The sequence below is a fragment of the Glycine soja genome, chromosome 3 (genome assembly GCF_004193775.1).
Source record: "Glycine soja cultivar W05 chromosome 3, ASM419377v2, whole genome shotgun sequence".
NCBI classification, from domain to species: Eukaryota; Viridiplantae; Streptophyta; class Magnoliopsida; order Fabales; family Fabaceae; genus Glycine; species Glycine soja.
In genome coordinates, this window is record NC_041004.1 from 31,760,811 (window position 1) to 31,832,899 (window position 72,089).

Below are 72,089 nucleotides of genomic sequence, written 5' to 3' on the forward strand. Positions count from 1 at the left end.
CTCTTAAAATGAATAAAACTTGGTTTCTTACTGATCTTCCCCCTGATTATAAAAGTATAGATTATGAGTGGGTTTTCCAAAAGAAATTAAGAACTGATGGATCTATAGAAAAATTCAAGGCAAGACTTGTTGTGATTGGTTGTAAACAAATAAAAGGTGTAGATTTCTTTGATACATATTCTCCTGATTCTAAAGTTACTACTATCAGAGTTTTAATTGCACTTGCTTGTGTTTTTAATTTAGAAATTCATCAAATGGTTGTAAAAGTTGTTTTTTTAAATGGTGAATTAGAAGAAAAAATTTATATGAGCCAACCTGAAGGATTTTTAGAACTGGGTAAGGAAAAGAAAGTTTGCAAACTTGTTAAATCTTTATATGGTTTGAAACAAGCTCCAAAGCAATGACACGAAAAAGTTTGATCAAGTTGTTCTTTCGTATGGTTTTCAAATCAATAATAGTGACAAATGTGTGTATGTGAAGCAATTTGATGATAGTGAAGGTGTCATTTTATGTTTGTATGTGGATTAAATATTGGTATTTGGTAGTAATATGCATTTCATAAATGATGTGAAGTCTTTCTTGTCTAGTAATTTTGATATGAAGGACCTTGGTCTTGTAGATGTGATTTTGGGTATTAAGCTTATAAAGAAAAATGATGACATGGTTTTAACCTAACCACATTATGTTGAAAAGCTATTGAAGAAGTTTAATTATTTTGATGTGAAATATGTTTCTACTCCTTATGACTCATCTATTAAGTTAAAGAAAAATTTGAGTGAAGGAATTTCTTCATATAAATATTCTCAAATTATTGGTTCTTTGTTACATTTGACAAACTTCTCTAGGCTTGGCATTGCATATGCAGTTGGTAGATTAGGAAGGTATACTAATAATCCTAATAATTCTCATTGGATTGCATTAGAAAGAGTTTTTAGATACTTAAAAGGAACCATTAATTATGACATTCATTATACACGTTTTCCTGCATTAATTGAGGGGTTTAGTGATGCAAATTGGATTTCTGATTTTGATGAAGCAGAATCGACAAGTGGTTATGTCTTTACACTACTACAAATTATAGATTTAACATCGTTAGGTTAACATCGGTTTTGTACAAAACCGATGTTAACAAAAACACGAGGCATTCTTGTAAATAAGATGAGTTTATTAACATCGGTTTTGTCAAAACCGATGTTAACTAATAATGTTGTGACTTTTTGAAAAACCGATGTTAACATTATTAGTTAACATCAGTCTTTTAAAAAATCGATGTTGTGTTTTTACTTAAATTAAAAACCCAAGACCATTTTTTGCTCGCACTCAGTCTTGCAAACCCACCCTCATCACGACTCAGACCCTGTGTCCGCTGCAAGTGCCGTCACTGGCATCATATATGACCCCGTGTTCTTCGTCGCGCTCTGGTTGTGTTCGCCGTCACGCTCACCGTCGTGTTTGGTAAGTTGTGTTGAACGAAGACCCTTTTTCGATCCTTCTAGTTCTTCTTCTTCTTCTTTTGTCTCCAATGCCACAACCAACCACCTTTTCATTCTCTCCTTGAATGCTGCTTTCCCTTTTCTGTGTCATGCCCCTCCTCTTCCTCTTCCTCCTACCTCTTTGTAAGTCCTTTTTTTCTCACTTTTCAACATTTTTATTTTATCTCTCATATTATAACTCATATGGGTGTGCTGAATTCCATTGTTGGGTATTTTGTTTTGAGGAAGCAATGTTTGAGTTGAATAAATTTTCAGCATTGCTCTGGTGTTTAAAGCTCATTGTTGTTGATGATTTTTTTTAGTTTAATTAACTCTGTTTACTTGCATTATTCTCTAGTTTTATGATTGCTATTGCTACTTTCCAATTTCTAATGTTTAATATGATGAGAACTGAGAAGGGGTAGTGGCATCTATAGCTAGAGTTAGGGTTTTGGAATTGTTTCAGTTTTACATTCAGAACTAATTTTCCATGCAATGTAAAAAAAAGAAAGAAACTCTGGTTATGAATTTTGGTTTCGTACAAATAATGTTGTTGTTTTTGACATTTTATTGGTCTTTAATCATATTAACAAGGGAGCTTGTGTGATTTAGCCCTTATAATATAGAGTCCATCTTCCAAAATCAGGCTACATCATGTTAATTATTGATCGATATAGTTGGATCCTAGATTTTGGAGACTTAGTGTTGCAATGCTAGACAACCACCCTTTTGCTTGGGAATATGCATTTGTGAGATAGTTGGATAGCATTGACCATGCTTGCTTTCCACTAATAAATTTGTGAACTATTTATCTCTGTACTCAATGCAATTCTAGTTCCAATTGAAGATTGTTGCTGGTTTCTCTTGATCTAGCATCAAATCAAACATATGCTTACTCCAGTTTGTTTATCTGTATCTGTGCAGGACTTAGCAACTCTTCATTCAAAGGTTGGTCTCTAGTTTCCTCAATGAACTCTAGTGAAATATCTCAGTTAGTGTACTGTACATGAGTAAAGCTTATCATAATCTCTCTCTATGACTGAATTTGAAGCACACTTGTAGTTGTATGATGATAAGAGCTCAAGTAACATAATTACTCTCATTTAACTAATAAGCTAACTTGTTTCTCCTTAGGTTGGGTTGGGTGACTATCAGGATCTAAAATCTCATCTCATGTGCCTTTTATAAAAGACAATTCATTATTTGGCCAACTTTTCTTGTGTTTGAAAAAATCTGTTAATGAAAGATTGTGCAGTATATAATATAGAATTTTGTTGTATGTCATTGTAGTACTTTATAGTGCTAAACATAATTTTGGTGCTTAGTTAGTGTTGAAATTTTTTTCTTTATGAGGCAATATATAATCTGTTGTGTTCAATTGAAGGTATAAACTTGCTTGAGTTAGATGTTACTTCATGGTTTGGGTGTGATGTATCATTTTCAACATTAATAAGAAATAAATCTTTTACTAGATAAGTGTCTGCTTGTAGATACAATAAAAGCTTAAGAACTGAATTTTTATTTTGCCTGTTGTTGTGTCATCATAAAAATACTGCTTCTATGTCTGTTTTTCATATCCAACTCCTTTTACCCACTGCTATTTCTTTTTCATACAAATGCAGTTGTGTTAACTGAATATTGCGAGCACATAGTGTTGTTAGGTACAAACCAGCAACCAAAAAAATTATGGCTAGTGCAAACACACCAGCGACAAAGAACAACCCTTCTCTAACACTGTAGCAACCTGTTCTTAGCTTGGACCAGTTCTTTAAATGGCCTGATTCTACACTAAGTGCTGCCAGCAACAAAATCTTCACAATTTCAAAACAAATCCTACAATACACATCGAGTTAGATTCACAATCACATGTTTTTGCTAGTGGTTAAGTTAATTGCTAAGGGAGGAAAATTTTAGTGATGAATTATTCAGATATTAATCGGAAGCAATACAACAAAGACTAGTAGTTTGTTTTTTTTTTTTTTTAAATATAAGATTTTGGGTTATGATTGGGTTATAATATTTGAACATTGAGTGAATAGCCGTTTCTTCCCCACCCCAAGAGTTTATATTATCCCTTAGCCTTTTCTTCTTCTAATCCATCTCAATTCTTTCTATCTAATCTTAAATCAATTAGGCCCACTGCCCCATTGAACATTGTTGTTGAGGGTGAATCCTCAAAGCACATCTATGGTCCAATTAGCACTAGCAAAATCTTTCAATTCTAATTTGGATAAGGTTTATGAAATTCAAAGGCAAACATGAATGCATTTTTCTGTAATAATAATGTTTTTGGGAATGATGATTGATGTAGGTGGTGATTGAGCTCTTTATTGGATTGCTGCTATATTTTTGGACCGTGCTACTCATCATCACAGGTACAAATGTTTTTTGTAAACTTTTGGTGTTGTTGTTTGTTACCAATGTTTTTATTAGTTGTTCACTGCAATTAATGAGAATTGATATATGCTATAGAAATTATGTTCATCATGAGTGAACCTTAGATTTTCGTTTAAGATTGAATACAATGATTCTTGCAGACAATTTGCATTAATCGTTGTATTGAATCTTAAATTGTCCATTTGGACAGTTTGGGGAGAGTCATATTTTTATGGTAGATTCATGTGTTAAGGTTGAGATTATTTTGTTGAATTTGATGAAATTTTGGTACAATGCATTTCTAGTTGTTCTCTGAGTGCATACTTGATTGTCGGGGAATTAATGTCACCGCTTTCATCTCGTGTACTTGGAGATTAATGCTAAATGCTACTGAAATTTTGTCAAATTTAACAAAATAGACTTAACCTTGATGTATGAAGCTACCATAAAAAAATGTCTTCCTGAATGGGATAGGGCCACACCTATATTGAAAATGTGAGATTTTCATGCATCGAATAACTTTGTCAATATCAAAGAGTTATTATTTAGATGGATCGAAGTTGGATGAACCAAAGTCGCATGAACCTTGCATATGAGGAAGGCGTTGAAGAGTTCTTGCAATTTTCTTTTGAAAGAAGTCGACCGGATGAGAATGAAATTTTTTTTTGTCCTTGTATAAATTGTTTGAACGAGAGACGACAAATGCTGAACGACGTACCGGAGCATTTGTTGTGTGATCGAATTAAGAAGAATTATACAATATGAATATGGCATGGTGAATTGATAGACATGCAGAGGGGGTCCCAATGTTAACCATTTGATGTAGAAATAGGAGATCACTTAGAGGATATGATTCGTGATCTTGGATAAGAGTCTTTTCAGCAAGCACATACCCCTATGTATGATACATTGCAAACTGATTCAATGAAGCTTTTGTATCTGGGGAGTAAGAATTCCTTGATGCTGTTGTCAGCGGTGTTAAGTCTAGTTAATGTGAAAGCCAAATATGGGTGGAGTGACAAAAGCTTTAGTTCACTACTTCAAATAGTGCCCGATATGCTTATAGAGGAAAACACGTTGCCAAAAAGTTACTATCAGGCCAACAAGATATTGTGTCCGATGGGTATAGAGTATCAGAAGATTCATGCTTGCCCTAATGATTGCATACTGTATAGACATGAGTTTGAAGAAATGCACAAATGTCCTAGGTGTGGGGTATCACGGTACAAAGTGAAGGATGATGATGAGTGTAGTAGTAACGAAAACTCAAAGAAGGGCCTACTAGCGAAGGTGTTATGGTATCTTCCGATCATTCTAAGATTTAAACATCTGTTTGCTAATGGAGACGACGCAAAAGACCTTACATGGAATGCAAGTGGGAGAAATTGCGATGGAATGCTTCCTCATCCGGCCGATTCCTCCCAGTAGAAGAAGATTGATCGTTTATATCCGAATTTCAACAAAGAGACAAGAAATCTTAGGCTTGGACTAGCCACTGATGGAATGAATCCATATGGAAGTTCATGACCAGTTTTGCTGGTAATTTACAATTTGCCTCATTGGTTGTGCATGAAACGAGAATACATGATGTTGCCTATGATGATATCGGGCCTAAGACATCCAGGAAATGACATTGATGTTTATCTCAGTCCCTTGATTGAAGACTTGACAAAGTTGTGGGACGAGGGGTTATTAGTGTTTGATGGGTTTTGCAATGAGACTTTTCATTTGCGTACAATGCTTTTTTGTACCATTAATGATTTTTCAGCATATAGGAATTTGAGTGGATACAGTGTTAAGGGCCATCGTGCATGCCTCATGGTAGAAAAATATGTATACACTAGGCATCGACGTTTTCTGAAACCTCATCACCCTTACCAGCGATTGCAAAAACATTTAATGGAAGTCAAGAGCATGAAAGTGCGCTGATACCGTTAACTGGTGACCCGGTCTTTCAGCGGGTTCAACACCTGAATACTATATTTGGAAAGAGCCAAAAGAAGAAAAAAAGTAAGACTTGCATATGGAAGAAAAGGTCGATTTTGTTTGATCTTATGTATTGATCTGATCTAGATGTTAAACTTTGTATTGATGTTATGCATGTAGAGAAAAATGTATGTGATAGTATCATTGTGACACTCCATAACATTCAAGGCAAGACGAAAGATGGTTTGAATACTTGTCAAGATTTAGCTGACATGGGTATATGAGCGTAATTAGATCCAATGTCTGATGGTAAAAAAATATACTTGCCTCCAGATTGTCATACTTTGTCTAGAAAAGAGAAGATAAGTTGTTGTCAGTGTCTACACCATGTCAAAGTCTTACAAGGATACTCTTCAAATATTAAGAGCCTTGTGCAATTGAAAGATCTTAAGTTGGTAGGCGTAAAGTCTCACGATTGCCACGTCTTGATGCAACAATTGTTACCTGTGGCCATACGAGACATTTTGCCTAACGAAGTCAGTCTTGCCATAACTCGGCTGTGCTTATTCTTCAATGCAATATGTAGCAAAGCCCTTGATCCTGTCAAGTTAGATAAGCTAGAAAACGAGGGTGTTATTATATTGTGTTAGTTGGAAATGTATTTTTCTCTTGCTTTCTTCAACATCATGGTTCACTTAATTGTTCATCTGGTCAGAGAAATCAAATGTTGTGTTCCTGTTTATTTGCGGTAGATTTACCCGGTTGAGTGATACATGCAGATCTTAAAAGGGTATACAAAGAATTTACACTGTCCGGAAGCATCTATTATGGAAAGGTACATTGTAGAAGAGGTCATTAAATTTTGTTCAAAGTACATTGAAAAAGCAAACCTGTTGGGCTTTCCGAGTCTTAGCATGACAAAAGAGTTGGAGGTAAGGGTTCAAGAGGACTGCATGTTATTACTTCAAGTATAGAAGATTTGCAACAAGCTCATTTGTATGTATTTAATAACAGTAATGAGGTTTTGCCATACATACTTCGCCACGGAGGTTGAGTGAAGAAAAGTAATCCAAAAATGTCGAAGAACAGGGTCTTGAAATAGCATATCAAGACTTTCATATGTTGGTTTAAAGATACAACCTTTGTTGATAATAATGCTTCTGAAACATTAAGAAAACTAACAGATGGGCCTAAAAGAAATGTTATAACTTGGCAAGGATAAGATATAAACAAGTATTCCTTTTACACAAAAGCACAAGACGAGAAAAGTACGATGCAAAATAGTGGGGTTACCCAAAGGGCTGAATCTCAACACTTAGCTAGTGTACATGATGACAATTCCTGTGTAGCTTCCATCCCTTACTTTGGTTTCATTGAAGAAATTTGGGAGCTTAACTATGTCAAATATATTGTCTGTGTTTTCAAATGTAAGTGGGTTGACAGCAATACCGGTGTGCGGACCAATGATGTAGGATTTATGTTGGTAGATCTAAAGAAACTCACTTACTAGAATGACCCTTTCATCATGTCAGAACAAGCTAAACAAGTATTTTATGTTTAAGACCCTTGTGATGAAAGGTGGTCAGTGGTTCTACATGGGAAAACAATTGGTGTTAATTTTGAAGATGATTATTCATAAATTGATACTTATGTTAGTCCTTTGTCCACACAAATGTTGCCTTACATCGTCGAAGAAGAAGAAGCTGACGACGTTCATGCTAATCGTAATGATCATGATGAAGGAGAATTAATTAATATAGTCTAATGTAATTTTTTTATTATGTACTTCATTTTAGTCCATTCAATTACATAAGTTATTGAGTTTTGTGATAATGTTGAAAATTAATGTTTTTTTCTTTACAAGTAAATGGCGAGACCATCCAGCTCTCCTCCTCCTCCTTCTCCTCCTGGTGCAGCATCATACTTCGACAACCGTTCACCATATCCATTTGCGCCATGATCAAGTCAAGGTTGGTGTTGAGGAAGTTAGAGATGCAGATTCTCCCATTCTTGTACCCACTGAAGAGGTTCAGTTAATGAGACAGACACTTGACACCTTCGTTGCTTGGTCGACACATCTTGTGAAGCGTTTATCAGAACAAGTATTTCACTGTCATTAAATGCTTTTTTTCAATTAAAGTGTTCACTGTAATTAAATTATGTTAATTACCTGTGTTGGATAAACAGGGGGATGTGGGACTAGCGAAACCTCCAAATAGGCTGGATCATGATGTCGATGATCCCCTATATTTGATGACATTGACCATCCCACAGCTTTTTCTTAAGCCGTTGCAGGTTATGTGGGGTGCTATCGTGTTTGGGGTGTTTAATGATAACTTCCCCTTGTACATAAAGCATGAAGATCTGTCTGAAATAGAACACGGTGGTTAATGTCTCAGCATCTCTATTATATAGTTGTGGATTATGTAAGTCAGTTTACATTATTGTTTATTACCTAACTTATTGTTTTAAATTCATACATAATTTACTTTATTTTAACAACAATAGGCATATGACTGAGATAAGTATGCGAGTGGGGAATGTTGATGTGTATGGATTCCTCGAGCCACAGTCCCATACATAGATCTGGGCAATCACAATTTGAATCAAAAAGTTATATTAAGAATTGGATGTAGACATCAAAGAGGGATGTGTACCTAGGAGTCTACTTGAATGGGTAAGTTAAATTGAACAAATGAATTTAAATGATGTATCATAGTATAATAACTTATATTGGTCCCCACTGTAGTGCACATTGTCAAATGGTCGTCATTTTGCCTAAGGAAAATGTTGTCATCTGGTTTTGTTCGTTGCATAATAGGCCAAACAATTACCTCAAAGGAATAATTAATAAATCAGTTCTATTTTTCAATACATTTGCATTAGCATTAGTTGGGAACATCAATATTTTAATTGTACAATACGCATCCATGTTTGTATTGAACAATGCTTTGAAAGGACTTGACGATACTCCACAAAGTAAATCCAAGGCTGCTGCTAGGTGAATTGTTGTTAAAGTAAGTCATTTAAACAATGCTTCTAGTTATATTGTAATATTGTGTAGACTAATTTGTATTTAACATTGAATATCTAAATTTCATAATGTATTTAGTGTAATAGACAAAAAGGAAGCACTGAGTGTGGGTATTACGTCATGCACTGGATGTCAACTATAATCTTAGGAAGTTTCAAGAATAATTGAGAAACGATAATTAATATTATTTAATTCAAATATATTTCATTTTGTTAAAATTGGTATTATATATTATTAACTATGTTTTATTATATCATGCAGTATTTTAATGATGCTAGACCATTGTAACCAAAGAGATTGAAGGCGCTTCGCATCCAGTGGGCAACCTATTATTTGAAAGTTAAAATGAAACAATTAGTGTTTAAATAATTTTGGAATTGTAGTTTAGTTAATTTAGTGTGTTTGGTTTGCATTTTCATTTTCTGTTTTCATTTCCTGTTTTCATTTTCAAAATATTAGAATTCTGAAAACATGTTTGGTTTGATTTCTTGTTTTCTGCTTTCAAGAAATAAAAACACTGAAAAAGTGTTTTCAAAAGAAAATCTATTTTTAGATTTGCTTAAAATTACATTCTTTGCCGCTGTGTTTTTATTTTACCCAAAATGAGATTCCTGGTTTCAACTGAAAACGAGATTTTATTGTTTCCAGTTTTTTGTTCGTTTGGGAAAATATTTTCACTGAAAATGAAAACAGAAATCCAACTAAACACATTTCCATCACCATTTTCTATTTCCAGTGAAAATGAAAATAGAAAACAACCAAACCAAATACCCCCTTACATTTTTTACAATTCAATTCATGTTATATGCACATTAAATATTATTTTAATTCATAGTAAATATTCAATTTTTTTTATGGAATTTCTTCTAAAAATGGTCTAAAAACATACCAAAAATTATCTGTTGTGGTTCTGCTCTTAAATTTGCAGGTTAATTTGGGGTTATTAAAAAAATAGAAAGCACATTAAAAAAATTCCAAAAAATAACATCGATTTTTAGTAAAAACCGATGTTGTATCTATATATTAACATCGGGTTTTTAAAAAACCGACTTTAAGCTTCATTCACAACATCAGTTTCCATAAAATCGATGTTGTTGTTGAACATACAACATCGGTTTTTACAAATAACCAATGTCGGTTATCAGAAAACAACATTAGATTTTAGTAAAAATCGATGTTGTTGGCTGACTACTAACATCGGTTTTTAGCAAAACCAATGTTAATATATACATACAACATTGATTTTTAGTGAAAACAGATGTTGTATGTATATATTAACATCGGTTTTGTTAAAAATTGATGTTGATATGAATATATATATATATATATATATATATATATATATTTATGATTTTTTTTAATTCTTACTATATAACATCGGTTTTATAAACCGATGTTAACGGTATTAATTTCAACATCGGTTAATAGCCGATGTTGAAAGTCCTTAATAATCAATGTTAAAATCCTATTTTCTAGTAGTGTTACTTTAGCTGGTGGTGCAGTATCATGAAAATCTGCTAAACAAATTATTATTTCACGTTCTACCATGGAAGTAGAAATTATTGCTTTAGATACTACTACTAGTGAGGCTGAGTTTCTTAAAAATTTGTTATGTGATTTACTATTGTTGAATAAGCATATACCTCCAATTTCAATGCATTGTGATAGTCAAGTTGCTATATCTAAAGTTACTAACAAAAATTTTAATAGAAAAAAAAGACACTTAAGAGTGAGGCATAAGTCAATCAAAAATTTAATTTCTCATGATATCATTTCTCTTGACTTTGTCAGGTCATAAAACAATATTATGGATCCGCTTACAAAAGGGTTGATGCACCAACAAGTACTTGAGTCGTCGAGGGGAATGGGACTAAAGTCCATTATTTAGTTACAACAATGGATATCCGTCTCCGTATGATTGATGATCCCATGAATGGAGTTCAATGGGTAACAACAAAGTTGCTTGTCGACTAAAGTACACCAAAATAAAATTTTGCGGAGTTGCTCCGTTTCTCATTCCTATGATGAGGTGTATTATAAATTATGACAATATTAAGGTTGAGGTATTTATATATGTGTATTTTTTGGTAAAATAAATACATCTTAATGAATCCGATGACAATTATTGTAGGGGTGAGGTCACAAACCACTCTTTGAGGATTCACCTAGTGAGTGTGGTGGTAGGACTGCCATTATGAGATATGTGCTAATCTCTAAGTGACACTCACGAAATAAGATACATGCGCAAGGTTGTGTGACGTGCAACCACTGATTACAACCTAAATGAACACTAATATTATAGGAGTTGTGTACTAAAGTTCGGTTAAAGAAGGTGTAGTTTAAGACAATTAAGTCTTTACATTTTTCTCGGGTGAAAGTTTATAAATATTAGGTATAAGGCTCAAACCCGAAAGGTTCCTTATATTGAAATACAATATCACATGCTCTTTCTTTCAAGTGTCTATACAAATTGTGTTTTTTTAAGCGTTTTAAAATTTTAAATTATGTGGGGGAATGTTACAAAATATTTGTTTTATAATATAAAATTTATAAAAATATATTACTTATATTAATTTTGTTTTTATAAAATAAAATATTTATTTTAGAATCTGTTAGGTAAAACTAGAATTCCTATTTTTTAAGATTTTGCTTTTAGTAGGTCAATGTAGTTTGTTATTATGTGTGTTTTTGTTTTGCACGTTGGTTTCCAATGTTCATGTAGTTTTACTTTGAGGTTTTTTTTTTTTTTTTTTTGCTGTTGCATAAGGGGGTCTATGCTTATAATTCAATTTGATTCTTAAGTTTTTAAAAATTTGGAGATCAAATTGATTCATTTTTAAGAATTTGATGATTAAATTAAATTTCTTAAAAACTTGAGAACCAAATTAATTCATTTTTAAGAACTTGAGGATCAAATTAAACTTTTTTAAAATTTGGGATCAAATTAAACAATTTAGAATAATTTGAAGAAAAAATAATTCATTTTCAACATCAAATAAAACTAGTGAATTAAAAATCAAAAATAAAAAGGAAACATTAATGCAATAGAATTACATATGAAATAAATATCTCTTAAACAAAAATAAACATAAATCTAAAATACAAATAAAATTACAATATCTCAAAGCATAAGTTCTACAAATAAATTGAAAATATTATGTATAATATATTTATATAAGGGTGAACATGAGCGTGAGGGTGGAACAGTATCAAAATTAAATTTAAGAATTAAAGTTATTTCCTTATATATATATATACTTTTATAATTTTAACGGATACCAATTTAAAGTATCTTCCATTAACCTATGAGGGATTTTATTCATGAGTATTTGTGGGTATGTATTTTTTTGTTATTGTTATAATCAAATTTATTAATTTTTAAAATAATTATCTTAAAATAATTCAAATGATGATTTGTGTTTGAATATTAGTGTAAAATTATTTATAGATATTAAATTAATTAATAACATGATGAAAAAAAAATTAATTAATAAATAATTATATGATATAGTACCTAAATTGTTATCTCATACACTGAAATTATCAAATTTCTAGAAAACGGGTTTATGTTATAAATCAATTAAAACGAAAAAATTATATTTCTTATTATCTAAGTTGAAGCATCCGTGAATTGCGCTGGTTTAAATCTAGTTTATGCAATCATATTGTCTTATAAATATGGCAAAGTATATACTACAGAATTCTTAGGTATTCATGTTAAAACATCCTTATACATATATCAAAGATATAAAGTTAACTGAACAAAAAAAAAATTATGAGTTTAAATCTCTCATCAACAAAAACTAATATATTTAAAACTAATATTTGCCCATAAAAATAATAAAATCCTTATACATGTATCAGAAATCTTTAATCCTGAAGTGTGGCAGAGGAGAAGTCCCATCAAGGCCTCTTCCCAGGGAATAGGAAACATAGCCTTGCACTGTAGTTTCCCTGTACTTCGGAGGATTATCTTCTGATACTAAATCCTTTATGGGGCCATAAAGCTTTGTTGATGGCTGAAGACTTGTGCTAACAAAGCTTGCAACTGATACTCTTGGACCTACACGGTTTGCCACCACTCTGTGCTCAACACTCTTGAATTTGTCATTTGTTATAAGCTGTTTGCAAGAAAATTGCTAATTATTTTCTAAACATTAAAATGGAAAAGAAATTGAATTGAAGCATCACAGCACTTCCAAAAGAGAGATAGCTATTGGAAGATATGGCATGTTAATGTTGCTCCAAGTGGAACATGTCCTCTTTCGATATTATACACCCCTATCAAAAGAGTAAATTATCTTTCATATAAAGAACCAAAGCCAATTGTGTAGCAATCATATGTATCCAATATCAAGGTATTCAATTGTTTAAAAGTATTAGTAATTCTTTTTCATTTTAATTTTGATATACTATGAATATAATAAAAAATCAGATCAAATAACCTACCTACGTTTTAATAGTGAAAAATAATTTTACACTCTCATTTAATTACGAATCACTATCCATGAAAAGTTTATAAACTTTTACAATAATTATTTTAACACTCATATCAATATTGATTTTTGATTAATTTACAATGTAAAATTATTTTACATTAGTACAAAGCCATAAAATTCAACAATTATAGCACATGATTATCCATAATTGGATCACAGCGTAAAAGTCAGTGCATTCTAAGTAAATTAATTATTTTTTTTTCCTTTTTAGTGTCATTTTGTTAACACTCTTCACATTTGAGTCCAAGTAACTGAAATAGAAGAGTATATAAAGTACATATAAAATCCACAAGTCCCCATTGTGAAATAGGCTTGCATATAAAATACACAGGTAAAACATGAAAACTCACCTGAAGAAGATCACCAATGTTGATCACTAGAGCACCTGGTACAGGGGACACATCCACCCACCTGTTTTCATGAAGAACTTGGAGGCCACCAATATGATCTTGCAGAAGCACAGTGATGAAGTCATTATCAGTGTGCTTGGTTGCACCTAAAGTCAATTCTGGTTCTGGACATGCAGGGTAGCAATGGCAAACAAGTGTAAGTCCCTCATTGCAACCAATGTCATTCAAATAGTTTGGATTCAGCTCAAGGGCTTCTGATAATAACTCAAACAACACACTCCCCAGCTTCTTAACTTCTTTTGCATATTCCAGCAGTATGTCTCTGCAAGCATATGCAGATAATTTCTTGGTGCTTTTGACTCAGCTATCATGAAAATATGTTGCCAAAATATGCATTGATTGTTGAATTTGAAAAATAATGAATTAATTTCTTGATTTGTTGATCTTCATTAGATATAATATGTCCAAATATACAATTTGGTCAATTATAATTGAGATAAATTTCAGAACATACGAAATTTCTGAACTTCCCAAGGTTTGAAATTTTTTATCCCATAGCTACATTAACAGTTTTAGATTTAGATTCCTTTCTTACTTTTTTGTTTTAAAAATTATTTTTTAAATCAATTCTACACTACTTAACAATCAATTTCTAATCTAAAATCTAAAATCTATTAAATTTTTAAAATTGTTTCCAAAACAAGTGTCAAAAAACCAGAAACAGAAACAGTTGGAAGATATTTTCTCATCTTCTATTTTCTTCAAGTAGTTTGTTAAAGTATTCAAAGGACAAGCTTTTAGAGTACAGAAATGGGCTCAAAGTACAAATACTTTCACATGTATAAAGACATGATTGATTCTTTTCTCACTTTTTTGTTTAAGAACCTGTTTTATAAAGTTTTGAGAATTGTTTCCACTACTCACCAATCAATTTCTCATCCAAAATTTATAATAGTTATGAGAATTGTTTCCAAAGCAAGTGTTTCTAAAACCAAAATTCTTAAACATTGAGAGATGTTTTCTCATTCTCTTCTGTATTATTCAAATACTCTTATTCAAGTACTCAAGCATGGTTGACCAACATGTACAGTACCATCTTCTAGTAGCCACCTCATATTGTTAAATTTTAGAATACAAAGAACTATTTTTCAAAACAGTAATCAAACAAAGTCTTTATTTTTGGAAAACAGAAAACTGATGATTTTGAAGAAGTATAAAAACAAGTCCTAAGATTCTAGCCAAGGGGGTCTACTTAAGCAAGGGGCATGAGTTGTTATAAATCTCTGGTTCCTATCTTTGATTCGTACAGATAAAAAAAAAAAAAAAAACTATCCAACATACCTGCACACTGATGGCAAGTCTTCGGGTTTTGGTGGATGAGGAGCCATGAAGCAGTAAAAGGTATCCCTCCAATTAGCAGCTGGTGAAGTAAAAAGATCAAAGTTGCTATTATACACCAAAGGCCTCAAAGGGTCACGTGTGTATAGTTCCCTTTTCACCTCAGAGTCTTGCTCATAGAACCTATTCACTCCACTCTTCATCTCCTCCAAAACACTCAATGGTATTCCATGATTAACAACTTGGAAGAAACCCCATGTCTCACATGCTTGTCTGATTTTCTCAACCACCACTTTCCTTGTAGCTGGATCTTCAGCAACACCAACAAGATCTATTGAAGGAACACTGAGTTGTGTGCTACCTGAACCATCATCAGATTCATCATGATGAGAATTTTTGGGGTTATGGAATATAAGAGGGATCTTTGTGACACCAGCATCAGTAAGTCCCATAACACCATCTTGTGTGTCATCAAAAGCTTTGAGCTCACTTGCTCTATCATAGTCAACAACTACCTTTGTTGTCACTAAAACTTCATTGTTGTCTGAGACTCCCATTTTCCTTATCAATGTGGTGGCTGAAGATGTTTGGTTAGAATTCCCTTCTAAAGATTCACAAGCATGAGATTGAAAGAAAACTTAGAGGTCAAAAGGATTAATCCACCCCTTTGTGAGAGCTTATTCTTAAAGTTCAATGCTATACTCTCTTAACACTTTTCTTTTAATATTTTCTTCATTAAAGTTTATTAAAAAAATATAAGTTTAATTTCTAATAATTTTTGAATTTTTAATATGTTTCAGTAAATCATAAGAAAATTGTTAGAAAGAAAATGTTTTTTTTTTCTAAATTAGAAAAGGTGTTAAAAACAGTGTTGCTAATGTTTTTCTATTCTTAAATTTAAGGTGTGGTGAATTTTCATATTAAACCAAACTAATATCAATTTATTTTTTAATTAGTTTATTTAATAAGTAAAAAATAATTTTCATAATTTTATCAATTAGTATTTACTTTCAATCAATACTTAAAATAAAAATATTTATAAAAAATTAAAATATATTTTTACTAATTTGAATAATATGTAAAATTATATACATTATATTTAATATCATTAAAATGATTAATTGTCAATTAAATTATTCTTTTAATTAATTTTTTTACATTTTTATTAATATAGCCGTGCATGGATTTACTAACTATTAATTATACTTAGCATTAACAATCGGAGTTTTTTTTATGCAACAATCGGAGTTGCCGTAGTATATACCTACCAAATATTCTTATTTGCACACTTTTCAACACGTATTAAATACTTTTTATTTTTCTAATATAAAAATTAAAAACAACTGTATTTTTATTAAAAGGTGTTTTTTTATATATTTTAAAATACTTCTTCAAATTGATTGATATTGAACCGCTGTTTTTTAGTCGCCACTTGGAGTGGTCCCCATAAAAAAGGCTCCGGTGTATAGAAAGGACCTGCCCGTTTCTAAAAAAAATCATAGAAACGATGGAACCCACCCATTTTTTATATATGTCCTAATTTATTTACTATTACTTACTATGTTTTTTATATCTAGTATCAATTTATTATTATGAGGTTGAATATATATATATATATATATATATATATATATATATATATATAAAATCGTTAAGTTTTGAATAATTGCCAGCGCTTTGGATAGGTTTTGTATATCCCATTTTGGATATGGAGGCTGCGTCGTTGACCTTAACGACTGAACTGCAAGTTGGAGTATGTGTTCAATTATCATATTAATATAAATTACAAATCAATCATATTAATTCTTCGTAAGTACTATTGTGTTCAATTTGAAATACTAATATAACTAATATTCATAATTCTCAAAGACTAAGATAAGAGTTTTCCTGTGCCTGCAGCCAAAATTATAACAATTTTGAAAATTTACCTTAATAATTAAGATCAACATCTCGAATCACCTAAAGTGAGTTTCAAAATTTACCTATTGGAGGTGCAACACTTAAAGCAAGGGAGAGAAAAGAAACCTAACAAAAGATTTAACTTTAAAAATCCAAGATCAAATTGAGCTAGAACCTCATTAGCTTCTAAAGTATAACACAATTAAATATTCTGGCATGAACCAAATAAGAATTCAGAAGTAACTCGTATGTAATGTGCCATGCAGAACAGAGTAAAGACAGAAAGTAAATGGAATTTTTAATACAACAGAAAAGTCCACGAAATCAATGGCAGTTGGCTAAAACAGACTATTCAAGTATTCATATTGTTACTATTGCTCATGGTCTTCACAAAAATTAAAACAATCAAAAGTAAAAAATCTCATTTCCATGATTCTAATCCATCATAATTTTACACTGAAAAACAAGAAAAAAAGAAAAGTATCACTTGAATTCATACCTAACCAATCTCACATTGCCTTGATTATTTGTTCAGTATTTCCTTTAAGGAGAGGCTGTCATGAAAATGTTCTGTTCTGATCCATAGAACCACAAACATTAAATCCTCCCAAAAAGTTCAATACTCCGGCAAAAGAAGAAGACCATTCAGGGACTTTCCTTAATGAATGAACCACTCCTGGTTAATTTATAACAGTTAGCACATTATGGAAAATATGAACCTTGGACCCCAGTCAACAAGCAACAATGAAGAACCTCAGAAGCCCGAAAATAACTAGATTTCATCCAATATCCAAAGCCCAACTTGTTTAATGTTAAATGGAGAATAAGTGCAGAAACCTTAGAAACCACTGGTGGATGATGCAGTTCCGGATCTGGGACCAGAAGTGGATCCATTACTTATTTTGCTGATGATCCCTTTTCCAAAATATTCAGCAATGACAGAAAACCCATCTTTAGAGCTCTTCACCTGCTGAAAAAACCTGTCCTGATCCTTAGAATTTTGCTCTAAATTTCTTTTCATTTCTAAGACGGACCTATATTCAGGAGCACACTCAGGGCATTCTTTTTCATTATCGCCAAGGCAGCGCAGGTGGAATGAGTGCATGCACATGAAGTGCACGGCAGGCAAATCAAGGGTGAAGGTGCACGCAGTGCACTTGCTAAGCTGAAAAATTCGAGCATTTGTCCTAAGATCTTGAATCTCTTTTCTCATTGCCAGTGTATCTTCCTGCACAGAAATATTTTATGTAAATCCTTCCATACTAATTACATAAAGAATAACAATTAACAAAGATCACCAGACTCGTATGTGGCAAAGAACATTTTATCTATATATAAAACATCAGAGGAATATTTCTTAATAAATTAAATTTCATTATATTCAAAGAAATTATTTCTTATCAAAGCCATCATTTGTATTTATCAGTTTATCATCACAATACACTACTCTACATCTTCAACAAGAACAAAAAGTGTTCTAGGTGATGAAAATTCAATTCAAATGAATAAAAAACAAGTGTCATGTTTTGTTATAACATGAAGATGCTGACTGTAACATATATTATAACAGAAAACAGGTTCCTGCTTGACATAGAATAATCAAAATCACCCAACTGTTAAAGCTCTAAATCACAAACAAGTGTTTTTCATTCATCATAGTTCAATAATTACTCAGGTCTTCATGTATGACAAATTTCAATACCTCCCTTTCCTGCTCAACTATCCAAATTCCTGTTCATATTTAATTATTTAATTTTGAAGGAATGATCCAAGAGTAATAGAAATCAAAGAATATATTTTTTGGTTTCCTGCACAGAAATTGTGAATAGAATACTTCCATATTGATTACAGAAAGAAAAATAATTAACAAAGAATATCACTAGACTTGTATGAGGCAAAGAAGGTTTTTATTGATGTATATTTTCGTTTTGTTTCCCAGGGTATCCTGCCACCTGATAGGTGACAGAGTAATCCCTACGGAGTCAGGGTACAGAATTTGATTTTCATACAAGATCATTTGAGAAATATTTCTCAAGAAATTAAATTAAACCATATTAAAAGAAACTATTTTTTATCAATATAGAACCCATTTGTTGTAGCTTTTTCTCAGGAAAATTCAATTTTATTTTTAAGAAAATCACTTTTAAAATGTTAATTGAGTTTGTCAATGCTTTTGAAAATAATTAGAAACTAAAAGAAATAAGATATTTTATTATTTTGAGAAGCTACCTTGTATAGGTCCTGGGAAAAAAATATCAATATAATTATCTTTTAAAACAAAAAAAAAGTGTTTTTTTTATAATTGTTACCAAACAAAAACTAGGTTGTTCTTTGAATAAAATCTCTAAAAAGATAAATCACTTTTCTATACACTCTTAAAATCACTTTTGTTTCAAAGCTTAAACAAAAGGGCACATAATCATTTATATTTACCTGCTTATCATCACAATGCACTAATCTGCATCTTTAACAGGAAACAAAAGAGTCCTAGGTAATGAAAATTCAAGAATACAAAGCATACGGCATGTGAAAATTCAAGAATACAAAGCATACAGCATGTTTTATAACAGAGAACAGATGTCTGCCTCACATTGAATAATCAAAATCACCCAGTTGTTAATTCTCTAAATTTCAAGTACATGTTTTTCATTCCTTAGTTCAATAATCACTCAGGTGTTCATGCATGACAAATTTGGGTATCTCCATTTTCTGTTCAATTATATAAATTCCTGTTCATATTTATTTAGGAAGGGAACAAATAGAAACCAAAGAATAGAAGAGACGAGGAAGAAAAAGTCATGAAGTCACAATTTTGAAATGATACACTGATAAAGTTTAAAGGTACTATGATACTATCCATATAATTTTGGATTGTTTGTGACAGTCATGCCATTTCTAATAAGCCATTCTGTACATTATTTTTACTGATATCAATGTTAGTCAAATAAAATAAAACTAATATTGTCGGTCCTCCTTATAAACCATCAAATAAAATTAAGACCCAACCTTATACCAAAAAAACAAACAAATAAAACTAATATTGTCGGTCCTCCTTATAAACCATCAAATAAAATTAAGACCCAACCTTATACCAAAAAAACAAACAAATAAAACTAATACCAAACCTGATATTTCTCAATAGCTTGTCGGTCCTCCTCAATCATCTTTGATTCCCGCTCAAGCTTTCGAGCAATGTAATCTTTGAGCACAGAAAGTGTGAGGCATGGATTTCGGGAAAGAGTTTGAAGCACAATCATAGGGGGCAAAATATCATCCCTCTCAATATAAGTCAGAACTTCTTTTACTTCTTTAGAACAATCTTCTCCAAGCTCACCAAAATATTTAAGTACATCTGCCCAAAGAGATGAGTCCCCTCCTTTAACAGAATCCCCCAGCCTCTTGCAGCATGCAATCAACCCCTCATGATCATGTGCCTGCATATAGCAAGCAATCACTTCTTTATAGAGTTTCATCTTTTCATACAAATACAAAAGCCCATCTTTGAATGCATTCATTTCACATAGTATAATAGATAAATCAACATCATATTGTGGATGTTCTGTCTCTCGAGGCCATGCACTCTTAAGCAAGCGTAAACCCTTTTCACGCCTTTCGAGATGGTCCTTTCCCTGCTCTGAACTTTTGTGATCACCAATGTTTCCATTAGACTGAGCACTTAAAATCATGGTTTTTGCTGATGCTCCATTAAGGTAATTTCCACCATCATTAACTTGCGACATTGAAGGAAAGTTTAATTCATTGGATATATACAACTCTAAGAGGGTATTATGAATCTCAACTTGAGCAGGTGAGTCCTTGACCTTATTGGTATATTTTTCAAGAAAATCCATAAGGGACTGAGGATGATGAATGAAGATGCTAAGAAAATCAACAGGAGATGGCAACATAGACATATACACTCCATTTGAGCGCCCTCTTTTGTTACCATCTTCCGTGCAAAGCCTTATGAGAATCTGAATTGTCTCCACTGGCTTGTGCTCTATCAGAATCTTCCCATACTCCTTTATTGTCATCCCTGCCTGACTTGATTCAAGGCTTGAAATATATTCCAAGGCTTCTTCATAGCTACCAAGATCTTCAAGCAGAATCTTCAAGTACCATTCATGCCTCCCTGCTTTCCTTGCAACATACATTGCATGCTCATGGTAATTGGCAGCACGGCAAACCCTGATTGCTGTTTCCACATCAAATTTAAGTTCCCCAATGCTGTCATCGCTTTTAATAAATAGATTTAACTTTTTAACATCTTTCAATTTAGTGTAACAGTTTAATAGAAGTGTGGTGTGATCTTTAGAAGCAAGACCCTTTTCATGTAGCTTCTCTAAGTAATTTGTGAGGTTGTAGATCCTTTGAGCATCCAAAAACTTCTGTATAACATAAGAAGGTTCAAGGTGACCAATAGTATGTATGTACTGAGCCATTGCTTCATCATAGTCTTGCTTGCTATACAGATGATCCCCATATTTCCTTAGCACTTCAGCTGTAGCTGCTGCATCTGCTTGCTGAGTCTGGACAAGATTAATTGCTACAGTATATAGGTTTTTCTTGAATAACATGTCTAACTTACTTTCCATATCCTTTTCTCCAATACATAAAGCTGATTTATCATTCATTACGAGTATGATGTTACCCCATTCATAAAGCATATAAGAAACTTCTTTAACCAATGCACTGTGGGCTATTAATCGATTCTTCAGGTCATAGATGTTGAAAGTATGCTTTCCTGTTCTTTGATCTGCAATAACACACAAAAGGTATCCACGGAACCATCCAAGCAATTTCTTCTCTCCCTCAAAAGCCCAACAAGGACCACGCCCATCAACTTCATAAAAATATACTGCCTCTGGTCGACCAATTATCAACTCCTATTCATATTAACAAATAGAAACATTCAGCATTTACAGAGAAAATAATTATGATAATTTATAAAATCCATTTAGAACAATGAACAAAGACAATGAACATACAGAGCGATCACTCATTGCAACACTGTTCACACCAGATCCAATCTGATCAAGGGTCTGCCTTCTCGGCGGTTGATCATGCAATGAAAACAAGCTAACTGAACATGGAGTCACCGCAAATAACTGTAGAGATTGACCATCCACCTTAAAACCAAGTCCAGTTACAGCCGAAAGAGTTTTGTCCAAATGGTTGTTTTCCACCTGAAGCTTGAAACGGGTGATACGCTCCCGTGCAATGTCTCCTTTGATACAGTAAATAGAACCACTGTCCAAGCCAATAGCTATGAGTAGTATAGGTGGCACTTCTTCTAAAACCAAAAACGATGTAATCTGCAGTACACCATAGTTCCAAAATCATCAAAATACAGGACCGAGATAATAAAACTACATAGCTACCCTGTTTTACTAAAACCACATGGGCATCATTCATCAGAAAATGAAGAGTAATAACCATCCATTACAGTGTCATTCATTACCTTTGCCTCAGGAAACTGATTAGTGAATATCCGCAATATCCCAACGCAATCAGGACTCGTTGTGCTTGAACTCTCTGGTTGCATCTTGTCTAGGTCAAAAACCTTGAGGCACAAAGCTGATTGCTGGGGAGTAAGCTGTTCATCCTCCCCAATTGTTACCAGAAAGTTGCGTTGCTGGTTAATCAACACACAAAACCAAACCTCTTTTAACTTCAATTTAAGAATAAAAGCACAATCCTAGACTACCAACAAAACATTTGGAGTGTGTTTGGTTATCAGTTGAATTAAATTAACTAAACCTACATTCAACACGAATGACAAAATCTTTTGGTTCTCCATTCCATGTTTTGGAATGTATGAACATCAGTTTACATTATTGGAATCGGGATATCCAAACATAGTCTTAAACCACAAAACCCCTTCACCAATGTCCTATCCTTAATACACAGGCTAAAAAAAATAAAATCTATACTACTAAGCAAAGTTTCAACAAATGGTACTATACTACTAAGCAAAGTTTCAACAAATGGTACGCAACCGCAATTTAAAACCTTGCCACTAAGCCCAGTAATTCTTTCACCAATTTCCACAATTAAAAATAGGATTCTAGAAAATTCCAACACCGAAGCAACCAGCAATCAATCAGACACGATTAAAACAGGACTCTAGAAAATTCTAACAATGATCTCACTCACCTTATAAGCTGCTGAAGAAAAATAACAAAAGAAGAGTGAGGTTGAACTATTACTACTACTACTACTGATTCCATCAATTAAAAAGCGTAATCGAACTGCAAATTCAAGAATAAAAGCGCAATCCAACTACTACGACGCCTAACAAATTTGTCAATCCTTAATTCTACTACTAAACCTGCTAACTATTTCACCAAATTTCACAATCAAAAACAGAAATTCAGAAAACTGCAACAACGATCTCTCTTTTTTCACCTTGAGTTGCTGAAGAAAAAGAACGGAAGAAGAGTGAGGCTGGAAAGAGTAGTTGAACTTGAGGCCCCGATCGAAGAAGCAAACGACGCCGTCGTCGAAACCGGTGACAAGTTTGCCCCTACCACTCGAGCAGCACTTGATCTTCCTCTCCGCCGCGACGACGCCGTCGTCTTCGTCGTTCTCGGGAACCGCGCACTTCGCGCCGTACTTCTCCTCGAAGAACTCGAACTTCCTCCACTGATACATCGCGAATCGGAGATTCTCGTGTTCTCACATTATTCACCGAATTGGTTTTTGAGGAAACACTTCCCTTTCTTACAAATCTCTGATACCCATAAAAACGTCGCAATGTTGCATCGGGTACTTCCAAAAAATTAGTACGTATTACATGAGATGAATGATTCATCCCCAATACAACACGAATAATTGGGACTTAATCTGATAAAAAAAATGTTTTTCCATAGTCAGTAATCTAATTTCAAACTAATTTTCTTAAAAAAAAAGAGACTATATTTTGAGAAGAATATTTTTAACAAAGAAATGATGGAGGGATTAAGATAAATCAAAACTTTTACAAGAGACTGTGTTTGAGAATTTTAATTAGGAGAAGTAATTTATCAAGATAATTTAAATTTCTTTAATATTGTTTGGATGTTTTTTTATGAAAAATTTAAATTTTTTGAATGATAAAACACAATTTTAAGCCACTAAATAGGTGTAATTTTAATTTTTTTTTTAAGAAATTAAAATTTTCTTTTTGACCTTCATCTTCCCTCTCACAAGTTTCCGAAATCAAATGCAGATGTAGGAGGATAAGTAGAACCACTTGTGGAGCATCAATCAAATGTGGACGTAGGAGGACAAGTAAAGCTACATCTCTTCAGTCAATGGGAGAGGAGCCATCGTTACCTATCACGCGGTGGATGTATTCGCCTACACGAAAAACCTAACCATACCTTGCATCGTTAACTGAATGTTGTGGTCAGGTATGGTGGTGTAGGCCGTAGTGTCCCGATTCCCCCTGTCGTCATATCAATGTTCTTCTCCTTTGAAAACACCACAATCATATTTTCTCTTCTCTCGTTTATTTTCTTTCACCCTCACCATTTATTTTTATCCAAATACAAAATTTTGAAAATAAAATTCTTAAAATTTAAATTTTCTCAAAATTTTAAACTCCCTTATCTAAACAAACTCTAAACAAATTTTAAATTTTGCCGTGTTAAAAGTGTTTGTGATTTTCTTTACGATGTCTAGCGTGAATCAGAAAGAAAAGTGATCTTTAGCGGATCATAGTTAAGAGTCGTTGGATTAATTTTGTCATTTTGTTGGTACGGTGTACGTTTCACATAAGACTCCCTACGATGTCGAGTATACTTGCAGTGGCAAGAGGTGACTGAGAAAGGAATATGATTTTTTTTTGTGTTGAATGGCGAAGGAATGATTTTTATTGTAATCTTTTAACTCTATTTTTTCAGAACAACGACTTCTTCGTTTTGCAATTTTTGATTCCCCTATCTAACAATTTTGATTTGGGTTGAATCTTGATTTTGTGGGTTTGAATGACCTTTTTTTTTATTAATTTTGGATTTGTAAGTATAGCTCCTTACTAGTTTCCACGATTGCTTTTTTGGACATGATTTGTTATTATGTTTTATCTGAAACAATTCCAGATTTGATTTTGGGGGAGGAGCACTTCCTGCAACATTTGGGGTGGTGGTGGGTGCATCTGGACGGAGCCTCCGAAGGCAGTGGAGGAACGGCCGGAAATAGAAAAGGGTCTGCGGAGAAGGAGGAAGAGTAGGAACGATATAGTTTTAGTATGGAAGGTGTATAATATGGCTATGCACCTTAGATTAATCCAAGAGTCATTATTATTTGTGCTTGGTGGACCACTTACTTAGAAGCCATCTTTTTTTTTTTTTTTACAAATATAACAATAAGAGTTAGAGCATGTTTGTTTTTTATCGATTCTTTTAGTACGATGCAACACATGTTTTGAAGTAGATCCAACAGATGAATGAAGATGCAAGGGGGGAGATGTGTTGCCCAACTTATGTTCAATACTCGACCAACAAATTGTCAAACATCACTTAGGGGGCCTTTGTTTCACAAATAATTTTTTTAGTCTCAAGAATATTTTTTTCTTGAAAATATAACATGAGAATTTTATTCCTCCTATTATTAAAAAATATGTTTGGTTAACTATTAAAATTTGTTGAAATTATTTTTTATATTCCCATGAATGATTAAAATATGTTTGATTGAGTTATTTTTCATAGAAATATATATCATAATTATTAAAATATTCTTATTATAAAAACTCTTACAATCATTGTTTTCTCCCATGTGTTTAACAATTATGATAATTGAAAGAGAAACAATAATTGTATATTAAAAAGGAGCATCGGAGGAAAATGAGATTGATAGTAAATCAAATTGTGCGAACATTGATTGGACATGAATGAAATTTACATAATTGAAAAAAATTTAAGTATGTATCATGAATGAATAATGAGAGAATAGTGGGATAGTAATTCATAAAAAGGTATATATGAATTTTTACTCATGAAGAGATATTTCTATCCCATGATAATAATTTTTTCCCAAGATTAAATATTGGTGCAATGTGTGATTATATTTTTCTCAGAGATAAAATATATACCAGATTAATATTTTTATGACCTTAGTGCGATAATGTTTCCAATCATATATTTGTGGGAATAATTAAATAGTCCATGAAACAAAGTTTTGCTTAATTATTTTGAGAAAGATTAGTGTTATCAAAGTGTTATTGTACTTTTTAAATTCAATTTTATAAACAAAAATGTATTTATTCTTAACCTTTACTTATAAAAGGATGATATAATTATCTAAAAATATGATACAGTTTTCTTTTGTTGTGAAAGACCATAAAGGATGACTAGCTAGTTGGGTGTTAAAAATGATACTATAATTTTTATGTTAAGAATTAAATTAAAAGTCTTTTTAAAAAATATAAAAAAAATCTCTCCTATATTTATGTCTTTAAAGTTTAAATTTCTAAATTTAAATGATTGATATAATGATATAAGATTTTATTTAGTTTATATGAGTGAAAATAATATATTTAATAAAAAATTATGTTTGATTTTTATTATGTTTAAAAAGGGAAGGGGGAGAGGGTGGGGGCCGAAATTTAAATGGAGTTGATCGCTCCCACCTTCAAAAGAAATAATGACTATGCCACTTCTGAAAAGGCTACATGCTTCAACCAAACAATGGGTGCAAGCTTTTGAAAAGGGTACAGTGGTTGGGGCTGGCTATGCATGCACGTGAGGCAATTGTCCCTGTTTAGGGTGCTTTTAGAAACAAATTCCCAAAATAGGGCTCTTCTGGAGATATTTCCCAGGGGGTGCTTTTTTTGCACGTACCCTACATGGGAAGCGCCAGTTGAACTGGCGACTTCATGCATGTCCGACAAGTGGCAAGCTCTGGACGAAAGCGCAGACATGGCTGGCGATTTCACGTTGCAAGTCGCCATTCCCGTTAGCGCTTTGACTGCAGCAGGGTCAGGCAGCAGCAGCGGCAGCAATGCAGGGCTAGCCATAGGTGCAGGGAAACGCCAATGGCAATGGCGTTTCCTGCCTCCTGAAGGCGCTGCTTCCATTGGCGCGTCGTTCTTCTTTTTAATCCGTTTGGCCTTCAAATTGTAGCCTGCGTTTTTGAGTTTGCAGAGTGAAGAGAGAGTCCTTGGTTGGTGTTTTTCTTGCTTGGTTGGTGCTGTTTGCCTGTGTTCCTCCATTTTTCTAAAAAAATTGTAAGTTATATATTGAAGCTTTTCTATATTTTTATTTATATTGATGTTTATATTCTGATAATATAATGGTTTTAGGTAGTATAAGATAATAATTTTGTATAATTTAGGTAGTGTAAGATAATAATTTTGTATAATTTAGGTAGATAGTGTAAGATGATAATAATTTTGTATAATTTAGGTAGGTAGTGTAAGATAAAAATAATAATTTTGTATTGTTTAGGTAGTATAAGATAATAATTTTGTATAGTTTAAATAATGTAAGATGATAATAATTTTGTATAATTTATGTAGGTAGTGTAAGATAATAATAATAATTTTGTATAATTTAGGTAGGTAGTGTAAGATAATAATAATAATTTTGTATAGTTTAAGTAGTATAAGATAATAATTTTGTATAGTTTAGGTAGGTAGTGTAAGATAATAATAATAATTTTGTATAGTTTAGGTAGTGTAAGATAATAATTTTGTATAATTTAGTTTGAATTCTTAATGTTATAGGATATAATAGATTTAGTTTAAATTTTTTATATGATAAATTAGGAATAATTTTTTATATGATAAATTAGGAATAATTTTATATGGTAGGGTAAGTTTAGTTGAAATTTTTTATATAGGTTTAGGTATCATAATTTAATAATTTTAGATTTGGAATAATTTTAGGTACCATAACGTATTAAGTTTAGATTAGCTTTAGTTTAAATTTTTTATATGGTAGATTACATTTAGTTTAAATATTTAATGATAGATTAGAAATAATTTTATGTATTGTAAATTATTAATTAAAAAATAGGTTTGAATTAAATTTTGTATATTATGTTAATTTGAATTTTAATTATTATTAGTTTCATTTGTTATGTTTAAATTAGAATAATTTTAGGTATTTTAAATTAGTGATGTTGTATGTTAAATTATTGTTCTCATAATTATTTGAAGTCATTAATTTTGTATATATTTGTTATGATAGATTAAGAATAATTATATGTAGTGTAAATTCGTAATTTTAAATTAGGTTAGAATTAAATTTTTTATATCACGTTACTTTTAGTTATTATTATCAGTTTCATATGTTATGTTTAAATTAAAATAGTTTTACGTATTTTAAATTATTGATTTTGTATGTTAAATTATTTAACGCGTAATTATTTGTAGTCATTAATTTATATATTTAAATTTATATTTGTTTGTAATTTAATTTATTTATAGAATATATATGAATTAGGTTATTTGTATAATATATTTTGTTATTGAAATTTAAAAAATATAATTTCTTATTTATTTTAATTAATTTTGTGTAAATATACTTAATTTGTGTATGTATAATTAATGTATAAATTTTATTGTCAATTAATTGTATTATATTTTATTTTGTAGGCTCAATGGCTTCTTCGTCGTCATGCTCATCAAGTATACAAACTAGGTCTGGTCCAATTGATAGTGACGTGTTGTGGATGCAATCCAAGCATGTTTCAGAACATGTTTGGAATGGGGAACCAGACAGAAAACTACACATCAGGCGAGCAGTCCCGACGTATCAAGGTGAAGAACAAATACCGGAGGAAATTGTTCCTTTGCTTCGGCAATGTGAGTTTTATTGGATCATGAGGATGGGATACCTAAAGATAAATGCGGCCTTAATTAGTGCGTTCATTGAAAGATGAAGGCCCGAAACCCACACGTTTCACCTGAGATGCGGAGAGGCTACCATTACTCTCCAAGATGTGTCAGTTTTACTAGGTCTGCGTAGTGACGGAGCACCATTAATTGGTTCAACTAATCTTGTTTGGGCCGACTTGTGTGAAGAATTATTAGGAGTCAGACCACAGGAAGGGGAAATTGAAGGCAGTGTCGTCAAATTAAGTTGGTTGGCTCACCATTTTTCTCACATAAATATTGATGAGGGTAACGTTGAGCAATTACAAAGGTTTACCCGTGCGTGGATCCTTCGATTCATAGGAGGTGTCCTCTTTGTTAACAAAAGTAGTAGCAGAGTTTCCTTAAGGTACCTACAATTTCTACGTGACTTTGAACAATGCAGCACGTATGCGTGGGGACCTACCGTGCTTGCGTATTTATATAGAGAGATGTGCAGCGCCACCGATTACAAAGTTAAATCAATCGGAGGTATGTGCATCTTAATCCAAATGTGGGCATGAGAACGATGCACGACCTTAGCTCCAAAGAGGACGCCTCCCGTCATAGAAAATAAACCACTCGGACACAGGTTTGTCGTTTAAAAAATTAGGTTTGAATGATAAAATATTTAATGATGGAACGTGTTGACAATGATGATTTCATTTTTATTGTAGGTGGTTGCGACGTGGAAATCAGCATATTGGCAATGATGATCTTAGACTTTTCCGTCGCAAACTGGATTTGATGAAACGACATGAGGTAAGAACATCGTAATGTAATGCTTAAATGGAATTTTAATATGTTATGTTTGACTGAAAATTGACAAGTGTATTGTTATATGCAGTTTGTCTGGGAGCCATACACAGCAACTGTGATGGCAGCGTTGCCTCCAATTTGTGTGGTTGGAGGAGTAGCCTGGTTTGCGGTGGTGCCACTGATTTGTTTCCATGTTGTTGAGTGGCACCAACCCGATAGAGTTTTACGACAATTTGGATTGCAACAACCCATTCCCGGGTGTCCTTCGCAACCGCAAAATCTCCATGGCATAACGCTCAAAGGCAAACAAGATGAGAATTGGTTCCACCTGTTGGCCCCAATCATTGGTCAGTGGAACAATCGAGCAGAGTTTAGGGTCGACGTTTATCCTCGACAGGAGGGCCTACTGGGTTATAACTCGGACTACATGGTGTGGTATAGGCGTAAAACAAAGATGTTTTCGACCCAAACAATGCAAACACAGCTGCATTGGTATTTATCTGTTTTTCGATGTTTAACTTCTAATTAATTTCTTAAGCATGAGCATTAATTTGTTGACGCTACTAATTGCAGGGTGAAGTTGTGGATACTTTACAATATATGGTGTCACCACAAGGGAGGAACACGTGGACGGTCGATGATCTTGTGCCTTACGTGGATAAGTTAGCAATTATATCTGAAGAGCAAGAGAGAATCATTGAACCAGTGTCACATGGTCCAGCATCAGAGCGTGAATTCCCAGCCCAAGAGTTTCCCATTCTTCAGTCAAGTGTTGAAACTCGGGGTATAGGCAGACAAAGGGAGCCTGTTCAAGCGGAACAATATTCCCAACAAATGATGGAGCGTCAACACGGAATGTATTACACGCCAGCAACATTTTCCGAATATCCTTCACAGATGTATCAGTATCCTTTTGCAGGTCATCATACTGATACTTCTGAGACCTCACATTCGTTCGGTGGTGTTGCGGAAACACAGCCTCATTTTTCATGGCCCACTATGACTCCTTCACAGCAGCACGATGCCCCCATTGCAACACCCAACGCCCCATTTGCTCCACAATGGAATGTACCCGGAGCAATACCTGATATGGGCGACTTATTAGGTGTTGATTTGCGTCAGGAGTTTTCTGCAAAGGCTGAGGAAGCAGAAGCGGGGAGACAACGTGGCGGCAGAAGAAATCCTGATCGTCAAGCGCGAAGATGGGATCGACCATGTGGCACATCTTCACGACATCACGGACACCATAATGACTGATTTTGATGTATCTGTGTAATTTTGTTGTTGTTTGTTAGACATTTGATTTTGACAATTAATCTATCGCATCTCATTTATTATGCCTTACTAATGCCTTACTAATGTATAGAGTTTATGTGGCGCATCAAACTATAATAATTAACCAAGTTTACAACTAAAACTAAAGTAGACAAAGGAAAAATAAATTGGATTAGGGTTACGGTTAGGGCTATGGTAAGGGTTAGAGGTTAGTGGTTTATGGGTTTAGGGTTTCGAGGATGGGTTAGGTTTAGAGGTTAGTGGTTTAAGGGTTTATGGGTTAGGTTTAGAGGTTAGTGGTTTAAGGGTTTATGGGTTATGTTTAGAGTTTAGTGGTTTAAGGGTTTAGGGGTTGGATTAGGGGTTTATGGGTTATGTTTAGACTTGAGTGGTTTAAGGGTTTAGGGTTTGGATTAAGGGTTTATGGGTTAGGTTTAGAGTTTCGTGGATTAAGGTTTTAGGGTTTGTGGGTTTAGGGTTTTATGGGTTATGTTTAGAGTTTCGTGGATTAAGGGTTTAGGGTTTGGATTAGGGTTTTTAGAGGTTAGTGGATTAAGGGTTTAGGGTTTGTTTTAGGGTTTTATGGGTTTAGGGTTTGTATTTGGTGATATTATACACTTGCGATACCAAACAATGGAAAGCAGAAATGACCTTTTGGAGTACAAAGATATTTTTGTCCATTTTAGTTAACTAAGAAAAAATTACCCATGCTTTAAATTCTTGAGGGGCACCAAGTAATTTTTCCCATAGTCAATTCAATTACACTTATCACGAAGACCATAATTTTTCCCACCCCTAAATCCCAGGCTAAAGGAACACTTCTTAGACGCGACATCACAAGTGGAGTGCACAACATCCCTCGTCAGTCGAAGTAAGTTGTTATTGCCTTTTAAATACTAAAGACTGAACTTCACAACAAGACCAAAAGGATGAAGGAAAAAATGGAATGACTATAAGACCTACCTAACAACAGGGAAAATAATAGAAATCGGAGACCAAGATTAGGGTTTGTGAGTTTGGGTTTAGGGTTAGAGCTTATGGGTGTGGATTTGTGGTGAGGTTATGATTTAGGGGTAGGGCTAGGGTTGAAGGGATAGGGTTGTTTCCTATTGTTAAGGGATAGGGTTTAGGTGTTTGGATTAGGGGTAGTGGTTTATTTTTAGGGTTAATTAGTTATTTTTAGGGTTAGTGGTTTATTTTTAGGGTTAGTGGATGGGGTTTAGGGTTAGTGGTTTATTTTTAGGGTTAGTGGATGGGGTTTAGGGTTAGTGGTTTATGTTTAGGGTTAATTAGTTATTTTTAGGGTGAGGGGTTAGTGTTTTGGGTTAGTGGTTGATTTTTAGGGTTAGTGGATGGGGTTTAGGGTTAGTGGTTTATTTTTATGGGTAGGGTGTATGAGTTAGGGTATAGGGTTATGAGTTAGGTGTAGTGATATGAGTTAGGGTTAGGGTTATGGTTAAGTAATCATAATGACTATTTTTATGTCGCGCATCAAACTAAAATAATAAATAAAATCATAAAGAAAAATTAAAGTAGATAAATCAAAATAAGTAATTTTAGCTACTAATTTTAGCTTTCTCATCTTTTATTGATTTGAAGCTACTAATTTTAGGGGTAGTGGTTCAGGTTAAGTGTTAAGGGTTAGGTTTATGAGTTAAGTTTAGGGTTTATTACTTAGGTTTATGAGTTACGGTGAGGTTTATGAGTTATGGTTATGGTTTATTATTTAGGGTTAGAGTTTATGAGGTAGGGTTAGTGGATGGGGTTTAGGGTTAGTGGTTAATTTTTATGGGTAGGGTTTATGAATTAGGGTTTAGGGTAATGAGTTAGGTGTATGGCTATGAGTTAGGGGTTATGGTTTATTAGTCAAGGTTTATGACTTAGGTTATGGGTAGGGTGTATGAGTTAGGGTATAGGGTTATAATTTAGGTGTAGGGATATGAGTTAGGGTTAGGGTTATGGTTAAGTAATCATAATGACTATATTTATGTCGCGCATCAAACTAAAATAATAAATAAAATCATAAAAAAAAATTAAAGTACATAAATCAAAATAAGTAATTTTAGCTACTAATTTTAGCTTTCTCATCTTTTATTGATTTGAAGCTACTAATTGTAGGGGGTAGTGGTTCAGGTTAAGTGTTAGGGGTTAGGGTTGATGGTTAGTGATTAGGGTTTAGGGGTAGTGGTTGAGGTTAAGTGTTAGGGGTTAGGGTTTATGGTTAGTGGTTAGGGTTTAGGTTTAGGGGTTGAGGGTCAAAATTAGTGGTTTAGGTTTAGGGTTTATGTTTATGGTTTTAACTAACGAATTCATTGAACCCCACAAATAAGTCATGTACAAAAGGCAAAATGTTTTTAACTACTGAATTCATTGAACCCCAGAAATTCAATACATTGAACAAAACGGAAACAAATACAAGTCACTCGACTAACATACATAAATCAAGGATTTGAACAACTCCCACGCTCAGATTGCATTGGATAGCGACGCCTGTTATGCCCTTCGGCTCCACATCTACTGCATTTTGTTCGGTGCTCAGATGGTTCGACCCAATCCATCTCATTTCTTATCCTTGTTGATTTTGGGCGACCTTTCGCACGAATTGTAGTTGGGTCAGGGATAAGTGTCCATGCGTCATCAGAAGGAGGAATAGCCGCTTCATTCCCAAGAGGCCACCATTGTGCGGAGTAAGCTTTTAAGATGTGCTCGTTTGTATAAACAACATCTATATATTGGTAGTAGTTCATGCTCACGTAACCACAAGCTGCAATAATGTGTGAACATGGATAGTGAAGCGCAGAATACCTTCCGCATTGACAATGACGACCATTCAAGTTTACTGCCCACTTTTGTCCGCCACGTTGCGTTATAGGGTTGAAGCTCTCCTCTACTTCAAACCTTGTGGAGTGGATATCATACACGCGAACGATGTGCGTACAAGCTTGTTCTTGATTTTTCCTCAGTTCTTTAACAAGCTTTGAACAATATACTTGGCCTTCATTTAACTGTCTTTGGGCTTGGCGGCCACGCTCAACAAAGTACTTTCGATACCTACTGTACGTTGATTTCACCAATGCTGTTATGGGAATGTTGCGACAATCCTTTAAAACCTTATTGATACATTCTGAGAGGTTCGTTGTCATGTGGCCATATCGACGTCCTTCTCTATCGTAAGCCATCGTCCATTTTTCTTTTGAGATGCGATCAATCCATGTTGCTATGGCTGGACTCAGTTCACGAAATTTTTCTAAATTTTGATCAAAAATGTGCTTGCAAGGAGTGTAGGCTGCATAAAATTAGTTATGAACAACAATTTAAAGTATAAATGAAAGTAAAATAAACGTGGCCATCAAATATGAAATTTTACCCAACTTCTTCAACATTTCTTTATGTTTGACGTTATTGAATTTTCGATTGAAGTTGCTTGCTATGTGTCGCACGCAATAGACATGATAACCGTGGGGAGGTTGCCAACCAAGTGCTTCGTTAGCGACAGCGGACTTGATACTCGCGTGTCGATCAGATATGAGACAAATACCATTCTTATCAGTGCCGTGTTCACGCAAGTGTGCCAAAAACCATGACCACGCTGTCAACGTCTCACCTTCAACCACCGCGAATGCTAGAGGAAGGACGCCACCATTTCCATCTTGTGATGTGGCCATTAAGAGGGTCCCCCGGTATTTGCCGTACAAATGTGTGCCGTCAACTTGTATGATTGGCTTACAGTACTTGAAAGCTTCTTTACATTGCCCAAAAGTCCAAAAAACTCTATGAAACTGACGGTGTTCGCGACTAACCGTATTCCCAACGATAAAATCGTCATGTAGTACTTGAAAATATGATCCAGGAGAATGATTTTGCATGTGTGTTAGCCACGACGAAAGTTTCGCATATGACTCATCCCAATCGCCATATTCAATTGCAATGGCTTTCTGTTTCGCCAACCAAGCTTTTTTGTACGACACCTTGTACGCAAATTCACTGTTAATCCTCTCTTGAATCAAAGAAATTTTTATTGATGGATCTTCTCTGATCATGCCTGTCAATAACATAACAAAATTTAAATGATAATTTAAAAAATGAACATAATATGAACATAAAATACGTACCTACTACACAAGTGGCAATTAAATCTGAATCAAGTTTCTCGTGATCTTGTGTCATAGTCATATTCAGACATGTGTGTGGTCCACCCCATTGTGTGACTTTCCACGTATCTGTTTTTTTAGATATAATTGCCCTCATATAGAAAGGGCAAGGATACTCTGCATTTTTATTCACACAACAAACCACATACTTGTTCGTTTTGCTTTCAACAACTTTGAAGCTTTGATGCACCTTCATAACATATTGTTTGACTGCATTTTTTACCGCATCTTTACTATCAAATTCCATGCCAACATATAATTCTTGGCCAACATTAAAGGTTGACGACATCTCCAAACCGCAAATGTCCTCCTCATCAGGATAAGTCCAGTTGATATTGTTATAATGTGAGGCATCATTCCAAAATGGATTTTCAATTCATTGTGCACCTAACAGTTCAAAATAAAAAACCAAATAATACTTATTTAGCATTGAATACAATTGTCATCAAATAATAAATGTATTGTCTAATTTTTTTATACAACACATTATACCTTCTGCTGGGTGAACAATTCTTACTGGTTGAGGAATGTTGGTGACTTCATCGTCTGTGTCAGATATACCGTCAACACTGTCATCTTCGTCTAAAGACTCTTCAACGTATGAGTTAGACACAAGATAATCATCATCATCATCATCGTCTTCGTCAATATGTAAATTACTCATATTTGTTGCCGGTTGTGTCTCATCATTAGATAAGTAATTTCCACATGATGTAAGCGAATTGGCAGAATGAAACATTGAACCACCAGCCACATCCTTTTCTATGTACAATTCCAGAACTGACATTTGGTCTTGTTGTTTAAAACTTTCCAACATTGTTTCAATGTCTTCGTCGTCACAAATTTGCAAGGCAATATATTTTCCTGACACTAAAAATCTACAGCTAATAGCAGAAATAATTTCATTATTTTGTAACTTTACCTTATCTCCAATTTTTTTCTTCAAAGCATTGAAACTAATTCCACGTTTAATCTGAATCGCTTTTTTACTGCCTTCAAATATTACACCATCATTGTCTTCATATACCCTTCCATTGAAATACAACACTGTTATAACCGAATTCATCGTGTACCTACAAAAATAATATTTGAACACATCAAATAAATTACAAAATGGGTATCACAAAAAATCATTACTGAAACTTCAAAATAAAACAATTTTAAAAATAAATTAACTTAAAATCAATTTCACATTAAGACACTTTAAAAAAATTAACAATTTCAATGTAGTAATTTTAAACTAATCAAGATGTAATTAAAATTATTAACTTTAAATAAATTTCACATCAACACACTTAAATAACACAAACGATTTTATAAAACTTAATTTTTTAACCAAAACTAATAAAATTTAATCACAAAAGATCTCTTTATTGGAACTTCACATTCAATTTTTCTTTTAAAAATTTTTAATTAACTTCAAATTACTTTTATGGGACAAACTTATAAAAAATGAACAATTTCAAAATAGTCATTTTTAACAGAAAATTTAATAATTCATTAACAAAGTTAGTAGTATAAATAATTAATTTTAACCATTAATAACTTAAAAATGGAAAAAGGTAATTACAAAATTACTACAAATATAATAAAATACTTGTAGTACGAGGAAAAATAAAGCATCAAATAACACTTTCAAATTCAACGTTTCTACATTTTTAACTCACCAACAAACCAACCTAATTTATTTAAAAATATACTACAAATACTTACTTCAAATACTTGCTTCAAATAAATATCATCTATAATTTTTTTTTATTCAAACTTCATACGTCCATCAACACCAACCTAATTTAATTAAAAAAATAATACAAATTTCATATTCCAAATATTTTCTTCAAATAAACATCGTTACACAATTTTTCTGTTTATTTTTTAAATTTAAACACACACTAACAAGCCTTTTTAACATAAAACCTAATATAATTTTTTTAAAAAAAAATGCTTCATACAACATAAATTTCTAAAGCCACCAAAATACCAAAGCTACAAAAACGAGAACAAAATTCAAAGGGAAAACGCTGAAGAAAAAATATAAAAGCTAATATAATTTTTTTTTTTTTAAAAATTGCTTTTCATCCCATAGAAATTTTCAAATCAACTAAAATGCTACAGCTGCCGCAACGAAACCAGAATGTTTAAACGAAAGTGCTTCATACCACAAGATATTCAAAATGCTTAAGCTACGAAAACGAAAGTAGGATATTAAAAAGGAAAGCTCAGAACAAATGTAGAAGCCTCTGAGAAACGAAGGTATTTAAACACCTTCAAATGCCATCACCATTGGCGTTTCCATGCAAATCGCAGGTACCAATGGCGCTTCCAAGCATCAAAAGTGAAAACGCTGTGATGAGTGGCGCTTCCCTGCAAGCCTCTGCAACTGCAACAAGGACCTAGGGTCTGCACAGCAGTCGCCACTGCTGCTGGCGCTTCCAAAGGACCTAGGGCCTAGTCGCCACTACTGCTAGCGCTTCCATAGACAGCTCAGCAAAAGTGAAAACGCTGCTGACAATGGCGTTTCCGTGGCCACGTGCCTCGTCCAGCTTGAAGGCGCCATCAGAACTGGCGCCATGCATGGCCAGTTACGTGAAAAAGGACACCCCTTAGGAAATAATTTCAGAAGAGCCCTAGTTTGGGAATTTGTTTCTAAAAGCACCCTAAACAGGGAAAATTGCCTGCACGTGAAAATGGGAGGTGTTCCGCCAATGAGGATGGCAACATGCATGTGCATGTGTTTTGCAAATGATGATGGCGAAATTTATGATGGACTCGCTAGCAGGAATGACGACATGTATGGGCATGTGTTTCGTAATTAGTGATGGCGAAACCCATGGTGTTTCGCTAGTGTGGATGACGACATACATGACACTCATATAAACCTGCTACAGTGATATGGATACATGCACTGTTACGGTATATTAGATAGGAAGGAATGGTGAAATAAGTGTTTCGCTAACCGAAACGTCGAAACCCTTATAAAACAAACCCCAAAGGAAAATGTTTGAAAAAGAATCTTTTTGAGAATAAGTTTTTAAAAGAAATCTCCAGGGATCATTTTGCCAATCTTTGATTACTGTGTTGAGAGTACTCGAGTAAAAAAAAGTTCAAACTTCCAAGTACGTCCGTAGGTACTAGGTAACAACTAAAGACGAGGTATTAAATTTTTAAACTTCTCTAATTCCAATGCTATGCACCGTTGACCTATCAATGGTTTTCAAACTACAAGCGTGTGCTTTCAATTGTGGCAGCTTTTTTAGTAGCTGGAATACATCTAGTTAACTTTTTACTACTATAAATTATTTATTATTGTAGTGTTCATAGATGAAATGTCTACAACTATTTATCGCTTCAGGTTCTGTTTCAATATAAGTGTCGTTCAGAAAAAGAAATTATCCTAAATGTGATATTAATTTTTAATATAATATGAATTATTTTTCATTAATATTCTTAATAAATATCATATCATATTAAGAGGTGTATTTAATTAGAATTTTAAAAAATTTTAAAAAAAATCTATAATTTTTTTTGAAATATTCAATTAAAATTTTTAAATAATAGAAATAAATTTTGTGACATTCCATTAAAATTATAAAGATTTTTAAATGAATTCAATAAATTCTGATGATATTTAATTAAAATTATTTTTAACTTAAAAAAAGTATTTTAATTTTTAAAATTATATAAATTTCGATGAATTATTTTTTAAAATGGATTTTAATGAATTTCATGAGACTTTTTAGTACAAAATACATATAAAATAATCTCACTCAAATTCTTAGAGATTTTATAAGTCTTTCTTTCTTTTTTTCCTACCAATTGACATATTTTTTTTTCTCATCATACATAATCTCTTGTCTCTTTGTTGAAAAAATAATAGACATTCATATTTTGTTTTACTCTTTCAACCAATGAACAATATATTTTGAAACATGTGATATAAAAGATCTTTTCAGTTCTTTGAATTTACAATTAGGACATCTTGATTCATGCTTATAGATATAAATGAATGTGAATATATATAAATATTAGAAATATATAATTTTAATGAGCATGAGAAGTTGATTCATGTATGAGTGGATAAATATATAAATGAGATTTAAAACAGATATCGAACATGTTTTTTTGTTTGGTGGGATGTTATTAGGGGAATGACTACAAGTATCCATGAGAAATTGATTTGTTATATAATAGATTTAAAATTCTTTGTATAGGATGATGAATTTTATTTAAAGTGTTAAGAAAAAAAATTCATCGATCTTTATTATTAATTTTGAATTTTTTTCACAGAATCTTTTAAAATCTCAAAAATTTATAATCATATTTTAAATCTTATGAATTCATATTTTATAATTTCATTAAAATTCAAATTAGAAAATCCAAATCATAAAAGTCATTATATTTTTATAAAATCTTTTAAAATCCACATGACTGTTTACGCTAAAATAATTTTAAAAAATTCTAATGCAATGCACCCCTTAATTTTGAATCTAATATTAATATTACACTTTCTCATTTATTTAATAAAATTAATCTTATAAAACTATTATTCTCTTTTATTTATTTATTAATTTTCTTGATTTATCTAAAATAATTTAAAACAATAATTATTTTACAACCCTACAAATAGTATTTATACGCACTCATTTTTTTCTCGTCATGTCACTCTTTCTATCTCATTTTCTCCTCTTTTTTTTCCAATATTTTTATTTCTTTTCCATCATATATGTTGCTTTCCCCCAACTATGTTTTTTTCCTTCCTAATATTTTCTGTTTCATTCCAATCCACCCCAAAATGAGGCCGTGTTCATTATTTTTCCTGATCTTCTAGTCACAAAACAAAAGCATAAAGCTTCTCACTACCTAATTCCTCTAAGTTCTATATCTGATAAGCTTGTGTACTAGGCCACAAATCTCCCATGGAGAAAACGGTTCACATAGCAGTAGTTCCTGGTCCTGGCTTCAGCCACTTAGTCCCAATTCTTCAATTCTCAAAGAGACTTGTTCATCTCCATCAAAACTTTCATGTCACATGCATAATTCCCTCAGTAGGGTCTCCCTCATGTGCCTCAAAATCCATCCTTGAAACTCTTCCACCAAATATAACCTCTATTTTTCTTCAACCAGTGAAACCTGAAAACCTACCACAAGAGGTTGCTATAGAAGCCCAAATTCAGTTCACAGTGACCTTCTCTCTGCCATCTATACATCAAACCCTCAAGACCTTAACTTCAAGGACTCACTTTGTGGCCTTGGTGGCTGATTCTTTTGCCTTTGAGGCATTAGATTTTGCTAAAGAACTCAACATGTTGTCATATATTTACTTCCCTACATCAGCAACAACACTCTCTTGGTACTTGTATGTGCCCAAATTGGACAAGGAAACATCATGTGAGTATAGAGATTTTCCTGAGCCAATTCAAATACCAGGTTGTGTACCAATTCACGGCAGGGATCTCAATAACCAAGCTCAAGATCGATCGAGTCAAGCTTACAAACTCTTCGTCCAACGCGCTCAGCGACTCCCTTTGGTTGATGGGATTTTCATGAATACCTTCTTGGAAATGGAAACAAGTCCTATAAGAACATTGAAAGAGGAGGGAAGAGGGTCCCCTCTTGTGTATGATGTTGGACCAATTGTCCAAGGTGGTGATGATGATGCTAAAGGGTTGGACTTGGAGTGTTTAACGTGGTTGGACAAACAACAAGTCGGTTCTGTTTTGTTTGTTTCTTTTGGGAGTGGTGGAACACTCTCACAAGAGCAAATAACTGAGCTTGCTTGTGGTTTGGACTTGAGTAATCATAAGTTCTTATGGGTTGTGAGAGCACCAAGTAGTTTAGCCAGTGATGCATATCTCAGTGCACAAAATGATTTTGATCCTTCGAAATTCCTGCCATGTGGGTTTTTGGAGAGAACCAAAGAGAAAGGTATGGTTGTTCCTTCATGGGCACCCCAAATTCAAGTCCTTAGCCACAGTTCAGTTGGTGGATTCTTGACTCACTGTGGTTGGAATTCAATCCTCGAGAGTGTGCTAAAGGGTGTTCCATTCATCACATGGCCACTGTTTGCTGAGCAGAGAATGAATACGGTTTTGCTATGTGAGGGTCTCAAAGTTGGAGTGAGGCCAAGAGTTGGTGAAAATGGTTTGGTGGAAAGGGTTGAAATTGTGAAGGTGATAAAGTGTCTAATGGAAGAGGAAGAAGGTGAGAAAATGCGTGAAAGAATGAATGAGTTAAAAGAAGCTGCTATTAATGCTATCAAAGAAGATGGGTCTTCTACAAGGACCCTTTCTCAGTTAGCACTGAAGTGGAAGAGTTTGGCATAAGAAAATAAGTTTTATGAAATGCTTGGTAAGGATCTTTGCCCTTCTTTTTTTCCTTCTTTTGTTTTAATCCTGATTCTGCCTTCTAATAATTGCTAGTTATTCTGTGCTTCTTGGCACCAATGATTATTACATGTAAAATTCCAATCTAGAATGTGATCATCATCATGATTTGCACTATTAAGCATTTTGTTAGAATGTTGATCTGAGTTCGTCTTGTATTCAACATGTGTGAACCCTTTTGAATTTGCTTACTAACGTGTTTTTATGGTACGATAGGGAATTAGAGACTAACGATTGTGCAATATTGGATTTGATTACAATCATTTTGCATACTTGAAGTTTATGGTTCTGCAATGTCCATAAATAAAGAGAAACGACAAAAAAGGATGACTAGTTATGAAAGATGAGAACGAATATACCCTTCATTAATAAATTCTGAGTACAAAAACGTGCATATATAATTCAGAAAATACAAGAGCTTAAATATGTTTTTGATTTTTAATATATACATGAATTTTGTGTTTAATTTTTTATAAAAAAAATTTCACATCTACTCTTTCATATTTGAAAAATTTTATTTTAGATTTTTGTTGTCAATTAAGTGATGACATATTTACTTGATAACGTGTTTTGTGATGATTCAAAAATCATTCGTATTTGTTTTAAAATTAAATTTAAATTTTTTTACTGTTAAAAACTACCATAATCAATTAAGTAAAAAAAATATAACCTTCTTCCGAGTCATCCACCAACCCTTGACCTATCTTCTCCTTCAACCTTCATTCTCCAAAACAAATCTCATTTTAAAAAAATCTCACAAATACTATTATTCTTTCCGAATCCTAGATTTTGTTTCTTCAAACTTACATTACGATCAAATAGAGGTAAAGTTGAAAATAATTGCATTCCAAGAGAGAATGTTACATTTTGGCATGGAGTTGAACACCTTAATTGAAATTTGGTTCTAAATTTTGTTCTTTTCTACTTAAAGATAATCCTAAAACTTATGGTCAGAAAACAATATTGTGGATCCTTATACAAAAGGGTTGACGAGTCATGAATGAAGTTCAACAATGAACATCCGTTTTCATGTGATTAGTGATCCCATGAATGAAGTACAACGGGTAATAAAAAAATTGTTTGCTGACTAAAGTACACAAAAAAAATAATTTTTTACGGAAATTGTAACAATATTAAAGGTGAGGTATTGCATATATGTTTTTTTATAAAAAGAATACCTCTTAATGGATCCAATGTCAATTATTGTAAGGGTGAGGGTCACAAACCACTCTTTGAAGATTCATGTGTGGTGGTGGGATTGCTATTGTAAGATATGGACTAATCTCTAACTGACACTCACGAAACAAAATACATGCACAATGTCGTGGAACGCGCAATCACGTATTAGAACCTAAATGAATAGTAACATTGTAGGGGTTGTGCACTAAAGCCCGATTAAAGAAAACATAATTCAAGACAATTAAGTCTCCACATTTTTTCTCGGGTGAAAATTCATAAAGACTAGGTATAAGGCTTAAATCCGAAAGGTTCCTTTTATTGAAATACAACATCACATACTCTTTCTTTTATGTTTCTTTCATGTGGGAGAATGTTAGTAAATATTTGTTTTATAATTTAAAATTTATAAAAACATATTACTTATATTGATTTTGTTTTTATAAAATAAAATATTTATTTTAGAATCTATTGTGTAAAACTATAATTCCTATCTCTTAGGTGTGATGGTTTTACTTTGAGTTTTTTTGTGCTGCATGAGGATATCTATGCATGTATATATCTATCTCCTTTAGCCAAAAACACAAGTAGAAAAATAATTTTGCATTTTCATCTAAATTTCTTCTATTTCAAAAAATACATTTTTGAGAGAAAGAACATTGATGTTTAGAAGGTTCGGATCCTTTCGTTGTATACGATCGAAACCAATAGGTTGTTGTATCTTGAGAGAAGAGCGCAATCAGATTCTTTTACCAATATAGTTGTGACGTTTTCTCTTCAAGGATAACATTCTGTCTGAAGCAATGTTACGACGCTTGTTCTTTAACTAAGTTTGAGACTTTGCATCTTCTTCTCATTTATTTATTTTATCTTAATTTGTAACGACACCAACCACTATATGCATATAAAAAAAACCGTGACAACAACATGGGTATGCACCATCTCACCCAACTCAACCGAAACCAACCCCACACATGACTGCAAAACAGCAGAGAAGGCAAACCCATTCGGCAACACGCCTTGGTCCAACGTCATGCAAAACAGCTCCACCCCATCGCGGTAGTAGCCATGTTCTTTGGATGCGACAATCATGACCGTCCATGAAAACACGTTTCTTTGGGGCATTTCATCAAACACCCTACGAGCAGCTTCATAGTAATTGCATTTGAAGTACACATGAACTTGGTGATTCGAAAGCACCAACAAGTCGCGGTCACTAAAATCTGATTTCAGAACGTGCCTATGAATGCAATTTTCCTTCTTAAGAGAGCCACTTTCCTCGCAGGACTTTAAGAGGTCGATGAGTGGTTGAGTATGGGCAGTGGCGGACCTACAGCCAGTCGAGGGTGTGCATTTGCACCCTCTTATTTTTTAAAATTCATTAAATTTGTAAATAAAATTTTATATTTTTATATTTTATTTCATTTATATTTATATAATTGAACCCACTAATTTTATTTTTTATAATTTGCATCCACTGATTTAGGGTTTTGAATCCGCCACTGAATATGGGAATTGGTTAATCTACTTCCACGGTGGTCCTTTGAAAGCGTTGGAGTCTGAGGCAAGGAAACAATAATAGGTGTTGGGTGTTGTGAATGATGATAAAGTGCGGCTACTTTGTTAGGGAAACCATGAGTTCGTTGGTGCACGCAGTGTTCAATGGGGAAGCTCATGCTGCAATTGTTTTCGACACACAATTCCTCTGTTTCTTATCTAAACCACCGTCTCTGCTGGTCATAATATTTGCAAAAGGGTTCACAACGTTGATTTATTTATTTTTTATTTGAATTGATTTTAATGATTTTTAATAGCTAAAAAAAATTAATTTGATTTTAAAATAAACATTTACTGTTTTTTTAGTTTTCATAAATCATATTATCAAATATTTGATTAACATATTAATGTGAAGAAAAAATTTATCAAAAACCAAACACAATTTAAATATATATTAAGGATGAAAATATATTTAAATTTACAATTAAAATATTACAAAATCAATTTCTAAGATAACATTAAAACAAGTTGCTGACTCAGCCTATCATAATCTTTTATATACATGTATCAGAAGTTGCCAAACTGGTTATAATAGTATATCAGAAGTTGCTGACATTTCAGTTCTCTGAAATATCAATACGGCTATTTTATAACCTTTTTAACTAGCGTCGTTTGATCAATCCCAAAATATTATGAATTTAGAGGAATATTAAAAAATTAGGGTTGTTTTCAAATGATATGCAGTATTTTCTTTTATTCATAGAAATTGAATATAATATTATTAGAAAGTTTATAATATGCGGACATTGATATGACATTGAATATTCAACCATAGTGTTCTAGTAATAGCATTTAATATAATAACAGAAATGTATGAATAATGGACATGCATAATATTTCTAACTAAATATTCAAAAATAAACATATTATATACTCTACATAGAAAATTTAAAATTTCTTTATTCTTAATTCTTGAGAAGAACAAATATGTTATAAATTTAGAAAAATCAAGATACACGAATGATAATATTCACATCACCCTTACAATTCTTTTTATTATCAACAAATTACAGTTGAAATAATTTTATATTACAAGTCACCATCAGCAAAGTTCTCTTAATGCTTAAGTCTTCTAAATAAATTGTTTGATAAGTATTTAAAATATATTTAGGAAAAATTTAAAAAAGACTATTTATTTTACAATGCATAAATTTAACAATTCAAAAAATATATTTAATGTATAAATTATTTAAATATTATTCTTTTAAATATGCCAGACAAAAATAGTAAGGAATTTTTTTTTTTTAAAAAAAATATGATTATTTTATGAATACTACTAAAAAAGTGTGGGAATTATGCCTGTCTCTTAGAGAATTGACGGAGATGAAACTTTTGATGGAGATTAACAAGTCTCTTTGAGAATTGACGAATTGGGACCAAGTGGCTAAAGCCAGGATCAGGAACTACTGCTAAGTGAACTGTTTTCTCCATGAGAGATTTGTGGCTAGGTACAAAGCTTATCATGTGGAATTTAGGGGAAGTGAATCTTTAGTTTTGTTTTCTTGACTAGAAAGCAGTAGTTGACTAATTGTAAGCTGGAGTCTATGTGAAACAAGGCATCAACTTCTATTTTTTTTTTCTCTGGCATATATCTTCCTTATAAGACAATCTTACTTTAGAAATGATAATATATATATATATATATATATATATATATATATATATATATATATATATATATATATATATATACCTTTTTAATAAGAATTTAAACTTTAGGACAAAACTTAAATAAAGTATCATATATATTATTGGAGTTGTTCTTCAATTAGATTTAGAATTTCACCTCAATAATATTTAATGACATTTAATAAATTTCTATGGTACTTTATCTGAGTTTTATTGAGAGAAAACTTTAAATTTGATTGGAAAATAGTACTAAGAGTACTCATGGTATTGTATCTAAATTTTTTCTTAAGCTTTAATGTTATATATTAAAAATGTTTAATGAAGCTTATCGAGTAGAATACAAATTGTTGTAAGTTTGATGATATCTATCTTTAACCTTTACACATAAAAAAACCTTTATCTCATTACATTAGGAGAGATGACTAAGCTCTCAAGTCAAACTCATAATTATAGAATTGTCTCTATATCTCTGCATATTGCATTCTTGTTATAACAACATTGACAGTGATGAATTGCATACTTACATGAATGATGTGCTTGTACCATGTGCTAGGTACCTATGGACTATGGTTAAACCTGTACTTACCAAAATTCGAAGCTGACACACATCAAGGTGGACTCTTGGACATCGCACGTCGATTGAGAGTGACCTTTGTTAGGAGGACAAGAGGGAAGACCTGCAAAACAAAGGACTTTGATGCTCAAGTAAGTATATGAGTTAGGAGAATAATAGAGAATATGAATACACGAGTATGCAAGTGGGTGTGCATGTGTGTTAAGGGTTCGATGGAACTTGGTATTTATATGAGTGGAGTGGAGTTACGAGTCCTTGTTTGTAAGGACTGTTATAGCCTTTGCAGTTAATTATCGGCTTGTAGATAATAACTGGTAGCTTATAGATAATGTTAGATAATTTTACCTTATAGATAATGTGTGGCCTTGTAGATAATTAAATACCTATCAAGAGATAAAGAGGTAACAATATATTCAAATATTATGAGGTTAGAGATAACCTGTTGGTTGGGGAGCCCGACTGCTAAGGGTTGGATGTCTGTGCTCCTGTGCCAGGGCTGACATGGAGGGTTAACATGTGTCTCAAAGTGTCACATAGGATGTCACATGTATTTTGTGGACCTTGGATAGTAAATTAGCCCCCCAAGCTCTATGCTGACTTGTAGGCAAAAGAGGTCGTCCAGTGTTGAAGATTGTCTAATGTCCGGGGCGATAGCCTTGACAAGTAGAGGGTTGATGAGTTTATCGAGCCCCTGAGTATGGACAAGCATTGTCCAGTGTCGAGAGTGGTAACCTGGACATGTGTGAAAATTACAAGTCTATCAAGCTTGTCAAGCTCCCGAGCCTGGACAAGTGGTATTCGGGCTGCTTCTGTCAAGTTGTCTGGGGTGGACATGCTTTTGATTTTGTCGGCTAGGTCTGATGTGTTAGGTGAAAGAAGTCTCTAGATTTGACAACTCTTCCCTTTTTCTAATTGTTGGAAGGTGCATTGAAGACAAATGTTACATTTTGTCTCCTACAGCAAGTGTGTGCGACGCACGCACAATACTCTTGCATACGTGTCACTCATGGAGTGGACACGTACTAGAATCGTGATGGGTGAATGAGTGGGGTTGCATTGTGATGCAAAATTTTAGGGCACCACTTCAGCTCCCATCAATTATCAAAAAGTTTGTCTCCTCTTAAAATGGAGTGGACTTTTGATTTGTGATCACCATCACTGCTTTTTCTTGAAACTTCCTTTCTTCCATGCTTACAGTTTACCCTTTCTTCTTCGTTTGTCTATTCAGTATTCTAGGTACATTTTCAATTGATCATGTCTTCGTTCCTTTCTGATTCTGCCATTGGCATAGGTGGCAGCGATTCCAGAGGTTTGATCCAGCAACCTCGGAGGATACTCTTCGTGGTGCCTTCGATAGTGAATCCTCTTCCCCAGAGAGAGTGAGGGCTTCACATTGTACTAGTGGAGTCTCTCCCATTAATTGTGATCCTCCCCCATTTTGCTTCTACGGAAGTGAGGAAAATTAGTGGTTGTGGAGATGTTAGGGCGTCTCCCTGCGTGTGATGTAGCCATAGCGTTGGGTCATCATCGTCCCCACCTACCGTCGCTGGCTATGAGTGGGTTAGGGATGATGTTTTAAAGTATAAATCTGCTCTCACCTCTGCATTGAGTGTCGTTGCTCTGCAATGCCAGGTGAAGCTGGCAAGCCATGAGGACTCGTGCAAGATAGTCGTTCAGGCTTGTGGGAGTGATGACTTCCCTTTCTTAAAGGCGGTATCAGGTAGTCCGCCCTTCTTCTTTACATATAGGTGCTTGTTTGAGGTCTTGGGACTTGTTCTCCCATTAATCGTCTTCCAATGTGCTCTACTTGAGCACTTGAATGTGGCTCCTTCTTAGCTCCACCCAAACAATTGGGCAATGGTGAGGGCTTTTGAAATTTTGTGCCCCTTCTTCAACATCCGGCCCAGTGTGTCGATTTTCTTGTACTTCTTCCAGATGAAATTGACAGGAAAGATTGGTTAGGTCTCCTTGTACAACTTGTCCAAGAAGTTGTTTGAGTTTGACTCGAACGTCTTTCTTTATTTCAAGGATCATTTCTTCAAGGTCCTGAACATGGATGTTGTGGTTGATGGTTGGCCATTGATGCTTAATAAGGATGGGGATCCCCTTCCTATTCTACTGGTAGGCTAATCCCACTAGGTTTAAGTCTTTCAATGAAGACTCGTTGACCCTTGTAGAGAGGGTGGACAAGGCCATCTTGGAGTAGCTGCCAGCCTCGTTGGACACACGAGTTATTTTATCTCTTCCCTCGATGAGCGATCCATTCGCTGCCTTGGATGATAAATGTTTTGCCTTGTCTTGCTTTCTTATGTTTGTACTCCGTTGAGGCTTGAACTAATACTTGTTGTTATTGCTTGTTTTGCAGGTATTATGGGTGACTTTTCCTGGAGGCCACTCATAAAGCAGGTCGAACCTGCTAGTGGTGTTGTGTCATCGTCTGTTGTTGCTCCTATTGTTGGAGAAGAGAGTCAACCTGTTGTTGAGGCTAACTTTGTAGCTGTTGAGATTGCTCCCAGTGCCCCTTCCTTTGTATTGGCTAAGAGGAAGCAAGATGATAGTGCTGGGCCATTAGGCCACAAGAAGTTGAAGGCCCCTTCGAGCCTTCGTGCCTTGAGGCAGGCTGCAGGGTTGACACTTGATTTTGGTCATCCTTGAAGTATGCAAGATGTGCCTCCAGCTCCATCGGTCGTCGAGGCTCTTGATGTTGATGTTGTTATTGTTGTTACTCCAGCTCCTCCACCTCCTCCTGTTGTGTTTGTTCAGGAGGTCGCTCATGTTGCTGCTAAAGTGATTGCACCAGCTGCTTTGGCTAGTTCTGCTGTGGAACCCTCATCCACCGTCGTGTGGAAGCAATGCTTTCCAAGTTTATTTTAATGATGCCAAAGACTCAAGTCAAGAATCAAGAGTCAAGCAAGTTTCAAGAATCAAAGAGTCCTTCAATCAAAGCAAGTTTCAAGAATCAAGATTAAAGTGAAGATTCAAGAGAAGACTTAATTAAGATAAGTATTAAAAGAGTTTTTCAAAATATTGAATATCACAATTTTGTTCAAGAGAATTTTTCAAAGAAAAATCTTTTACCAAAAGTTTTACTCTCTGGTAATCGATTACCAGAAGGCATTAATCGATTACCCGTAGCCAATATTCTTTTCAAACTGATTTACAAAGCTGTAATCGATTACCATAATCATGTAATCAATTACCAATGTTTTAAAACGTTAGATTTCAAATTTCAAGAGTCACAACTTGTGATAAAACATTTTCAAATCATTTCAAACTTGTGTAATCGATTACACAATACTTGTAATCGATTACCGGTGTTTCTAAACGTTTTGATTTTCAAATTTAAACATGAAGAGTCATATCTGTTGATGTGTAATCGATTACATTATGATGGTAATCGATTACCAGTGACTTATTTTGAAAAATAAATTACCAAAAGTCACAATTCTTAAAGTGACTTGTTTCTGAAGATTTTTTCAAAAGTCACAACCTTTAAGTGACTAGTTTTTTTTAAAAGAGTCACAACTTTTAAAGTGACTAGTTTTAAAGAAATTGTCAAGAGTCATAAACTTTAACTTGAGTCATCAAATGATTATAAATATGTGACCATGACACGAATTTTAAAAAGAGACATTCCTTTCATTCAAAAACAGAGAACTTTCAGATTTCTTTCATTCATTCAAAGCATTCTTCTAAGCGTTTTTGTTCAATACTTTCTTTATTCAAGAAAAGTTCATTGGCCAAAAACTTGTGCTATTCTTTTTCTTCACTCCCTCTTCCTCTTGCCAAAAGATTCAAAGGATTAACCGCCTGAGAATTCTTTTGATTCTTCCTCTTCCCTTTAAACAAAATATTTCAAAGGACTAACCGCTTGAGATATCTTTTGTTTCCCCTTACAAAGATTCAAGGGACTAATCGCCTAAGAATTCTTTATCTTAACACATTGGAGGGTACATTCTTTGTGGTACAAGTAGAGCATACATCTACTTGGATTGTAATACTGAGAACAAGAGAGGATACATCTCTTGTGGATCAGTTCAAGTGGAGGGTACATTCACTTGGTTGTTCAAAGAGAACACAGGAGGGTACGTCCCTTGTGGATCTTTGCTTGTAAAGGATTTTACAAGGTTAAAGGAAATCTCAAGAACTGGTGGTTGCTTAGGGATTGGATGTAGGCACGGGTTGTTGCTGAACCAGTTTAAATCTTGTGTTTGTCTTCTTCTTCCCTACACTTTTTACTTTTCCACTATGTACTTTTTATTTCCGTTTTACTTTTGTCTAAGTTATTGTTTCTGTTCTCTACTTCCTCATAACTTACTAGTAAAGCCTAATTGAATCTAGTAATATTAAGAAGGATAATTTTTTAATTAGTCAAGACACGTTCATAATTAATTCAACCCCCCTTCTTAATTATTCTGAGACCACTTGATCCAACACGTCATTGCACCTTTACTAAGTGTCGATGTGGCGACCACCAATGCCCCTGTGGCGCTTCCTCCTTCCTCTTCGGCTCTAATGGTCCCTCCCTCCACTGCATTGGCTTTGACTTCCACCTCTTCTCACCTATGTGTTTCCCAGGATCACATCTACACTTCTAATGATGTTGATTCCTTTTGGGGCATGGGGTACAAACCCAAACATAAGACCCTAGATGCCTTTGATAAAAATCTTATTAGGTCAGTCAGGTTCCAACACGCTATAGATTCTGCCAAGGTCTTCCTTTAACGGAGTCTGAAAATTCTTGAAGAAAATGGGAAGCAACACCAAAAGGCGTGGAACAAAGTGGCGTCCTTGGAGGCTAAAGCTGCCAAATGGAGGGTGGATGCTTACACTATTTGGAGAGTGAAGCGCCCTAAGGTAGCTAGTTCTATTTTTGCTCTTGTTGAGGCTGTGAGGTCGAACCACCAACTGTCTTCTAAAATTGGCAGTGTTGGCCAAGTTGATGCGCACTAGATTGGATGATGATGAATTGTTCAACTGCTGCAAGGCCTTGCAGGAAGAGAAAAATAACTTGGCCGGCAAGGTGAAGGACATTATGGCGGAGAAGGACGAGCTTGCTAAGAAGGTGGCAGATCTCGAGGCCTAACTAAATGAGTCAGATTCCATGCTGAAGGAGTCTAAGTTGTGGGCTGCTAGGGAGAGGGAGGCCAACAAGGAGCTTGGGGAGGAATTGCTCATTTTCAAGAAAGAGGTCGTAGAGTAGCATAAAAAGGGCTTCAACAAGGCTGTTAGACAGGCCAGGTTCTTCATCGAGGACCTTGACTTGGGTCTCTTTAACCTTACAAGGACGTGAAGGATGATGTTCTACTTGACGAAGATGATATTGCTGCTGAAGATGATATTGCTGCTGAAGATGAGGCCAGCGAGGAGGAGTAGGGTGTTGAGGAGCAAGGCGATGATGCCACTATTTAGGTTGCCCTTTGTTTATTTTCTTCTTTTCTTCATTGTTGTAATTTGGTGGCATGGGCCTTGTAATTATGACAAATTTTATTCGATGCATAAGCTTTCTTTCGACGACGAATTTTGCACTATTTATGTATGTCTTGTGTGTTTGCCTTTGTTTGTTCAACACTCTATACTTGTGGTAGTTTGAATAGGTTGTCTTAATGATAAGTATGGAATCTTTGATAGCGCATGAAGTAAGACCTTGTCGAAGTAGAGGTAGAACTGTGGTGGTCTTGTAAAAAGAGGATGACATAAAGTCATCTCATGTTTGATTTCAACCTGATTAAAAGTCTTGTCACCCATCTGGTAGGGCTTCTTTTTGCTTTGCGAAGCTTCTGTAACATCCTTTTTTTTGTAAAATAAACTAAAAGGATTTTATTTAAAAATAAATAGAGTTTTAAAAAATAATAAAAATTTTGTAATTAATTAAATAAAGAGAAATAGTTTTAAGGTAAATAAGATAAATATATGTTTATAGAAAAAATGTTTTATTTATTCATTTGATAGGGAATAAAATAGAGTTTCTTTTTATAATATGATAAAATAAAGAAAAAAGAGTAAAAAATAGGCCCTGAGTACCCTAGTTGTTATAAATAAAGACATATTAGGTCAGTTTTTAGATTGACGATATGGTTGTACGCTTTCTTTTCCCCTCAATTTCGTTTTTCCTTCTTCCTCTCCCAAAACACTCTCATTTTCCCGCATACACCCAAATCTATCTCAGTAAAATAATGATCCGGAACTCATTAACCGTTGGATCATTGTGAAATTTGAACATCGGGTTCAAAACCCACTTTCACACATGCTCACTGTTTGGATTTACAAAGTAATGTTTGTGGTGAGGGAAACGTCCCTCACATGTAACTATTTGTTTTTCCCTTATACACTCAAACCTATCCCAATAAAACTATAATCCCAGACTTGGTAACCACTGGATTGTCGTGAATTTGGACACCAGGTTTGGAACACATTTTCACACATCCCCACCGTTGGGATTTGTGAAATGATGTATGTGGTGAGAGCAATTCCCCTCGCACTTGGACAGTGGAATGGAGGTTTCAATCCCTTCTTTTGTCTAACGCTTGGAAACTCTAGTAGAGCAACCAAAGGAAAAGCTTGAGAAATCTTAGGAAATCGCTAGAGATGCTGCTATCACGGCCAGACTACACAGGTGAACCCTCTTAGAGGTAAGGGATGAGTTTATCGCATTTGGGGTTAGAATGAACATGTGTAAAGATCCTTAGGGGATCAAATTGGGGTTTATTTTGGTATGTTTATTGTATTGTAATTCTTCATGTATGATTATAATTGCAAGATTCTTATATTGAGATCATAAAATTATGATTAAAATTGTGTGTAAGTGATAAATTGAATATGTGATGAATTGTGAGAAAACATGTTGCTTTGAGATCATAACATTGTTATTGAGATTGGGTATATGTGCAAAGTTGAACATGTGTTAATTTGTGAGATACACGTAAACATGTGATGATGGATTGTGATATTATGAGATGTTAAATTGTGGATATGAGATATGGTTGTGAGTGTGTGGTTAATACTTGATGTAACAATACTTGTGTTGTGAGCTGTGAATTATACAATAACCTGACTGATGTTTACCTTGAGATAAGTGTTTATGCGTAAAGTGTTAAAGGAAAAGTTTAGGGTTCCAAGTTAGGAACCTAAAGGGTTAAATTCTAGTGCAATGTGTTAAATGTGTTTGAAACATGAGTGTGAGGTCATGGGTATTATATAATTCATGAGCAGTGTCTGTGTACAAAAGTAATTTTAGGGGTTGGACCTGAATCAGGAAGGTGAAGCCCTAACGGATTCTTCGGAGTCTAGGCCTTGGGGGTAAAAACACTCGGTTTGAGCGCTCCTTTAAGGCTATGTTGATCCCATATGGTTGGAGCATTCTCGCAAAACAAAGTCACACTAACTAGTCACCTTATGATTTTACTTAGTGACAGTGACCTGACATACCCGTTGTGTGGCGTGTCTTGTTATATACTCCTAAGCGCTCCAGTGTGGTTTTTCACTGACATGGTACCACATTGCATATAGGTTTGAGCCTTAGTATAATTGTTGCATACCACCTGTGAATTGTTTATTATGAAATTTGTGAGTGTCTTTATGTCTTGACTCGAGTGTGTGATTATGTATAATGTGATTGGTGATTTCTATGAGGAATTTTAAATGATAAAGTGGTGAAGTAACATGGATTGTAGTATGTTGAGTTATGTTATAAATAATTCTATAATGTGTTTTGATTATGTCTTTGTTTATTTGTATCTTATTTAGAAATGTAATAGCTCACTCCCCATGTGTTGTTTGTGTTTGGATCCATTGATGATCTCGAACTTTGTGTTCATGGGTAAATAAATTTAAAAAGATTTTTAGTAAATAAATAAATAAATATAGAGCAAATAATAGGTTGGGTACCCTAGGTATAAATAGCTATGTTAAGTCAGGTGCCTCCTCTTGGCCTCATTTTCATTTTTTCTCTTCTCTTTTCAAAACTCTTTCTTTTTCCCGCAGCCCACCAAACCTGTCTCAGAAAAACAATAATCTTGGACTCATTTACCGTTGGATCGTCGTCAAGTTTTAGCAGAACGTTTGCAACCCGGTTCTGAGAATTCTCACCGTTGAAAATTGTAAAAACATGTCGGAACTAAGAGAAATACCCTTCGCACCGTAGCTTTCTCTTTTCCCATAGAAACCCAAAACAGTCTTAGTAAAACTATGATCCCAGTTTCGTTAACCGTTAGATTTTCATAAATATTGGATATGTTGTTCGAAATTCAATTGCGCACACTTTCACCATTGGGATTTGCCAGATAATTTTCGTGGTGGGAGAAAAAGGAATCGCATGAAGATAGTATAAGTGGAGGCTTCAATCTCTTTTCCGTCTCTCTGACGTTTGGGAATTCTATCGGGACAGTCGGAGGAATAACTGGAGGAATCTCAGGAAACCGCTAGAGATGCTGCTATGGCGGGCTAAAGACACGTGAGCCCGCTCAGAGGTAAGGGATAAGTTATTCACAATTGGGGATTAGTGAGAACATGTGTAGGGATCCTTTGAGATATCAATTGGAATGAGTTTTGGGGTGTTTTTGCAATTTTCATTTTATCCTTATAATTATTACAGTGAATTATATATGTTTGACAGACCAATTGTTGTGAAATTGATATGTTATCGTGTTGAGCATGAACCCTATAAATTGAGCATTTTTCTAATTAATATGAATTGATGAAATAAAGTAAGGAAAAATTTAGAGAGAGATATTGATTTTGTATTTTCTCTTTTTCTTGCTTTTTAGGATTTTATATATAATTTTAAAAAATTAATATAATAATTGAAATTGACCAAAGTGTTCATATAATTATTTTAGAATTTGTGCATTGAAAGCTTACTTTGAAATTTGTGATTCAATATGATGTATGCTAGTTTATATATATAGAGGTAGTTATTTATATTAATAATTTATGTAAATAATATTGTAGAGTGTTATAGTATGATTCCACAAATTATTAAGTGTTGGAGTTTGAGAATATTATGGTTAAATTTGATGAACATGTGTATGTTGTACCTTATGAATATCATTAGGAATGTTATGAGATGGTTGATGTGATGTTATGAGATGTTAAAGTGTGGACATGATATTCGATTGTGAATAAGTAGACGTTTTTAACACTTGATGTTACCTTAATTATATTGTGAGCTATGAATTATACAATAACCCGACCAATGTTTATGCGCAATGTTAAAGAGAAAGTGTAGGTTCCTAGTTAGGAACGAGTGTTAACTTGTAGTGCAATTGTGTTAAACATGTTTGAAACATGAGTGTGAGGTCGTGGTATTGTATAATTCATTAGCAGTGCTTATAAATGAAATATGTGATGAATTGTGGAATAATATGTTGCCTTGAGATTATAATATTGTTATTGAGATTGAGTAAAAGTGTAAAGTAGAACAGGTGTTGAATTGTGAGATGTGTGAAAACATGTGATGGTGGATTTTGACATTATGAGATGTGAAATTGTGAATGAGTTTTGGTCATGAATAAGTGTGTGATTAACTCTTGATGTGACATTATTGGTGTTGTAAGCTGTGAATTGTACAGTAACCCGACCAGTGTTATCTTGAGAAAAGTGTAAATGCGCAATGTTAAAGAGAAAGTGTAGGTTTCCTATTTAGGAACCAGTGTTAAAGAGAAAGTGTATGTTTCCTATTTAGGAACCAGTGTTAAATTGTAGCGCAATATGTTGTACGTGTTTAACACACGAGTGTGAGGTCGTGGGTATTGTATAATTCACGAGCAGTGTCTGTGTGCTAAAATAATTTTAGGGGTTGGACCTGAATCAGGAAGGAGAGGCCCTGACGGACTCTTCGGAGTGTAGGCCTTAGGGGTCACCGGGTTCGAGTGTTCCTTTAAGCCTATGCTGATCCCATATGGTTGGAGCATTCTCGCAAAACATCGTGACCCTGACTAGTCTCTCTATGATCTTACTTAGTGAGAGTGACCTGACAAACCCATTGTGTGGTGTGTCTTGTTATGTACTCCTAAGCGCCCCAGTGTGGTTTTTCACTAACATGGTACCACATTGCATATAGGCTTGAGTCTTAGCATTACTGTCTCATGCGCTTGCTAATTGTTTATTATGAAATTGATGTGTTATTATGTCTTGATAAGAGCGTGTGATTCTTGTGTAATGTGATTGATGATTGAAAAGTGTGATTGATGGATGAAAAGTGAATTGTGAATGACAAAGTGGTGGAATTACGTGTAAGTAAGTTTTATTTGGTTTATATGATATGTATATCTAGTTGTCTTGTTTCTCTATTAGTTAGGAATGTGATAACTCACTCCCCGTGTGTTGTTTGTGTTTGCATCCTGTGATGATCTTGAACTTTATGTTCGGGGGAGCAGATGACTAGGTGAATTGTTTTAAGGAACATTGTGCTGAAGGACGTCGAGACACAACACTCTGATAGGATGTGATAGTGGGACATAAGTTTTTATATTAATTGCATGATGTTAGTCTATTTTATTTTATTTCACTGATTTAACAAAATATCTATGTAAATTTTGATGGCCTTATTTTGAGCCGAATATATTTTAATAAGTTTTAATTGATAATAGTGAAGTGAATGTGAACCTTTTACCCGTGTGAATTTGGTTACCAATATTTTTATATATTTTGTTTATTTGTATATATGTCGGGGTAGAGGGTGTCACAGAATGTCTTTAAAGAACCCCGTACTAGAGGATGCTGGGACACAACACTTTGATAGGATGTGACATTGGGGCATGGGTTGATGTTTTTATTGCATGATGTTCCAAACATGTATTTCACTTGATTTTATTTTGATGTTTAACTTGAGTTCTTTTGTAAACTTGGACAACCTTGTTTTGAGCCAGAGATGTTTTTAATAAGTTCTATTTGATAACAGAGAAGCGAATGTGACCCTTTTACCCATGTGAATTGGTTTAAGTGATTTGAATAAAATTGATTTAATTAAATTCCATATTTTTATATGTTTTTCTTATTTATATGCATGTCAGTGTAGAGGGTGTCACAGCTTCTCCCCTAATGCTTGTGAGGAGTATGTTTGACTTGCCCCTGGTTGAAGGTCTTGCCAACCAGTCTAGGGGTAGGTCGCTTAACCTACAAAGTTTCTTTGTCGATGGTTATGAGGAATAAGTATGAGTTACACCTGATCAAAGGTCTTGTCACTCAATCTGGTGATGGGTTATTTTTTTCTCCGAAGCTTCTCCTCTGATGGTTATGAGGAGTAAGTATGACTTCCACCTGATTGAAGGTCTTGCCGAATAGTTTGGTAGTAGTTTGTTTTGTTGAACTTGGACCTTTGACGGTGGTTGTCGTTGTTGCTATGAGTGAGCGAACCAAAGGGATACCTTGGGTTTTGTAGGAGTACGTACCAAGGGTTGTCCTTGGGTCTTGTAAGAGTGTGTACCAAGGGCAGACCTTGGGTTTTGGTGCTAAGGGCGGACCTTGGGTTTTTGTTGTTCCAGTAGACTTGTATTTCTACACAGGTAAAAGTTAGGAATAGAAAAGATTGTCGAAGGTAGACTTTGCGTACCTTGAGTTCCTGTGGAGATGGAAATTAGCAACGGAAGGGCTCACCAAGGGTGAACCTTGGGTTTAACGAGCCTTGGACAGAGGACGTGTTTGTCCCGGGTTTTGATAAGCTTGTAGAGTTGCGTCGAGGATTACCAAGGACGAACCTTGGGTTTTACGAGCCTTGAATGTGCAACACATGTGTCGTGCTCTCGCATACATGCCCTTCGAGGAGTGGTGTGTATAGGCATTATAGTCATGCTCTTGCATACGTGTACTCGCAAAGTGGTACGTACTGGAGACATGGTGTTCTTGCAAACATGGCATTTATAAAGTGGCATGTACTGGAGACATGGTGCTCTTGCATACATGGCACTTATGAAGTGGCATATAGTAAAGGCTTGGTGTTGTGTTCTTGCATACGTGGCACTCGTGAGGTGGCACGTATTGGAGGCGTAATGTCATGCTCTCCCATACATGTCACTTGTTGCAGGTGGCACGTATTGGAGACATGGTGCTCTTGCATACATGGCACTTATAAAATGGCACGTACTGGAGGCTTGATGTTGTGCTCTTGCATATGTGGCACTCGTGAGGTGGCACATACTAGAGGCGTAATGTCATGCTTTTGTATACGTGTCACTCGCCGTGGGTGGAACATACTGGAGACTTAGTGGGGTGCTCTTGCATACATGTCATTCACCATGTATGGCATGTACTGGAGACTTAGTGCTAGAATGAGGGCTCGCCTAGGGTGATCCTTGGGTTTTGAGAACCTTGGAGCTACGATTGTGGATGTTTTTGTCTTGATAAGAAAACTATGAAAAGGAAGGGGTGTAGAATTTTTATTCAATGTATTTGATTGAGTAAAAATTTCCTTCATTATCCCAGATGTGCCTCGTTAAAACCTCTCAAGCCAAAACCCTGATTTTTCTATTTTTGGGACAAAAGACTTGAGTAGGAAAAAGAGTACAACATTTGGGTTTGCATTAGGTTAATTGAAGTAAAACTTTAGGTGAGGGGCAGTCCATGTTCTTCAAATATCTTTGCCATTCAGTTCTTGTAGTCTGTAGACTCTGTTGTCTAGGCTTACTATGACCCCGAATGAGACTTCCCAGTTGGAACCAAGCTTTCTCGCTCGAGGATATTTTCTGGCTTCACCTTAGACTTGCCATACAAGGTTGTAAGGTTGAAAGGCTTGTGGTTGAACCTTTGTATTGTATCTCCTCACTGCTCGGAGTTTGGTGGCTTCTTCCCTAATCCTGGCCATGTCTTGGACTTCGTTTGTTGTTTTGAGCTCAACCCTTATATTTTTTTCATTTTGCTGTTGTTGGAATAGCAGTATCCTTATTGATGGTTCCCCAACTTCAACGGGGATCATGACATCTGTGTCATATGTGAGTCGGTAAGGAGTCTCATTAGTTGTTGTCTGGGGTGAATAATGGTAAGTCTAGACTATACTAGGGAGATGCTCTTTCCATAAACCCTTAAACTTGTCGAGTCTAGTACGCAAGGCCTTGAGGATGACTCTGTTAGCTGCCTCTGTCTGACCATAGGTCTGAGGATGTTCGACAGAGGTGACTAGGTGCTTGATGCCTAGCCTTGTCAGGAAGTCTTCATAAGTCTGAGCTTTGAATTGAGTCTCGTTGTCAGTGACAATGGCGTGTGGGAGGCCATACTTGCATATGAGGTGTTTCCAAGTGAACTTTTCCACCTCACTGGCCGTAATTTCCCATAGTGGTCTTGCTTCTATCCATTTGGTGAAGTAGTCGAGGGTGACTAGTAAGTATTTGACTACTCTTGGGGCTTTTGGCAGTGGTCCCAATATGTCCATTCCCCACATGGCGAAGGGCTAAGGGGGGCTCAAACTGTGGAGATTGTCAAGAGGGGTGCGCAAAATGTCTACAAACTCTTGGCATTATCTACATTTCTTTGTGAAGTCAAGGGCATTTGCCCTGAGTGTTGGCCAGTAATAGCTAGCACACACCACCTTTGTTGCAATGGAGCGTCCTACTGTATGGAGATCACAAATTCCTTCATGGAGTTCTCTCATGATAATGTGCTTGTTGGTTGTTTTTACGTTTAAGTAGAGGTGTTGTCAACCCTCTTTTGAATAGCCCGCCATCGAGGATGATGTAGTAGCTGACCTTCTGTTTCTAGCGTCAAACTTCATTCTCGTCTGATGACAACACCCCCCAAATTTGGAAATTCCTGTAGGGGGTCATCGAATCTAGTTCCTCCTCTTCTTCGACCATAACTTCTTCAATGTCTTTGGTGGGAGTTTAGAGTGTCTCTTGGATGATAGTCTTGAGGCCCAATCTTTTTAGTGCTAGCCAACTTGTAGAGTAGGTCTGCTCTGGTGTTGCTCTCCCTAGGTATGTAGTACATTTTGAAACATTCAAAATTGTCAACGAGAGTTTTGGAAATGTGGTAGTACTTGAGTAGCACTGTCTTCTTGGTCTGGTATTTGTTGGCAACCTATCACTAGACAAGCTATGAGTCTGTGTAGCATCGTAGCTTCTTGGCCCGAACCTTTGTTGCTAGTTTTAGACCTGCAATGAGTGCTTCATACTCTGCCTAGTTGTTTGAGGATTTGAAGTTGAGCTTGAGGGCTTGCTCTAGAGTGACATTGTTAGGGCCTTCAAGGATGATTCCCGCCTCGCTTCCTTTTACGTTGGACGCACTGTCCATGTAAAGGTTCAACCACTCTGGGGTAGTTTTGTCTTTTCCAACAAATTCTGCCAGAAAGTCTGCCATGAATTGTAGTGAAGGTCAAATTTTGAAAGTTTGACTGACCATGCCACCATTATCCTTGCGAGTTCAGGTGATGGAAGCTTGCTTGTGGAGCTTCTATGGAGGCTGGATCTTTGAGCTTCAATGAGGTCCTTCAATGGTGATTTTTCACCATGGAGATGCAGCGGAAGGCAAAGGAGAAGAGGAGAGGGGAGGCGCCATCCACTAGGGAATAAGCCATGGAAGAAGGAGCTTCACCACCAAGATGAGCCTTGGATAAGAAGCTTGGAAGGATGCTTCAATGGAGGAAAAGAAAGAGGGAGAGAAAGAGAGAGGGGGGAGCACGAAATTGAAGGAATAAAAGAGGGGGAGAAGTAGAACTTTGAAGTGTGTCTCATAAGACTTTCATTCATCAAAGTTACAACAAGTGTTACACATGCTTCTATTTATAGACTAGGTAGCTTCCTTGAGAAGCTTTCTTGAGAAAACTTCCTTGAGAAGCTTCTTTGAGAAAACTTCCTTGAAAAGCTAGAGCTTAGCTACACACACCCCTCTCATAACTAGGCTCACCTCCTTGAGAAGCTTCCTTAAGAAAATTCCTAAAGAAGCTAGAGCCTAGCTACACACACATCTCTAATAGCTAAGCTCACCTCCTTGAGATGAGAAGCTAGAGCTTAGCTACACACCCCCTATAATAGCTAAGCTCACCCCCATGACAAAAAAAACATGAAAATACAAAAAAAAAGTCCTTACTACAAAGACTACTCAAAATGCCCCGAAATACAAGGCTAAAACCCTATACTACTAGAATGACCAAAATACAAGGCCCAAACGAAGGAAAAACCTATTCTAATATTTACAAAGATAAGCGGGCTCATACTTAGCCCATGGGCTCAAAATATACCCTAAGGCTCATGAGAACCCTAGGACCTTCCCTTGGATCTCTAGCCCAATCTACTTGGAGTCTTCTACCCAATGCCCTTACGGGATAGGATTGCATCATTCCCTCCACCTTGGAAAGGATTTGACCTCAAATCCCAAGGTTCTTCATACTCTGGGCTCCTTCCCTCAACACCTGTAAAAAGAACAAAAACATATGTATTAGTGGTGTTTGGTATGTTGAAGTAAGGTATGGTTTGAAAACCCATTTCCTGGGCATCTTTCCATGAAGGAACATGGTTTCTCACCAACTCAATGAGTGATGCTACAAGTATAGAAAAATATGGGACAAACCTTTTGTAAAAGTTTGTTAAGTCATGGAAGCCCCAAATTTTTCTTATACTTGGTGGAGTGGGCCACTCAGGAATGACCTTTATTCTCTTAGGGTTCATGGGAACCCCTTGATCACTATTTAAAAAATTAAGAAAAGTAACGCAATAAAACATACCTTTTTCTGTATTTTCATATTGATTATTCCTACCAAAAAGTATGACAAACCTAAGGTGTCCCATATGAGTACCTAAGTTTGTATTGAAACTAAAAATAAGAATAAACCTACCTAATGGGTCCCTATGTACACACACCATGAAGATGTTAGGTGTAAGAGTGACTTTACAAAAGAGGGTTGCACCACTCAAAACATTCATCATACCACCTATTTTAGGGACTTGGTGCCTAATAATACCTATTTTGGGCACCAAAAAAGCACAAGGATTTAAGCTCTTGCGAACCAAACCCTCATCCAACAACTTCTTTACTTGAGGAATAAACTCAAGCCCAAGAGGTGTGGCAATGCTAGCAAGTGTCTTTTTACAAAAGAGAAAATGTGGAGGTTGTCTAAGAGGGAAAGTTTCTTTAATGTTTGTCTTTATTGTAAAATGAGTTTCCTTCTTAGCTAACCTCTTGGAGGAGACACTTACCTCCTTACACTTCTCTTTAACCACCAATGGTTGTCCATCTTCTTGGGGGTAGATTTCTTCACTAGATTCTTCCCCTTTTGCTTCTTCACTTTCACTAGAGGAAGGTGAAGTAGTAGCCTCATCTTGGCTACTATAAATGTCTTGGTCCCTCATAATCATGGTTTTTGTGGTGGGGCATTGAGAAGTAATGTGTCCTCTTCCAAGACATTTAAAGCACTTTATAGAGCTAGTTTTCTCTTGCATACTAGCCTTAGGGGCTTGCTTTTCTATTGCCTTCCCCTTATCATCTTTGGGCTTAGAAGGTGTCACCCCTAAGATGCCTTGACCTTGGTCTTTCTTTGGATAAGAGTGAGAGCCATAAGATTTTGAAGTAGACTTCTTTTTAAGTTGTTGCTCTACCCTTATTTCCCAATCTAAGTTAGCCTCTACATTGTCCTTCCCATGGAAGTATGAGAGGTTAATGTTAGCCTCTTGAGGCTTTCTTTCCTTTTCTCTTCTATGGGAGTGAGGTCTAAGATGTGACCTATGCCTTCCTTCGTAATAGTCACGAAGTTCTTCACTTAGGCTCTTGCAAGAGTTATGACTACTATAGGAGGCATATTTTTCTCTTTTCATTTCTTTCATTATTTTTCTTCTTTCTTCCTCTCTTATTTTCTTTCTTTCATCTTGACTTATTTCTTCCACTCTTTTTTTTCCTTTTTCTTTTCTCTCTTGTTTTTCTTTCCATAACTTGAGGGAACTCAACTCATCTAAGATTCTAGATAAAGGGTCTTTATGACTAGTACCCTCGCCATTAACACTAGATGAATGATGACTCATGTTGGTTCCTAAGTTGTGGTTCTTTCTTGTTGGAGGTTTGAAAACAAAAGGTAAAAAAAACTATGGTTGAAACTAGCCAAATAAACACTAAAAGAGGTGTGAAAGATAAGGTAAAAAAACTAATTGGTAAAATGCAAGCTATCTAGGCGGTTTGACAATGGAAGGTAAAAGAAATAAGCTATGAAAGTAAGCAAGAAAAGTAAACTAGGTGAATCCTAAGAGTGTTTGGATGACCACATTCAAGGTTCCCAACAAAACACTCACTATCCTAAGTAAAAATTGCCTAAAATTATTACACACAAATGGAAGTTTGGTAACCTATGGAGGCTCCCAACACACTTCCAATGAAAGGCCTTTTTGTTACAAAAACTTGAAAGCAATGAAGGTAAGTAAATTGCAAATTACAAAATTACAAAACGGTCCTTAATTTTGGTGGTTGTTCTCTCTTTGGTGATTCACTCAATTTGGAGTGCTTCTTAGTCCAATAGCTCTTAAGGCGGTTGGCCCCTTGCTTCTGGACTCAAATTCTTCAAAGGATGGCACCAATCCTCCTTCCAATTCCCTATATGGCAACCCACAAACAAGGAAACAAAGAGACAAGCAATAAACAAAGACCAAAAAATATGAAATGAAAGCTAAACCAATGGAGTTTTAACAAGACAATTTTTCAAGGATTATTCAACAATTAAAGCAATGAAAAGGACATAGAAGCAAGCTAGGACTCAAAGAGAAACTTAGAATGGCTCTAGAGTAGAGTAAAAAAAAACTGAAAAAAAAAGACTCAACAAAACTCTAGCTTTGGCACTTGTCTTCACACTAATTTTGAATTGAAATTTCCAATTATAGAATAAATTTTGAGCCAAAACAACAAACACCCTTCCTTTTCACCTTTTTTTTTCTGGATACTGATTTTCCTGCCAACTTGTGCGATTTTTCGTATTTTTTCCTTTTATCCAAATCACTTGTTTATTTTTTTATAACTTTTTTCCAGATGTCTAGAAAATTCAGTAAAAATTTCAGCTCAAAATTGGAAGTAACCAATTCTCAGTAATTTTTACAAGTTTGTATGTCCAAGCTGCCAGCACCAACGATTTGTTTCTTTAAGCATGGTATATTGATTGCCTTGGGCTTACTTTCAACCTTCCTATGTATGTTGAACTCACTAGGATTGTTTACCACAGTTTTCGGAGTTCAATATTCACTTAGGATCAACATTTCAGCCAGCAATTCAATCACCAAAACTCAAATTCACAATAGACACAATCATAAAGAAACCTAAAAGTTCAAGAAAAGGTTCACAATCAAAGACTCTCTAAGAATTTTGCATGAACATGTTAAGGACTAATTAACATGAAAGATTTGACTCAAATCAAATAATAGGCTAAAAGAATTTCATACACTCATGAACAAATGAGTTAGACAAAGAAACAAGAAAATAAAATTCAGCAGAACATAAGAAATCTTATGTGACAAGTTTCATGACTAGACATGACTTCTATGACAAAACTACAATAGGTGAACAAGTCACTCTAGATTTTTGAGGTTTTGTTCTACTTTATTATTTTTGTAAGAATTTTATGGTTTATGTTTCAGCCACAAAAAATAACAAGACAAAACTCAAAGGAACCTAAACTCAACACAATCCATGGTTCAAGAACAAGAACAAGAAATTTGAACCATAGAAAATCAAATCTAACTTCTATAGCAAGTTTAATCGGTGGAAACTCTAAAGAATCATGTTAACAACATTTAGAACAAGACATGTGAGGAGATACATGGAGAAAAATGAAGAAACAAAAATGGAAGAGAAGGTAAAGAAAAAAAATTAATGGAGGTTTAAGGAGCACCTACTTGAAGCTCTTGTGCTCTGATTACCACTTGATGGAATCTTGCTTGTGGAGCTTCTATGGAGGCTGGATCTTTGAGCTTCAATGAGGTCCTTCAATGGTGATTTTTCACCATGGAGATGCAGCGGAAGGCAAAGGAGAAGAGGAGAGGGGAGGCGCCATCCACTAGGGAATAAGCCATGGAAGAAGGAGCTTCACCACCAAGATGAGCCTTGGATAAGAAGCTTGGAAGGATGCTTCAATGGAGGAAAAGAAAGAGGGAGAGAAAGAGAGAGGGGGGAGCACGAAATTGAAGGAATAAAAGAGGGGGAGAAGTAGAACTTTGAAGTGTGTCTCATAAGACTTTCATTCATCAAAGTTACAACAAGTGTTACACATGCTTCTATTTATAGACTAGGTAGCTTCCTTGAGAAGCTTTCTTGAGAAAACTTCCTTGAGAAGCTTCTTTGAGAAAACTTCCTTGAGAAGCTAGAGCTTAGCTACACACACCCCTCTCACAACTAGGCTCACCTCCTTGAGAAGCTTCCTTAAGAAAATTCCTAAAGAAGCTAGAGCCTAGCTACACACACATCTCTAATAGCTAAGCTCACCTCCTTGAGATGAGAAGCTAGAGCTTAGCTACACACCCCCTATAATAGCTAAGCTCACCCCCATGACAAAAAAAACATGAAAATACAAAAAAAAGGTCCTTACTACAAAGACTACTCAAAATGCCCCGAAATACAAGGCTAAAACCCTATACTACTAGAATGGCCAAAATACAAGGCCCAAACGAAGGAAAAACCTATTCTAATATTTACAAAGATAAGCGGGCTCATACTTAGCCCATGGGCTCAAAATATACCCTAAGGCTCATGAGAACCCTAGGGCCTTCCCTTGGATCTCTAGCCCAATCTACTTGGAGTCTTCTACCCAATGCCCTTACGGGATAGGATTGCATCATCAGGCTTCCGTAAAATCTATTTGATGGGATATTTCATCTTGACTACCACCTGGTGACTCTTGAAGTATGGCCTATGGTGTCGAGACGAGGTAATGAGTGCTAGCACCACCTATTTTATCTTTTGGTAGCGCTTCTCGGTGTCATGAAGTATGCAGTTAGTGAAATAGATAGGGAGCTGGTGTTTTCCTTCCTCTTGTACGGGGGCTGAGTTAACAACTTCGTCAACTACTGAAAGATATAGGAGTAGGGGTACTCCTGGTCTGGGCTGACTCAGGATCGACAATGTAGCGATGGTCTTCTTGAAGGCTAAGAAGGCTTGTTGGCGTGTTACGTCCCATAGGAAAGGCTTGGTTCTCTTGAGCAATCTGTAGAATGATTTCGCTTTTTTCAGCGAGCTTGGGGAGAAACCTAGACAAGGATACTAATCTTCCATTTAGTTTTTGGACTTCCTGAACATCAGTCAGACTGCACATCTCCAAAATAGCAGTGCATTTGTTGGGGTTGGCTTCTATTCTTCAATGCATGATCATAAAGTCCAAGAACTTGCCTCTGTCAACCCCGAAAGTTCATTTTTCCGGGTTGAGGCGCATGTCGTATTTGCGGAGCTCTCTGAAGACCTATTCTAGGTTTGCCACATGTTGGACTATACTTTAAGACTTGATGACCATGTCGTCAACGTAGAGCTTGATGTTGTGTCCAATCTGTTGTTTGAAGATTTGGTCCATCAATCTCTGGTATTTAGCGCCTGCATTTTTTAGGATGAAAGGCATAACCTTCTAGCAAAAGTTGGCATCTTTAGTGATAAATGTCATTTTCTCCTCGTCTGGAGTGTGCATTTTGATTTGGTTACATCTAAAGCAAGCACCCAGGAAGCTTAGCACCTGGAACCCAGACGCTTCATTGACTAGCCTATCGACGTTGGGCAGAGGGTATGCATCTTTGGGGAACGCCTTGTTCTGATCTGTATAGTCGGTGCACGTTCGCCATTTGCCATTGTCTTTTTTTACCATGATGATGTTGGCGAGCCAGGTGGGATACCTGACTTCTTTAATGAAGTTAGCATTCAGGAGTTTTTCCACTTCTTCTTTGACAACTTTGCATCGTTCTTCTCTTATCTTCCTTTTCTTCTGTGATACCGATTTGGCCTGGGGGTATATGGCGAGCTTGTGGCAGATGATGCTGGGATGGATTCCCGGCATGTCAGATGGCTGCCAAGTGAACAAGTCCACATTTCTTTGTAGTACATCAGCGATAAGCCGATGCTAATGGTTGGTCAGGTCCCTACTGAGTTGCATACACTGCTCGAGTTTGGGTCTGAGCTGTAGCTTGATGAGCTCTTAGATGGGCTTTTGTCAAAAGTGTCGTCACATGGATCTATATCAAATTCATCATCCAAGCTTGGTTGGTAGACGGTTAGGGCTCTGAGACCCTTCGCCCATCCTCGTAACTTAAGTACCTTCCGCCGCTGTGGGGTGAGGCTTGGTAGGCTCCTTAGTGGGAGGATATGGTGCTACCTTCTGGCTCTCTACATAGCACTGTCATGCTTGCTTTTGATCTGCCTTGATGGTTACAATCTCCCTAGTCAAGGTGGGAAATTTCATTTTCAAATGCAGCATGGAGACAATGTATGGCTCCAAGCTCGTTAAGTGTGTTCCTGCTGATCAAAGCAAAATATGATGTATCTGCATCAACAAGTAAATATCATACTGTGAAGCTCCTAGAGAGTTGGCCTTGATCGAAAGTGGTCATTAGGTCCATGTAGCCTTTGGTCTCTACTCTTTCGCCTGCAAAGCCAAGGAGTGGACCATCGTGAAGGTGGACAGTGTCAGGGGAGACCTCGAGCCTCTAAAAGTTTTTCAATGCAGGATGTCAGTGGAATTGCCTTGGTTGATGAGGAACTTTGACACCATGAAGTTTGTGATGATGATGAAGACAACCATGGGGTCGTCTTGGTTGATGGGGTTGATACCCTTGAAGTCCCTATCCATGAAAGTTATAGGAGGGAGACTTTGTTGTGATGGTGCGTTGATGTCCTAAATGGCGTGAAGATGACGTTTTTGGGACTGGCTGGACTGTCCTCCATAGGAAAATTTGCCCCTAATGGCATTGATTACACCTCTAATTTGTTGTGCAGCTTCCTATAGTTGTGGAGGTAGTTACTCGCTTCGCTACTGCTGGTGTCTTTCTCTACCTTAATCTTTCACTCTATCTCTTCTTGTGTCTGCATCATGATTCCTCTACTCCTCCTCTTGGTGTCCTTTGAGTCTTGCTCCAGCTTGGTGGTTGTTTGGCCTTTTAACAAATTGGGCTAAGTACCCAGCTTGTATAAGCTTTTCTATCTTGTTTGCGATAGTACCTACAGTATTTGGTCACGTCTAATCCCAGGCTTGGAGGTTTCGTCGGGGGTAGCCTGATAGGTACCTCCAAGTTGAAAGTTTCCTCTAGAATTGTAATGCGATTGGCCGTTAGGGGTGTGTAATGCTCGCACCTGGACACTTTTGGGAGAGATTGATGTTTGTCTAGCTTATGCCTTTTATCTGACTATGAGTCAGTCTTGGTGCCTCCTTCATGCTTGTCGCGATTCTGTCCGGCTTGTCTGACTTCATTCTTGAACTCGAACACTTCTTCCATTTGGATGTAGCCCTTGGTTCGTTTGCGTAATTCGTCCATGCTACCATGGGAACTCAAACTTGTCGGACCATAGGGCAAGAAGCATGGAATGCAATGCTACCTTTGGGTTAAGATTTTGAATCTGGACGACAACACGCCCAAATCTTTCCTTGAATTTTTTGAGGGACTTGTCATCTACTTGTCAAAGATTGGCCAAGGCAGCAGAGGTCATGCGGTGAGATCTGCTGGTTGCGTACTACACATTGAAGTGTTTGACGAGGTTGTCAAAGTTATCTATGGATCTTGGTGGGAGTCCACTATACTAGGTCAATGTCACTCCCTTAAGGGACATTAGGAAGATGAGACATAGGATCGCATCGTCATTGGTGTATAGATTCGTTTGAGTCTGGAAGGCATCCAGATGCTCATCTAGATCAGTGGACACCAACTGTACTTAACAAAATCTGGAGCTAGCACACGTCAGGGTGGACGTGGCTAAGATGGGCTTCTGGACTTTGCACGTCGGCTGAAAGTGACCTTTGTTAGGAGGACAAGAGGGCGGACCTGCAAAACAAAAGATTCTGACGCTTAAGTAAGTATATGAGTTAAGAGAATAAGAGAGAAGAAAAGAATACACGAGTATGCAAGCGGGTGTGCATGTGTGTTTAGGATGCATTGAGGGTTCGATGAAACCTGGTATTTATAAGTATCAAACCCTAATTCTGTCCGGGGTCCAAAAAAAATACATTACAAAAAAGAAGAAAATTAAAAAAAAAAGAACAACAACAAAAAAAAAGAGAAAAAGAAAGAAGAGTAAAAAAAGACAAAAAGAAGACAAAAAAAGGAGAAAACGTAAAAAAAAAAGACTATGTGACCTATGGGGCTCTCAAGGAGAGCCCATTAGGTCAAGAAGAAGGAGCGCAAAGCATAAAAGAGGAAAAGAGGAAAGTTTTTGCATTAGTGGTAGAGAGGGGGCACAAATCCCTAGAAGGAAAAACAGACCAATCCGATAGTGCCATGTAGTAAGCTTTATCAGAGAAGGGAGAAGAGTCTCCAGGTAATCCCCTCATTGCCTCACTCTCTCAAGTTCTTCCCTCTTCTCCCGCTTCCTCTCCTCTTTTTCTTCTTCTCTTACGTTCTTCTCTTATTTATCTTTTTTTAGTCTGTAGCTTTGTTGTTTGTCTCGCCGGTGAGCTCCATGGTCCCCGACGAGATCTGTACATGCTGATATCATCATTTCTTTTCTTGGTGCTTTATTTTGTTTCATGAATTTTTTCGCATTCTGTCATCCTTTTCTTCTTTTTCTATTTTTCTTCTTTTTCTGTTTTTCAGTGAAGCCTCGGGATTTTTTTTCTTGGTGCCTCCGTCGCGTTGTCGTCGTTGCCCTCGTGGTGGCCTTATGCCGTTGGGCCATGTACCGATGGCACCAAGGAGGCATGCCACCCTTTGTGGAGGTACTCCTCCTTTCACACCGTTTAAAGGCTGGAACACCTAGGGTTTTCCAACCCTATTGTCTAATTACGAGTTGGGCCGGGTTTCCCTGACCTGGTTCCAACCCTAGCCCAATAAACAAAAAAATGAAAAAAAAAAGAAAGAAAACAAAATAATATGCTGGTGGCCTTGGTTTGTTAAGCTTGAAATAAGCAGTGTTGTTTACACAATTCCTTTAACACATACAACCTCTTTCCTTTTGGGCCTAGCCAGTTGCTGTTAAGTCTGAAATAAAATCAAAATTGCTATATACACTTACCTTTTTTATACATACATTTTTTTTTCATTTTGGACCTAGCCCATTTTGTGAAGTCAAAATAAGATCAATACTACTAGCTTCACCCCTTTCTTCATGTTTGCACCCTTGCCACCAAGGCTGCTGACCAGGCCCACCATGTTAGCATTTTGTCAGTGTTGTCTAAGTCAAAGCCAACTTATGACCTTGACTTAAAAAATAAATAAATAAATTATAATAATAAGTAGGTAAATTTATAAGCGGTTCTTTAGCTTATTTTATTCTTTCAGCTGTCTCTATTATTTTCTTTATTTTTCAATTTGAGTGTCTTTTTATCATTGCCTGATTAGTTAGTTTAATTAATAATGTGTTGTAAGTATTTCGTTACTGATTTATTTTACTTCCCCCGTATTTCAATCCCGCATCCTTAATTACCAAGTGTACTCCCCACTTATATTCTATCTCTTTCTATTCTTATTCTATTTATTTGATTGCATAGCACTATGTCAATTATTTATTTATTTTTGCAAATCCGCATTAGTATTCTTTTGTACACGCTTACGTTACGTGCACTCCATCGTAGGTCACTCCATCCTAGGTCTTCAACTTGGTTGGTGGGATTTCAATAACGTGAGTAAATTTTGTGAATGTCATTTTGAGTCTCCGACTTGCTTGACTTCACAAAGTTTACTACAAAACTAATTTTTTTTCCTAAAAAGGTAAAAATTTTCAAATAACTCAATTGTCATTTTTCGCGTTTTACGCACTCCATGATGAGTTTTTGGCTTGCTTGGTGGTGTTTCAATAACGCGTGAGTAAATTTTGTGAATGTCATGTTAGGTCTTCGACTTGCTTAACTTCGCAAAATTTCACAAAACTCAAGTCTTTTCTAAAAAAAGGTAAAATTCTCAAATAAATGATCACTCAATTTTCCCTTTTCACGTTCTGCACCCTCTATGTTGGGTCTCCGATTTGCTTGGTGATGTTTCAATAAAGTGTGAGTAAATTTTGTGAATGCCATGCCAGGTCTCCAACTTACTTGAATTCACAAAGTTAACCACAAAACTAAAATCTTTCAAAATAATAATAATAAAATAAAATAAAATCAACCCAACACATAAGTTTTTTTTCTTACAAAGAACTACATAAGTCTGATTTTCTCATTACACCTAGGGATACATAGAAGCAAGGGCAAACCCCTTGTCGACCTAAAAAACTAAAAAAAAAGTCTGATTACCTCGCTAGCTTTCTTTTTCTAAATAAACAAAAATATAACAAACATAATTAATGTTCTCAAGGGAAGATAAATAATTGAAAAGTCACTTTATTTTTAGCACACTCAATTAAAGGCTATGACTTCATGACAGGCACGTGGGGTCCTAACACCTTCCCCGCACGTAAACGACTCTCGAATCTTTTTTTTTTCCAAATCGTATACCATTCCTTATCTTCTTGATTTTCTCAACGTTTTCCTTAAATAAATGTTGGTGACAACTCAAATTTTCCTTTTTTATGTGAAACAATTTATATAATTTTATCTTGTCATCCCGTTGTGGTCCACGTTGTGACAATAGGAGTGGAATGGAGCTACGGGTCTTTGTTTGTAGGGGTTGTTATAGCCTTTACAATTAATTATTGGCTTGTAGATAATAGTTGGTAGCTTATAGATAATGTTAGAGATAATATGTAGAATAAAGATAAAAAAAAAGTAGTAGATAATTGTATCTTATAGATAATATGTGGCCTTGTAGATAATCGACTATCTACCAAGAGATAAAGAAGTAACAAT

General features: G+C 35.2%; 3 protein-coding genes and 1 long non-coding RNA gene across 4 annotated transcripts; 2 read left to right on the top strand and 2 right to left on the bottom strand.

Annotated features, from left to right (window-relative positions):
- Nucleotides 1-12,494: 12,494 nt before the first annotated feature.
- Nucleotides 12,495-15,695, bottom strand: LOC114406459 (1-aminocyclopropane-1-carboxylate oxidase homolog 1-like). The gene is made up of 3 exons (XM_028369166.1): nucleotides 14,999-15,695; nucleotides 13,658-13,979; nucleotides 12,495-12,929 (listed from the first exon to the last, which is right to left on the bottom strand). The coding sequence occupies exons 1-3, from the start codon at nucleotides 15,550-15,552 to the stop codon at nucleotides 12,669-12,671; spliced, it is 1,137 nt and encodes a 378-aa protein (XP_028224967.1). The 5' UTR covers nucleotides 15,553-15,695; the 3' UTR covers nucleotides 12,495-12,668.
- Nucleotides 15,696-17,167: 1,472 nt separating this feature from the next.
- Nucleotides 17,168-23,755, bottom strand: LOC114406455 (vacuolar protein-sorting-associated protein 11 homolog). The gene is made up of 5 exons (XM_028369161.1): nucleotides 23,303-23,755; nucleotides 22,356-22,529; nucleotides 21,883-22,209; nucleotides 20,020-21,780; nucleotides 17,168-18,122 (listed from the first exon to the last, which is right to left on the bottom strand). Exons 1-5 carry the CDS (start codon nucleotides 23,546-23,548, stop codon nucleotides 17,733-17,735), a joined length of 2,898 nt encoding a protein of 965 aa, XP_028224962.1. The 5' UTR covers nucleotides 23,549-23,755; the 3' UTR covers nucleotides 17,168-17,732.
- Nucleotides 23,756-28,744: 4,989 nt separating this feature from the next.
- On the top strand, nucleotides 28,745-29,940 carry LOC114406460. The gene is made up of 3 exons (XR_003665428.1): nucleotides 28,745-29,322; nucleotides 29,408-29,492; nucleotides 29,578-29,940. It is a non-coding gene; the product is annotated as an uncharacterized LOC114406460 (long non-coding RNA).
- A 9,706-nt stretch (nucleotides 29,941-39,646) lies between these two features.
- On the top strand, nucleotides 39,647-41,419 carry LOC114406458 (hydroquinone glucosyltransferase-like). The gene has a single exon (XM_028369165.1). It carries the CDS (start codon nucleotides 39,832-39,834, stop codon nucleotides 41,236-41,238), a length of 1,407 nt encoding a protein of 468 aa, XP_028224966.1. The 5' UTR covers nucleotides 39,647-39,831; the 3' UTR covers nucleotides 41,239-41,419.
- Nucleotides 41,420-72,089: the final 30,670 nt, after the last annotated feature.

Bases quoted from the DNA above. Each gene is read 5' to 3' on its own strand.
- LOC114406459 (XM_028369166.1), bottom strand. From the start codon at position 15,552: ATGGGAGTCTCAGACAACAATGAAGTTTTAGTGACAACAAAGGTAGTT. The intron at 13,980-14,998 runs GTATGTTGGATA...ATATGCTTGCAG, and splicing joins GACTTGCCATCAGTGTGCAG to AGACATACTGCTGGAATATG. The intron at 12,930-13,657 runs GTGAGTTTTCAT...TCTTGCAAACAG, and splicing joins ACATTGGTGATCTTCTTCAG to CTTATAACAAATGACAAATT.
- LOC114406455 (XM_028369161.1), bottom strand. From the start codon at position 23,548: ATGTATCAGTGGAGGAAGTTCGAGTTCTTCGAGGAGAAGTACGGCGCG. The intron at 21,781-21,882 runs GTATGTTCATTG...TAATATGAATAG, and splicing joins TTGCAATGAGTGATCGCTCT to GAGTTGATAATTGGTCGACC. The intron at 18,123-20,019 runs GTTTGGTATTAG...ATTTCTGTGCAG, and splicing joins AAGCTATTGAGAAATATCAG to GAAGATACACTGGCAATGAG.
- LOC114406458 (XM_028369165.1), top strand. From the start codon at position 39,832: ATGGAGAAAACGGTTCACATAGCAGTAGTTCCTGGTCCTGGCTTCAGC.